General features: G+C 43.4%; 1 protein-coding gene and 1 long non-coding RNA gene across 2 annotated transcripts; one reads left to right on the plus strand and one right to left on the minus strand.

Moving 5' to 3' along the window:
• Positions 1 to 3,188: 3,188 nt before the first annotated feature.
• Positions 3,189 to 16,601, minus strand: LOC148543356 (uncharacterized). Its single transcript, XR_015877751.1, has 2 exons — positions 16,516 to 16,601; positions 3,189 to 4,682 (listed from the first exon to the last, which is right to left on the minus strand). It is a non-coding gene; the product is annotated as an uncharacterized LOC148543356 (long non-coding RNA).
• A 163-nt stretch (positions 16,602 to 16,764) lies between these two features.
• On the plus strand, positions 16,765 to 46,561 carry PDK1 (pyruvate dehydrogenase kinase 1). The gene is made up of 11 exons (XM_088471264.1): positions 16,765 to 17,080; positions 20,177 to 20,318; positions 21,096 to 21,167; positions 21,821 to 22,005; positions 25,222 to 25,317; positions 31,414 to 31,491; positions 31,890 to 31,966; positions 35,053 to 35,151; positions 38,626 to 38,736; positions 43,956 to 44,069; positions 46,299 to 46,561. Exons 1-11 carry the CDS (start codon positions 16,972 to 16,974, stop codon positions 46,437 to 46,439), a joined length of 1,224 nt encoding a protein of 407 aa, XP_088327390.1. The 5' UTR covers positions 16,765 to 16,971; the 3' UTR covers positions 46,440 to 46,561.
• Positions 46,562 to 52,966: the final 6,405 nt, after the last annotated feature.

Below are 52,966 nucleotides of genomic sequence, written 5' to 3' on the forward strand. Positions count from 1 at the left end.
CATTCGTATTCACCCAGCCACATACCCACACTTCCATTTCTTCAACAGCTCCGCATTTCCACTCCCTTCCTATCCCACAACCCCCCCCCCCTCTTTTTTTCCCACTCCCCCCCCCCCCTTTTTTCACCTTCCCTTTCTCCCACACACACACCTAGTGTTCCCGCTAGGCTGTTTTAGCAGGGCGCGCAAAAAGCACCCTGCCCTCCAGGAGGAGGGCAAAAAGCGCCCTGCCCTAACAGCCTGCGGGAGCCGTTCTCACCCGCGGGACGCAGTGTCCCGCGGGTGGACAAACATGCGGTGACCCGGTCACCGCCGGGGAATAGACGCCGGGCGCATGCGCCCGGCGTCTATTCTCCCTTTCTGCAGCGCTTGGGGGCTGCCCGGCATGTCCGTAAGCGCCAGGCACGCCCCCAAGTATGACGAAAAGGGGGACGCGTCTTATAGACACGCCCCCTTTTCGGAACCACGCCCCCTTTTCAGGCGCGTGCACAACATTGCCCTCTCTAGCTCCGGCGCCCTGCCTGTCGCCGGAGCTAGAGGGAACACTACACACCCTTAGCACGTGTACCACATATTCCTCCGTTTGGACCAACAGGCACAGGTAGTCCTGTTTTCATGCTGCTACACTACCATTTCCTCATCCCACCTCCCTCCCAGTCCCCCCACCCTAACCCCACCACACCACAATTGTGAAGCGCAGACCGCCCCCCTCATTAATTGTCAGGACGGCAGAAGACTAACACATGCAAGCCTATTTCTTGGCGATCCCTAGCACTAACTCATATTCCCCACAGAATGCTCTTAGTTACATTTGGAGAAACGTTAAAGAAAACCCTACTGCTGGCAAAAACAATGGAAAAAGGGTCTATCTCCTTTTGATATCACTACCCCGTAATTAGTCAGTTCTGCATTTCGCTCCCGTACAGCAGGGATGACCATCAACCATCATTGGTTATCAACCAAAGCTGGTTTGACACCGATGGCAAATAGTCTCTCCGTCAATGGATGAACATCAGCCTCACAGGTTCGATGGCGGCCAAGGTCTCTGCATGTGCAATCAGAGAATAATGGTTTCCTCCTGATGAGGGCAGATGCTAGGTTTCTAGGTACACTAGGCCAAAGGTTCCAAAACGCACCCTCACAGTCTGGATTTTAAGGATATCCATGCTGGACCACAGGTGACTTAATTAGTACCTCAATTTGATTTAACCACTTCTACTCAACCATAGATATCCCTAAAATCTGAACTGTTGGGATGCCTTGAGAAACGTGTTTGGGAACCTCTGCACTAGGCAAAGCTTCACTCTGCCGCCCCTGCTTGTTTCAGTGCATGTGCTGAAGTCCCGTGCCCCCTATCCCGTCTCCCCCGCCAACATAAAACAGTATGTCCCACACACTTTCTGCATGCCTATGGATAGCAGCATAACTAGCACAAAGAGACTGAGCGCCTGATGCTGAGCGCTCGCAAGCGGGTCGATGTTGGCCCAGTGTGCATGCGCACGACGGAGCCGGCTCAGTCGTGCGCATGCGCGAGACCCGGACAGCGACGAGCAAGCCGTCGCTCCGGGTCTCGTACCAAAGGGGGCGTGCTGTCGATGGGGAGTTGGTGGGCGTGGCTGCCTAGACGGAGGCGTTCCCATGGGAACGCCTACCGTCTGGGGCCAATGGGAGTGCTCTCGGCTCTGATAGAGCCGAAAGCACTCCAGGGCTTACGGCAATGAGACCCTACCACAAGGGTCTCGTCGCAAGCCCAATGGTCGTGATGGTCTTGACCATCGCGACCATCTTCCTGGCCGCTCGCTATAGCTGTGGGTGGTCACCCACAGCTATACGAGTGGCCAGGAGGCCGCTCTAAAAATTAAGGACGGCCCTGATTCAGAGCGAGCGCTCTGTCAGAGCGTCCGCTCTGAATCAGGGCCTGACTGCCAGCAGAATGACAAGCTGTAGTGCCACCCTACCATAAATGATAATCACAAAAAAAAGAATAGGAGTAGTATTGCACAGGTGCTGTCTTTATGCTGGTCTTATAATTTAACCATTTATGGTGCAATCCACCTTGGGAGTTACAGATAAGCTATTATAAAACTAGCAGTGCCTAATAAATCTGCCAGGTGGATTTAATACAATAAGCCCATCAATTGAATGGGCGTTAATGGGTGGCAAATGTGCAATGTCTATGCGTACACACTCAAGAAATTTGTCTGGCGTGTAGCGAGATTTCCGTGAGATTCTGAGACGTATGTGTGAAGAAAGAAAGCCTAAATGTGCATACACACAACGATGTTTTGAATGATTTAACTATAACGATGTTGTTATCGTTAAGTAGTTTGTCGAATCGTTCGTCTTTTTAAGCTGAACGATGAACGATAATCGTTCATGCGCGTTCACGTTTGTAGTTTATCGTCCATTCTGACTGTCCAACAAACGATCTTCGTTCAGAAAATCGTTCATGTTGTCCAGAATGAACGATAAACGATTAACGATATCCATTCTCTGTATGCATGATTAAAAAATCGTTCATCATTTTTGAAAATCGTTCATTATCTTAGTAACCAACGATTTTTAGTGAACGATTTTCGCTCACTTTTCCATGGTAAAATCTGAACGAAAATCGTTGACTAAAATCGTTGTTTACTAACATTGTTGTGTGTGTACGCACCTTGATTCTGACCTCGGATCTCTTGCATCTAGCATAAGGCTGGTGTAAGTGGTAATACTAATGATGACGGTGCAGCTGTGCATGATTGAAGCCGTCTGTAAACTCACATTTACCTGTTGAATTTGTAAATAAACCTTTTAATACATTCCTGCCTATAAACCTCTAAGATTCACCTGCCTAGATCCTCTAAGACAAAACCTGCCTATACCTTCTGAAACCACAAGATGTCGCTAATTAGCGCTATGTTTGATTATACCATTAATGAAATACTGAGACAGTTGAATAGCGGTCTAACGCGCTAAAGATTATTATTCAGGTAAAAGTACAGATGTTACAACGCTATGATCTAATAATGAGCGCAAATAAATTGTACAAACATTAGGTCATAAGGTACAGTTAAAATACATGAAACGGTTATTAAAGAGCAAAATACAATGAGCAATATGAGACAGAGAGAGAGAGAGAAAAAGAGACACATCAAAATACAATGAGAGAGATATCAATGTCTGCTGGGAGCACATGTTCAAGATGGCTGGTGATGGTGTGTGTGTGTGTGTGTGTTTGTGTGTGTGTTTGTGTGTGAGGGGGGGGCGGGTTTAGGAATGCTTCCTGCCCTATTGTCCAAACCGCATGGTCTACAAACAAACTCCATTATGAAGCTACCTCATTGAAATCTCCCATAATGCCATAGTTAATTAAATATGCAAGCTGGATATCATATGCCAACACATCAGGCAAACACTGCACCATTTAATATTCCAACATGTACAACACAAGCTGATTCCCATATACAACAATACCATCCTACAACAGACCTCATCCAGTACCCACTAGAACGTGGGGAGGGGGAAGGGCTGAAGCACATGCTCTTCCTTTGTTTGCAAGCCTCATGATCCCTAGGCAAACTCCAATTTGAAAACTCACATTAAGTTGTAACTCTGTAAATCATCCATCCATCAATGATCACAATTATAATAAGGACAATATACCTATCTGACCCATACAACACCATAACTGGGTAGAATTATAATTTCCTTTGTTCACCCCACATGGAAGTAGCCATCTCTAATAAACTGCAGACAATATACCTATCTGACCCACACGGCAATTACTTATGACCATTCAAAGCTGTTATTAATTCAACTTCCATAATATATAACTGATACCACCCTATGATTACATTCATGAGTACACAACACATACCAAGCCTATCTCTCCCAAGCAGAAATATTGTTCAAGCACATGGCAAGGCCCTAACACAGAACACATGGGAAGGCCCTAACACAGAACACATGGGATCTCAATCAACCAGCATCAATCATTTACAAATATTACAAAAACTCCATAATCAATCCCTTTCCTGCATGCTGATAACAGACTATTGTACCCTACAGTGTAGATGAAGAGTACAGATTAGATAACATATCATCCACTGTATGCTAACACAGGCTCATGAATATCCTTAGAAAACTACAAACCACACACCATGCTAAGCTAATAACAGATTAACACCAAACATAGCTACAGACACCCAAATAGGCTAAATATTGCACATTTTATACTTAGCTATAACCCAGAGGAACTGAGACCCATTTTTCCGTTGTCTTGTGAGAGAGGAAACCTCTCTCTCCTCCAAAATCTGCCAGTGTGTGTGCTAAGCTGTGTGTTCTCAGGATGTGCATGCTATGTTCCCGCCCCCTTTTACCTGTGAGGTCATCAGAAAGGGAGTATCCTTTTGGTTACCTGAACTACTATTCCCAGTTAGCTAGCTCTATTGATTAGACTGGAATAACCAGTCCTTTGGACAAAAATGTAAACAAGCCTACACCATGTTATTGTCTTTTGGTAAAGGTTAGAAATCTGTTACAGGGCATTTATTGAACAATTCCAAATGGATACAAAAGGTCTCCAACCTCCTTTTGTATCCCCCACATGCAAATCTAACATTTCAAATAGTTATTCTCTCTAAAATTCATATTTCATAGCCGCATGTTCTGATCTTCATATAGATGTCACCGGAACTCTGTGGAAACAGAGTAGATCAGTACGGCTCCACACACAGTCCAATTGTCATTTACTAAGCCATAGTTACAGAAAACATTCATTTCTTTATATACTGACATTGCGTTTAAACCAAGTAATAATTATCCTTTTTGCGTTACGGGACCATTGCTTTTAAATGTATGTATGCGGGGAAAACACCACTGCTTTGCTGTTGCTCAAATATAAGTCTGTGGTGATTTTAATGTGTTGGAAAGTTATTTTATGTATTCTGAAAAAGCTGTTCGTGTTACTTTTAGCAACTTTGCACTGTGGTTTGTGTACTATGTATTTTTGACAAAATGGCGCTTGTGTAAGCTTTCTTTTCTAAAATGGAGTCTTGCTGCCATTCACAAGATGGCGTTGTGCAGGTTTTCCTGATTGCAAACAGATTCTGTCTTACCCAATTATCCGGTTTCGACATACCACATGCAAAAGCCACAGGGGGACACAGAAGGATCCATCAGAGCCCTCTCTGTGGACTTATTGCATAAAAAGGCCTATAAGCTTCTATAGGCAATGCCATCTATACATGGCGTTGGCTATCGGGTAGAAGCTCCTGAAAGTTACATAGTTGAATTCTATGGAGACTGTTATGCCACGGGACTAAAGCAGATATCCACTGCGGACCTTAATTTAAAACATATGGGGATCATTATGTATTGCTGAAGAGCAACCCATGCTTCCTCATCTTTCATTATACTGTACATGCTTTATTACATATATATTACAGTAAAACCTCCAAAGAGCAACCCATGCTGCCTCTTCTTTCTTTATACTGTGCATGCTTTATTACAGAGATACACAAATAGTACACTCCTATACATAACCACACACAGACATATACTTATTTACACATGTATCCATATATACATACCCTCATATACATAAAAACACACACAAACTGATATACATGTATTCCCTTTTATAATGGAAAACATGCTGCTGCTCGTTTATAAATTTATTCTGTACACACTTTTTTACATAGGTACACCTATACTAATACACATAAACATGTACACCTATACTATTATACATAAACACGTACACTCATACATTGTACATAGGTACACCTATACTATTATACATAAACACGTACACTCATACATTGTACATAGGTACACCTATACTATTATACATAAACACGTACACTCATACATTGTACATAGGTACACCTATACTATTATACATAAACACACACACTCATACATTGTACATAGGTACACCTATACTATTATACATAAACACACACTCATATATTGTACATAGGTACACCTATACTATTATACATAAACACGTACACTCATACATTGTACATAGGTACACCTATACTATTATACATAAACACACACACTCATACATTGTACATAGGTACACCTATACTATTATACATAAACACACACACTCATATATTGTACATAGGTACACCTATACTATTATACATAAACACACACACTCATATATTGTACATAGGTACACCAATACTATTATACATAAACACGTACACTCATACATTGTACATAGGTACACCTATACTATTATACATAAACACACACACTCATACATTGTACATAGGTACACCTATACTAATACACATAAACACACACTCATATATTGTACATAGGTACACCTATACTAATACACATAAACACACACTCATATATTGTACATAGGTACACCTATACTATTATACATAAACACCTACACTCATACACTGTACATAGGTACACCTATACTATTATACATAAACACGTACACTCATACATTGTACATAGGTACACCTATACTATTATACATAAACACACACACTCATACATTGTACATAGGTACACCTATACTATTATACATAAACACACACTCATATATTGTACATAGGTACACCTATACTATTATACATAAACACCTACACTCATACACTGTACATAGGTACACCTATACTATTATACATAAACACGTACACTCATACATTGTACATAGGTACACCTATACTATTATACATAAACACACACACTCATATATTGTACATAGGTACACCTATACTAATACACATAAACACACACTCATATATTGTACATAGGTACACCTATACTATTATACATAAACACCTACACTCATACACTGTACATAGGTACACCTATACTATTATACATAAACACGTACACTCATACATTGTACATAGGTACACCTATACTATTATACATAAACACACACACTCATACATTGTACATAGGTACACCTATACTATTATACATAAACACACACTCATATATTGTACATAGGTACACCTATACTATTATACATAAACACCTACACTCATACACTGTACATAGGTACACCTATACTATTATACATAAACACGTACACTCATACATTGTACATAGGTACACCTATACTATTATACATAAACACACACACTCATACATTGTACATAGGTACACCTATACTAATACACATAAACACACACTCATATATTGTACATAGGTACACCTATACTATTATATATAAACACCTACACTCATACACTGCACATAGGTACACCTATACTATTATACATAAACACGTACACTCATACATTGTACATAGGTACACCTATACTATTATACATAAACACACACACTCATACATTGTACATAGGTACACCTATACTATTATACATAAACACATATACTCATATGCTGCACATAGGTACAGCTATTCTAATATACATAAACACATACACTCATATACTGTACATAGGTACAGCTATACTTACATAAAACACTCAAATACTGTACATAAGTACACAAACTAATATACATAAACACATACACTCATATACTGTACATAGGTACACCTATACTAATATACATAAACACGTACACTCATACACTGTACATAGGTACACCTATACTATTATACATAAACACGTACACTCATACATTGTACATAGGTACACCTATACTATTATACATAAACACACACACTCATATACTGTACATAGGTACACCTATACTATTATACATAAACACACACACTCATATACTGTACATAGGTACACCTATACTATTATACATAAACACACACACTCATATACTGTACAAAGGTACAGCTATACTATTATACATAAACACATACACTCATATACTGTACATAGGTACACCTATACTATTATACATAAACTCATACTGTACATAGGTACACCTATACTATTATACATAAACACATATACTGTACATAGGTACACCTATACTATTATACATAAACTCATACTGTACATAGGACCACCTATACTATTATACAAAAACACATATACTCATATACTGCACATAGGTACAGCTATTCTAATATACATAAACACATACACTCATATACTGTACATAGTTACACCTATACTATTATACATAAACACACACACTCATATACTGTACAAAAGGTACAGCTATACTATTATACATAAACACATACACTCATACTGTACATAGGTACACCTATACTATTATACATAAACTCATACTGTACATAGGTACACCTATACTATTATACATAAACACATATACTGTACATAGGTACACCTATACTATTATACATAAACTCATACTGTACATAGGACCACCTATACTATTATACAAAAACACATATACTCATATACTGCACATAGGTACAGCTATTCTAATATACATAAACACATACACTCATATACTGTACATAGGTACAGCTATACTTACATAAAACACTCATATACTGTACATAAGTACACAAACTAATATACATAAACACATACACTCATATACTGTACATAGGTACACCTATACTAATATACATAAACACATACACTCATATACTGTACATAGGTACACCTATACTATTATACATAAACACATAAACTGTACATAGGTACACCTATACAATTATACATATACACATATACTGTACATAGGTACACCTATACTATTATACATAAACTCATATACTGTACATAGGTACACCTATACTAATATAAACACATACACTCATATACTGTACATAGGTACAGCTATTCTAATATACCTAAACACATACACTCATATACTGTACTTAGGTACAGCTATAGTAATATACATAAAACATACACTCATATACTGTAAATAGGTACACCTCTACTAATATAAACACATACACTCATATACTGTGCATAGGTACACCTATTCTATTATACATAAACATATACACTCATACACTGTACATAGGTACAGCTATTCTAATATACCTAAACACATACATTCATATACTGTACTTAGGTACAGCTATAGTAATATACATAAAACATACACTCATATACTGTAAATAGGTACACCTCTACTAATATAAACACATACACTCATATAGTGTACATAGGTACACCTATACTATTATACATAAACACATATACTGTACATAGGTACACCTATACTATTATACATAAACACAAACTGTACATAGGTACACCTATACTATTATACATAAACACATATACTGTACATAGGTACACCTATACTATTATACATAAACACATAAACTGTACATAGGTACACCTATACAATTATACATATACACATATACTGTACATAGGTACACCTATACTATTATACATAAACTCATATACTGTACATAGGTACACCTATACTAATATAAACACATACACTCATATACTGTACATAGGTACAGCTATTCTAATATACCTAAACACATACACTCATATACTGTACTTAGGTACAGCTATAGTAATATACATAAAACATACACTCATATACTGTAAATAGGTACACCTCTACTAATATAAACACATACACTCATATACTGTGCATAGGTACACCTATTCTATTATACATAAACATATACACTCATACACTGTACATAGGTACAGCTATTCTAATATACCTAAACACATACACTCATATACTGTACATAGGTACACCTATACTATTATACATAAACATATACACTCATATACTGTACATAGGTACAGCTATACTAATATACATAAACACATACACTGATATACTGTACATAGATACACCTATACTGTTATACATAAACTCATACTGTACATAGGTACACCTATACTATTATACAAAAAATATGAGATATGGTAAGAACTTACCTTTGTTATCTCTATTTCTACGAAGTCCATAGGGTTCCACAGGATACCTTGGGGTATAGGTGTGACGTCAGTCATCGGGCACCATAGAGTTAAGCTTTCAGCCTCCCAGGATGCACTAGGGTCCCCCTCCTATACCCCGCCCCCGAGCCAAGGCACCTCAGTTAGTTACCAAGCCATAGGCCGGAGGAGGAGGAGAAGGAAGAGAGAGAAAGAAGATCTGGATACACACAAGAATCACACTCTCACCAGAGGGAGACGGGAAAACCGGTGACCAGACCAAAGCCCATCTGCAGCACAGGTGCGACAGGGCGGGAGTCCTGTGGAACCCTATGGACTTCGTAGAAAAAGAGATAACAAAGGTAAGTTCTTACCATATCTGATATTTTCTACTTCAGGGTCCATAGGGTATCCACAGGATACCTTGGGGATGTCCCAAAGCAGTATCCTTTAAGGGTGGGGATGCTCCAGTGCTGAAAGGAGAATCCGCCGCCCGAAGGAAGCATCCTGAGAGGCGAAGGTGTCAAACCTGTAATACCTCACGAAGGTATGGACAGAGGACCACGTAGCAGCCTTGCAGATCTGGACTGCAGAGGCACCACGTCGAGCTGCCCACAAAGGACCCACAGACCTAGTGGAATGAGCCTTCAAAGAAGGAGGAACCGGCAGACCTTCATGAAGATAAGCTTCAGAAATAGCCATACGGATCCAGGCTGCCAAAGTTTGCTTTGAAGCAGGCCAACCCTTTTTACAGAAGTCATAGAGGACAAACAAGGCGTCCGACTTCCTAAAGGAAGAAGTGCGGTCAACATAAGTCCTTAAGGCCCGCACAACATCCAAAGTGGCCTCACCCACTGAAAGACCAGGTGAGTTAAAGGCCGGAACAACTATTTCCTCGTTAACATGAAACTGGGAAACAACTTTGGGAAGAAATTCAGGCCGAGTGTGGAGCACTGCCCTGTTCCCATGAAAAATCAAGAAAGGGGGTCTACAAGAGAGAGCCCCTAAATCAGAAACACGTCTGGCCGAAGCTATGGCCAGAAGGAAAACAGTCTTAGCTGTTAGCCATTTAAGATCCACTGAGCCCAGTGGTTCAAACGGCGGTCCCTGGAGAACCCTCAGGACCACAGCCAAATCCCAAGGCGCCACAGGTGGAACAAAGGGCGGCTGAATGCGGAGAACACCTTGCATAAAGGTGCGCACATCCGGGATTGTAGCAATCCTACGGTGAAACCAGACAGGGCCGAAACCTGTACCTTCAAAGAAGCAAGGCGAAGCCCATGGTCTAGTCCCGCTTGTAGGAAGGCGAGTATCCGAGACAGACGAAACTCCCGAGGTGCATAACCTCTCGGTCGACACCACTGGAAGAACGTATGCCACACGCGATGGTATATCCTCGCGGAAGACGGTTTCCGAGCTCGTAACATGGTACGCACTACAGAGCTGGAAAACCCCCTGGACCTCAACATGGCTGTCTCAACAGCCACGCCGTCAAAGACAGCCGAGCTAGGTCCGGGTGAAGACAAGGACCCTGCGACAGAAGGTCCGGTCGTAGCGGCAACCGGAGAGGACTGTCCACGGACAGACCCTGAAGGTCTGAGAACCAGTGCCGTCTGGGCCACGCGGGAGCTATCAACAGGAGCGTCCCTCCTTCCTGTTTGAATTTCAGGATTACCCGTGGAAGAAGAGAAACCGGAGGAAACAGGTATGCGAACCGGAACGTCCACCGGACGGACAGAGCATCCACCAGAGACGCCTCTTCGTCTCTTGTGCGAGACCCGTACACCGGCAACTTGTTGTTGTTCCGGGACGCCATGAGGTCGATCTCTGGAAGACCCCACCTGTCCACCAGCAGTTGAAAAACGTCCGGGTGCAGGGACCATTCCCCCGGATGAACGTCCTGGCGACTTAGAAAGTCCGCCTCCCAATTTAGCACTCCCGGGATGAAGACCGCTGATATGGCCGGAAGATTGCGCTCCGCCCATACCAGGATCCGAGACACCTCTACGAGAGCCGCCCGACTTCGTGTTCCTCCTTGCCTGTTTATGTAGGCCACGGTGGTAGCGTTGTCCGACTGGACCTGCACCGGCGACCCTGAAGAACCCGATGTGCCTGCTGGAGAGCATTGAAAACCGCACAGAGTTCCAAGATATTTATTGGAAGCTCCGCTTCTGTTGGCGTCCACCTGCCCTGGAACAAGTGTGGACCCGAAACTGCTCCCCAGCCCCGAAGACTGGCGTCCGTTGTCAACAGGACCCAATTTGGTACCCAGAACGGACGTCCCTTACTGAGATGGGTCGTCTGGAACCACCAGGCAAGGGACAGGCGAATCTCCGGGTGAGCACTATCGTCTAATAAGTCCAATAAGGCTCTGAGATGCAGAATCCACAGAGACGGGATTAGAGTGGACTTCTGCCAGTTGATTAACCAGCCGTGCCGTTGCAGTAGTGCAATGGTCAGGTCCAAGTGGCGTAGAAGGAGCTCTGGAGATCCTGCCACTAATAACAGGTCGTCCAAGTACGGCAACATGCGGACTCCCTGCAGCCGCAGAGACGCCGCCATGACCGCCATCACCTTGGTGAACACATACGGTGCTGTTGCCAGGCCAAAAGGTAACGCCCGAAAATGAAAGTGGTCGCTGCGGATTGCAAACCTGAGGAACTGTTGATGGCGCAAAAGAATAGGGACATGCAGGTAAGCGTCCTGTATGTCCAATGGCACCATGTAGTCCCCAGGTTCCAGCGCCAGTATGATGGACCGTAGGGTCTCCATCCGAAACTTCGGCACCCACAAAGACTTGTTGAGAGCTTTGAGGTTGAGAATCGGATGATACGACCCATTGGGTTTCTGCACCCAAAAAAATTTGAATAGAAACCCTGGCCCCTCTGGGAGAATGGAACAGGCACTATAACTCCAGCCTGGAGCATAGTGTGCAAGACCTTCCGCAGCTCCGTGGCCTTGTTCCGGTCTGATGGTAGACCCGTGGTGAAGAATCGAGCCGGGGGTCTGTGCCGGAAAGAGAGGGCGTACCCGTGGGAGACCACCTCGAGAACCCAAGTGTCCGTTGTGGTGACCGACCAACACCGGGCGAACTGCAGCAGGCGGCCTCCCACTTTGGGATCCCCCAACGGGAGGCCCGGACCATCAGGCCGCAGGCTTGTCATCAGGCTTAGGGGCCGGACGTCTGGTACTCCATGCCTGCTTCCGGGGCTTGGCCGATTTCTTGGGACCAGCCTGTCGGGCAAAAGACTGTGGTTTGGGCCTGCCCTGGGCCCTATAAGACCAAAAGGACGATGGTCCTGAACCAGAAGGAACCGCGGCCGACATGCCGATTTGGCTGCCGCCAGCGTGGCCACAATCTTGTCCAGATCTGGACCGAAGAGAACTTCTCCATTAAAGGGCAACGCCTCCAAACCCTTTTTGGAGTCAGCGTCCGCCTTCCAGGATCGCAACCACAAGGTGCGACGAGCAGCCACTGCTGCTGAAGAAATTCGAGACACCAGTGTACTAATGTCTAAGGCCGCCTCGTTGATATAAGTGGCCGAATCACGGAGATTACCAATCAACTCCGTTTGTTCGGCCGGACAGTCGGAATCAAAGGACGCCTCCAATGAATCCGCCCAGCGCTCCATCGCTCTGGCAACCCAGCAAATGGCCATAGCCGGCCGCGCTGCCCCCCCCGCAAGGGAATAAGCGGACTTCAGGCAGATCTCCACCTTGCGGTCCGTAGCATCCTTAAGGGAGGACATGGATGGCATCGGTAATGTGGCACTACGGACAAGACATGTCGCATGAGAATCCACCTGTGGAGGGGATTCCCACTTAGCAAAATAATTATCCGCGAACGGATAAGCCACTGCCAGGCGCCTCTGCGGCTGGTATCGCTTGCCAGGCTGTTTCCACGCCTCCTCTAAATGGTCCATTAACTGACCCGAAAGAGGAAAGACTGTGGCGTCACCCTTCACATCTTTAAAAAAGGCATACTTGGATTTAGCAGCTGGGGGAACTTCGTCCTCAATCACCAAGGCTGTGCGGACTGCCCGAATAAGTCCAGGAATATATACCTTGGACCTAGCGTCAGCGTCCTTAGTATGGAGAGGTTCCTGATCGTAAGGATCCAGAATCTCCCCATCATCAGACGTCCCTTCGTCATCCTAAGGAGCCGACAGAGACGCCACTGGCCGTTTATGTGGCCGCATCACAGTCTCCCCCTGCAACACATCCGACAAGTGCTGTACAGAACTCGTCAGGGAGTTAACCCACGCCGGCTCCTGAGAAACCGGGAGAGGGGAAATAGGGAGACTGCGGGGTACCACCAATTGTCTTGGGAAACCCTGCATGGGTGACGACACCACTGACTGCTGGGACAAACCCATCTGTGTAAACGCGGGCTGCGGAGCTAACTGGCCCATTAAGGTTGTAAGCGCCTGAGCGAAACAAGCCAAGGGCGGCCCCTGTACCGGTGCTGTAACCGTAATAGGCCGCGCAATTGACAAACACTGCCGGCAGAGGCCCTCCGCGCTACCCTCCCCCTCCGCTAAAGGTACTTTACACGTTGTACACTGAAGCCAGAGAGGAAAACCACTTTCAGACATGATGGTACTAAGTATGTGTCCCCTCTCACCAATTGTATTTTAAAGAGGTGAGAGACCACCCTGCAGCACCGCACCGCAAGGGCTTAGCAGAAAGAACAGGGACAGTAATAAAGCTGACAGAATAGAAGATACAGGCAGCAGCGCTAGCACAGTCACATACAATGCAAAGAAAATCAATTCCTGCACTAACCAGCGCTGATCACTCAACTACGCAGACACAGGGTCTGGTAGGACACATCGCTGCATACACAGACCTGACCACAGCGGAGGAGAGGTATGCGGGGGGACCCAGACCAAGATGCTTCCTTCCAGGCTTCCAGCAGCGTTCACCATGCGTTCAGGAAGATGGCTGCCGAGGAGCAGAGAGGAGGCTGGCCTGGGGGAGGAGCGCTGCCACAGGGCCAGTCGGCAGAGTGCAGAGAGGGCTGTGTGCAGCGGGGGAGGCGCTGGCTGTGAGACAGGGAAGGCGCACTCCCCTGGCATGCATTTAACCCCCGGGACGCCGCAGCGCTACCGCTCTGCTGCGGTCCACTGTCCCTGGGGGGTAGTGGAAGTGCAGGTTCTTACCTGGCTCCACGCTGCAGCCAGTCCCCAGGGAGCCCCCTGCCTGGGGACTCTGGACCATGTAACAGCGGGGACCCACCGCGGGACCCCGCTGCTTACCTTGCTGTCCCCCTTGAATCCGGCCATGGTCCGGAACATCTGGGGTCACCGCTAGCTGTGACCCCAGATGCTCACCAGCATCCCCGGATCGGTACCGGCGTTCTGGTACCGGCGGGTGTAGGGAAGACAGCATGGACATCAGGACTGACTGTCCATGCTGTACATCCAGATGTGCAGCCACAGCTGCATGCAGGAAAGCTTCAGGGGCTCTTCTTAGCCCCCACTCCAACAGGTGCACCCGACTCCGGCAGGGCACCAAACTAAACTAAGGTGCCTTGGCACGGGGGTGGGGTATAGGAGGGGGACCCTAGTGCATCCTGGGAGGCTGAAAGCTTAACTCTATGGTGCCCGATGACTGACGTCACACCTATACCCCAAGGTATCCTGTGGATACCCTATGGACCCTGAAGTAGAAACACATATACTGTACATAGGTACACCTATACTATTATACATAAACACATATACTGTACATAGGTACACCTATACTATTATACATAAACACATACACTCATATACTGTACATAGGTACACCTATACTATTATATAAAAACACATATACTGTACATAGGTACACCTATATTATTATACATGAACACATATTCTGTACATAGGTACGCCTATACTATTATACATAAACACATACTCATATACTGTACACAGGTACACCTATACTATTATACATAAACATGTACACTCTTACACTATACATAGGTACACCTATACTATTATACATAAACACATATATACTGTACATAGGTACGCCTATACTATTATACATAAACACATACTCATATACTGTACACAGGTACACCTATACTATTATACATAAACATGTACACTCTTACACTATACATAGGTACACCTATACTATTATACATAAACACATACACTCATATACTATACATAGGTACACCTATATTATTATACATAAATAAACACATATACTTATATACTATACATAGGTACACCTATATTATTATACATAAATCATACACTCATACTATACATAGGTACACCTATACTATTATACATAAACACATACACTCATATACTGTACATAGATACACCTATACTATTATACATAAACACATATACTATACATAGGTACACCTATACTATTATACATTAACACATATACTATACATAGGCACACCTATACTATTATACATAAACACATATACTCATACTGTACATAGGTGCATACATACACTCGTATACATAGGCACACTCATATCCATATGTACACATATATTCATGTTCACATTTACATATTAGCATACGGTGGATAGATCCCCTGCACTATTTGTACGGTTGGTACCCTGACGTCATCAGTTACTGTCCAAATTCATTCCTTACGATCCACGTGGATAGAGAGCGGGGAATATAAACCTGGGGTGAGCGACTGAAGGGGATTTATGCACGACTACCGTAATGTAACTAACAATAACACCGGTGCCAACCTGCCATTCTCTACGTTACCCAACGGCTGCTGCTAGAACCAAGCACAACAACACAACACAACCACGGCGATGATTGCTGATTGGTCAGGCATAACCCAGTGTTCTCTTCTGGCTGCTGTGATTGGCCAGAAACCGCACCACGGCGCCCCCTGCTATTGGTGAGCTCCTTCCCCTCGTGCTTTTTTCTAATGGCTACGATTGGCTAGGAGGAGTAAGATGGCGCTTGTTGTTTATTCGGGTGGCCACGGTCCTGATCGTGCTGTGCTGGCTGTGATTGGCCGGGCCCGGTGATACACGTAACAGTCCTCTCTCCGCCGTGTCCTAGCTGCATCCTTGAACCAGAGAGGACATCGCCGGCAGTCGGTGTTCCTGGTTCATGGGGAGGCTCGCCTCATTGATGTGGCAGTAAGGGGGTGTGTATGTGACTGGCCCCCAGGGGCCCCCACCTGTCACAGGATGCGGCTACTTAGGGCCCTGATGAGGCATGCTACCATCCCCGGGCTGGTGGATTACTATTCCAAGTTCTCCCCGTCCCCACTCTCCATGAAACAGTTCCTGGATTTCGGTGAGTTGGGTGCAGAGTGCAGACCCCATGGGGCCCTGCTGGTGTGGCCTCCTGCCAACATTGCATTCATTGCACAGCTACTAGAGGAGCAATGCTGTCCTGGCTCCAGTGGTGTAGGTCAGTGGGGTATAAATAGCCAGCAATGCATTGCCTGGGTCTGATGTGTGAAGGGCAACGTGTTCACCTCAAGCCTGGGAGATGTTGGAGCACATCTTTATGTACATGGGGCTGTATGATCAGGAGCCGATGCAGCATGTGTGGCTGGAAGGGGGCTCACAGTAATCGCTGTTTTTTTTTTAAAATGTATAAATGTTAATACTGGTTATGGTGCTTGCACCCCTCATTAGCACAGGGGATGGGTATTTAATGCCGACAGTTGGGATCAGACCACTCCCCCGTCACAACCCCCAAATGCTGACAGCCTGTCACACACTCTGCCATGGATTCCAAATCGTACGTAATCGCAGTGCGATCACCGCAGACGCACAATAGCTAACAATTGCTCGATCTGCATACGTAGTTGCAATTGCGATCGTTGCTGAATCATGCCCATAGTACTCTGGATCTATCGTAAGTAGGCAGAGATGCATATACAGCCTGCGATACATGTGCAGTTTGCTAAAAAAAAAGAAACAAAACCATGAAATGTGGCCATGTTCGGACTTGCGTGCAACTGACAATGAGGCCATAGTCTTCCTGTGTTTCAGTTGTCAAATCTATGAGAAGGCATTACCTACTATGCTGGTGACATATTTAATTACATTTCTTTGAAACCACACTCTAAGCTATATTTGACCTTACTTAATGCTATACATTTAGTTTATGGGCAGTGGATACTTTATGCCTTGTCAGTTATTTATTTGTTATTAAATATACTTATCTGAAAAAGGATCTTTATATTAAAATGGTTCAAGTAAGAAAGTTTAGCACGCTTGTCTGGATGAATATTTACTGGTAAAGGTCTTTCCTTCCAATTAGCAAAATGTTTGGTGGGTTCTGTTGTACAGTATCCCTGTGGTGGTACAGGCATCTTCAGTGCTCTGCTGATTACAGTATTCTATCTATCTATCTCGCAAAAGGTTTTAATCCACAACATTCTTCAACTATCTGCGGTGACAGACCACTTTATTTAAACTAAAATGCAGGAGATGAAATCCTGAATGTGAAAGTGGGATGTGGTGATCGGGGAGGAGGTGAGGCAGCTATCATTAGCAGAGCAAAGAGGGCTGGAGGGGAGTATGTGAGGAAGAGGCTGGAGATGTAAGCAGGAGCAGGGAGGTTAAGAGCTTTGTCGGTGAGAGAGAGGAGTTTCACATTCATTCTGGGGATGGCCATCGGTGGTTATCATGGAAGGCACACAAACCATCTATGGTGAACCATTGATAATTTGCACCCCTTTGATGGCCACCGCTGCGGGGAAGAACAGCGGGCCAATAAATAAAAATGGGGGGCTGGGCTAACCTCCATCCCATCCAAAAAAAAAAATCTGCTCCCACATATTCATCAAGGGTTAAAATATTCAACATCGGCCATAAACCATCGATGATTTTGATTTGTAGATGGCCATCCCTAATTAATCCAGTGTAGTATGGGGATCAAGTGATGTGATTAGCGGATGTACAGCGATGAGAGAGGGAAATGAGGTGGGTAGCAGAGTTGAGTATAGACTACAGAGGAGAGAGGCAGGAGTTAGGGAGACCAGATAGGAGCAGACTACAGTAATCCAGGTGTTAAATGATGGGAGCATGAATCACAGCTTTAGTAGCCTTCAGGGTGAGGAATGACCTGAATCTGGGAATATTGCTGAGGTGGAGCGGGCAGAATTGTGAAAGGAACTGATAAGCTCGCAGATGGAAGATGTGTACAGTGAGAGGAAACGGAAGCAAGAACAGAACCTTGGAGGACCCGAAGTGGAGGTGTAGATACAGAGGAGGAGCGGTGGTTGGACAAGTAGGAGGCAAACCAGGAGAGAGCTTCTATCACAATCACTATGCAAATAGCAAGGAAATAGCATGGCATGAAAATGAACTGAAAGATATCTGCTGTTTAGGAGGCAGAAGGGAGGGGGTGGAAGTGATGTGACATGTTCCGAAGATTAAACAAATCCACTGAATCTTCCTGTGAGGGGCCTTGCACATCGGTACCCCATAAGTCTGCTGCTTCCGAGAATAATGTAGTTACAATACCATGAAATATTTATGTAAGTGGATTTCTCATTTACAGTAAAATTTTCTGATTTGTATAATTGACTTTCATGATTTTCACCAATTCACATAATTTAAACCTTTTCAGCATTCCTCTATTACATTTAAATTCATTTTATAGGGTTTATATGCCAGGATATATGAAGAATTTATTATATAGCTGAGCCAGGTGCGGTAAATGACCCATCTTTTATTCCATGAATTGAAGACAATGGTGCTATGCTGCGACCGCTTTAGCATCTGTTGCTGCAGACGCATCTGTGAGTTTATGCTCATGCTAGTGTCAGATCTTCCCCCTGGTGTACAGCCGGGAATGGGATGGAAATGCCGGCGGCTGGTTCAGATCCCGACAGCGGCTGCCCGACAGGATGAAAATCCCGACAGAGGCAGATAAGTATGCGTCCGAGTTCGGCACGCCTGCAATACTCCCATAACATGCCCATGAAATGCAAGATAAAGCCACCTAACAGTCACTGCCCAGGAAGAGCCAATACTTTCCAGGGCTGTGCGTCTCAATCCGTCCTGTGACTCTGTGTGCATACACCGTTGGGTGTATGCACCCTGTGACTTTTTAGGGGTTTAGACATACGCGCAGCTGCAAAAAAAAATCGCCAACAGAACATCACTTTGCGTCCGACTCAGAACGACCTCCAATGTGTCTAATCCCAGTACTAAGCTCTTCATTGGAACACAAATTGAGCTTGACGCATTTGCTTTAGGACCTCATGCAGTACTATTGCAGCTCCGATTCTCACAGCAGTATTCCCCAGTACTGCTGTCTTTATCACCCGAAGCAACAGTTTTATTATTGCGTATGTGTCAGTTGCATGTGTAGGAGTATGTGGTTATATCTGTAGCTCTGAAAACCTCTATATATTTTTTTGTTCCCTAGGATCTGTTAATGCTTGTGAAAAGACGTCATTTAAATTTTTGCGGCAAGAATTACCTGTGCGATTAGCGAATATAATGAAAGAAATTAATTTGCTTCCAGACAACCTCCTAAAGATGCCTTCCATAAAGCTGGTCCAGAGCTGGTAAGTGTCGCACCGTACGATGATGCCGCAAGCTGCTTGGTTTAATATGAGTGTTCTTAACGGCTAGCCCGTGACCCAAAACGCAGGTTGAAACCATATACTGTGGGTTCCTGTGATTCTCCATTTGTAAACCTTTGGTATCATTTCTTCTTCCTCCACTAGGGGGCACAGGGATGACAATGGGTATAGCCTGGAGAGGAGAGTCTGAGCACCAAATAGTTAATTCTGAATTCCCAGCAGCCTGGGCTCCCTCTCCAATACCCTGCCTCCAGCCACCGGCAGCCGGTTTTAGTTTGGCGCTGGCAGGAGCGGGCACCGTTTTGAGGGGGACTGCTTTAGGTGGTCCCCCATTGTTTTTTGTTAGCAGTTTGCAATGTAATTATGTTATAATAATTAAATGTAAACGGCATAGTGCTTACGTATATAGACTTTGTGTTCTGGATTCTCAGTATCTTTCATTCTACAATAGAACAAAAAATATCAGAAACGTCTCTTTGGTAGGAATACTTATTTTGGAAGAATATTGGGGACATTTATGACTACGGATGTTAAAAATAACAGTGGCATTATTATATGGCTCCTGTTCTGACTTGCTGGCAATTACAGCTTAAATGTTATACTCTCTGCATGTGAGCTGTTATCAATGACATCCAAGTTCCTGGCATAAGCAAAGCTGGTGAATGTGAAAAGTAGGAAAGGAGTATAATACTAGTTGGCCTGTGTTCCATGGTTTGTCCAGCCCCGTTTACAAGTTGATGTGCTTTTATTTTATTACAGGTATGTTCAGAGCTTCCAGGAGATAGTTGATTTTAGAGACATGAACGCAGAGGACCCAGGAACAGTCAGACAGTGAGTATGTCAGAGAAATTAGAGAATTGTAGATTTTGGCATTCGTTACCGTGTGTAAAAATAAATAAATAAATATGGTCACCTTGCCGTGGTAGATCTGTATCCATAATGTAATTTAAAAAAAATATAAAAATGTGGCTAATCCTTATTATTATTTATTTTTATTTGACATAAGGGCCACTAAAATAACCTGGAGCAGGAAGTCTATTAGACGTATGTAGTGCTATATAAACAATGTAAACTTTTATTTACAAAACAAACAAACAAACTTTTAAAAACTAGTCTGTGTTTTACTAACGCACTTGACGACTGAGGACTCCTAACAGTCTAGTTTACATAAGCATATCTTGTTTTCCATGCAGCAGATTTATATCCATAAACAATACATGTTCCTGCACGTTAACCATGAAAAAGCACAACCCGTAGTGTAGATCTGGTGTGTGAAATAGTATTGTAAAAGCCTAATTTGCCTCCTGCTGCAATTTATGGAAGAAGATAGCCACCTCCATAAGTTTGCCAGTATTTTACTTCGTCTTATAGTTTTGTCTGGGTTCCTTTGCTATTTCACAGCACTTCATACTGTGGCATAAAACACATCTGCACAAACACACTTACAATGGCTACTAAAGGCTGCAACATTGTTTTAACTTTAGTTTTGCAGAAACAGTGACCACCATCAGGAATCGGCACAACGATGTCATCCCAACCATGGCTCAGGGTGTGGTGGAGTACAAAGACAGCTTTGACGTTGATCCAGTGACGTCTCAGAACGTGCAGTATTTCTTGGATCGCTTCTACATGAGTCGCATATCAATTAGAATGCTACTGAATCAGCACAGTAAGTAAGGTCCGGTCACTGACTGTAGAGGGTTCCATGTGTGCAGACTGGGCTTCCGCTGGAGCATTTGCTTCAATGTAAAGAAATGAGTTTTGTTTATTGCAGACTGTTTATGTAACCCTGCCTAAGTAAACTAGAACTTGCCTTGCTCAATAATTACTGTGAGCAGTGGTTACATAATAGGCCATTGTTGTATGAGAACACATCCCTAGAATTATGTACAGTATGGCTTCACGTAATCTCAGTAGGGGTGGGGCAACTGTGCCGGGGGAGAAGATAGAAGGCCGGAGGTTATATTAAAATAGGAACTGGGGAAGGGTGAAGATTAGAAGCAGGGTGTAATACAGTGTAGACCAAGAACAAGGCTTCATCAAGGAAAATACGAGTTTAGCAGAGATGTTTAGGTACGTAGCTTTATAAATGCACTGGTATTAATAGCAAATTGCACTGTGTTTTGCTTTTATTATCTTTTATAAAATTAAGGGTCAAACCCTCTAGCCTCTGCTGATTTACACCTAGGGGGTAGATTTCCTAGAGCTCCTTAAAATGAAAGTGATGCTGGTGCCCATAGCAACCAATCAGCTTGTAGCTATCATTTATCTAGTACATTCTGTAAAATGATTGGTCGAAGCTGATTGGTGGCTACTCTTTATACATTTCCCCCCAAAGTCAAAACTGGGTAGGGAGAATACAGCCTGTGTAAGATGGGTAGGAGAACTGGAGGGGTTTGTTTATACGTCTGTCCATGTACAGACTGGGGTTGTCGTAGGCGGACTAGCTTAACTGATTGTACCAAAATGCACTTATTGCAAATTGAAAAGCTGCAAAGAACAATGTGGTCTATACCTATACAGACATAAAATGGGACAAAGAAACTAGTTAGCCCAGCAAATGAAACCCTTTTTTTTTTTTTTTTTAAATCTATTTTAAAGGATAACTAATTTTTTTTTTTTTTTTTTTTTTATACAAGTGGTAGAATTATTAACTAGGGGGGGGGGGCTCTGGCCTTTACACACTATATTATTGTTATTATTAATAACAATCTAAATATTATAATAACAATTTTATATACAAAAGCTGTACGTTTTAGAACTGCAAAGCATTAATGCCTGTATGCTGCATACTCCTAAAGAAAAGCGCTAGGACATAGGGGTCAATTCTATTAGCTGCGATGATCTCGCCTCCCTTTAACACTTTCTTCCCACTTGGATCTTCTCCCCTCCCCCTCTCCTTTTGCTCTTCTCCCCACATCTCTATTATATAGATAAATACTGTGGCTTGTACATATAACACATGTATAGCAACAAAATTCCGAGGTATGAAAGGCGGTCAATGTAGTTAAAGTGTTTAGATGTAAGGGAGTACAGAGCATTTGAAATAATAAAACTAGATAGGACAGGAAATGAATTGTAGGGTAAAACAGTGTAGCAGTATGGTTGGAAAAGACTGCAGCTGGAATGTTAGAGATGGCAGGTCTAATCCCAACATGTTTTTTTCAAGCAGTGAAGCCAATAAAATGTGGCCGCTATATGATAATTGGAACAAATAATTATTGCAGATGACAAGTGAGCGGATCTTTTAAATATGTTGTTTGCCTGGGATTCACAAAAGGAGGAAAATAACAGAATTTACTTGTCTAACAGAGGAGGAGGAGGAGGTGCACTTATGTTTAAACTGAAATTATACTTCCAAAAATCCCCATGTGTGCTATGGGAAATAAGCTCAGTAATTCATAGACCACTGTTTCTTATATTTATGGATTCCCTCATAACCGGGTCAGCACCACTAACCGGTGGAAAGCAAATGTGGCACCAAGAAACCGATCCTGACTTCTGTACTGGTGAAATTGAATTGTGAAACACTGTATAAAATCTATGGTTTACCAGCATGGGTTAATGTAGAATAGATCATGCCTAGCAAATATCAGTCTCTATGAAGCATAAGTGTCAGACCATATAATTAGTGTGGTTGACGTGATATCTTTTGGCATATGCAACATTGTTCAATACAATTTTACATTTCATTCTATGACATAGGACACAATTGACAGGGTTCAGACTGCAGGAAATAAATTCGTACATGGGTAAAGGTGAGAGGACAATTTTCAGATCGTACTCGGCTAACTTATGGCATTCCACAAGGATCATTTTGTGTTCAGCCTAGAGAAGTCACTGTGCTGTGCGCATCTCCCCTGCTTTGATACTTGGGGGTATATAATAATAATTATTAATGTATTTGGATGGACAGCATCTTTTTAATGGAAAAGCTTAGTTTATGTACTGTACTAGTTTCCACTATTTATTTCCATAGTGACTAAATCTTGGCACGTCCGTGCTGGATTACTCACTGTAATGGTCTCGCCTGCTGTTCTTTAATCTTTACAGCTTGGTCCTGAAATTCTGCATTCGCAAGGGTGCACTTTGCAGGAAAACTTCCCTACATCCGTTTTGTGAGTCATTGAGGTGTGGCAGATATTTCAAGGACGCACCTTTCTTATGAGCAATATTTCTTTTTTGTTTTTCCTTGTGGATCTTCTCCTCTTAGTTCTGCGTGTGTATGTATGTGTGTTATCCATCTACAACCAAGCCAATTTGCAAATTGTAATCTATTGCAACCTTACAAACACAGAATGCATCTTCTGCCCAAATATACTACCATAGCTTGGCGGGAGCAAGACCCCAAAGCCGCTGAGAAATCTTACGGTGCTGCTACTCCTCCTGTCCGTGAATTGGAGTGTCAGCCTTACGTCTCCAGGTCCTCCCTGGGTCATTGCAGCAAATCCCGAAAGGACCGCCAGGAGAAATACACTTTTAATACAGATTTCATTACAGTTCATCAAAAATACATTATACACATACAATATGCTCTCCTGCACATGATGGGGCTTATGTAATAGGGTGCGATCTGGTGCCGCTGAAGGAACTCCTGCCAGTCTTCCTGTATTTTTAAAGCGGCAATCATTTGAAAGGCAAAACCAGGTTGGTTTTGCCTTTAAAATGATTGCCGCTTTAAAAATAGGTAGAGGCTCGAGGGAGTTCCCGCAGCGGCTCGGGATAACACCTTATTATGTAAGCCCCCATAACTTATTAAATTTGTCCCACAAACAATAGCCTTTAATATGGACTTGCCCAAGTATACATTTGTAGCTAACAGCAAGTACAATAAGCTTTCAATGTATCTGCTACTATCAAATAAGTTAATTCTCTTTATTTGCAGCTTTGCTGTTTGGTGGAGAAGTGAAGGTGAATCCGGCTCACCCGAAGCACATCGGCAGCATAGACCCATCATGCAATGTGATTGATGTAGTAAGAGGTACTGATCATTTTTACCCCGTCAGTGAATGTAATTAGGTCAAAATAAATAGATATTTTTAAACTTCAGTCCATATGAGGAATAGTTTATGGACCTGCTGAATCATTTTATTTATTTAGTCTCACCGTATAGCTTAATTTGAAGTTACCATAGCTCCCATAAGTAATACCTATAGTCTCGCAAAGCTACAAGATATTCAATGTGCTCTAGTAATATGTGCAGCTGTCTCGGTTATATTCATAACTACTCATCTTTTGTATCTGCATTAATGTACAATATACGGGTTGGTAACTGAAAAAGGCAGATTTTTAGCCTATATTCCGTGACATTTGTCAATGTAAGAGCAGATTCAGGTATTGTGCTAAAATAAATTGGGAGGGGGAAATTGGAAATATTATTTAGCTTAAAGATGACCACCTGTAATGCCAACTCCGCAATCAACAGAGTATATTCAAGAAAAAAGGCAAAATATAAATTGGTTACAGCTTCTGTCCATTAACCCTAATGCCATGTTGAATACACAGCGCCTGTCCTGGTAGACTCTATGGCTGTTACACAGCACTACTGCACAGGGGGAGAAGGAGGATTATTTGGACTGGTGCTACAAAATGTACAAGGCCTTAGGCAAGAATTTTATCAATACACGTTCTGTTGCTGCACTATAGTAACACTTCTCAGTCTGAGAAGTTTATTTTTCTTTACCTTGTTCTGACTGTAAGCCTATTAAGACACTGAAGGTAGCCTGATGTTCTATAGTAACAAAGAACAAATACTTGCACGGCAATGTCAAACATTGCATATTCTGAGAACTATTATTACAAGTATAAATGCAATGCCATTAGATTAGACATCATGGCTGATTTTGCAAAAGTATTGAGTTTCCTGCTATTCAATAGAGCAGTGGTTCCCAAACTTTTTTGAATCACGGCGCCCTAGTGTATCAGCAATGTTTTCATGGCACCCCTAAGCCAAAAGTTTGTTATTGAGAAATTCTGAAAAAAATGTAGTGAAGTAAATTGTGCTCCGGTCATCCTTAGGTTTGGTTATATAGCGGTGGACAGGTTTGTGCTTCTGTTTGTGCACATATTTACATTACATTGACCAAAAAGAATTTGATTTGGTGCTGGACCACCAACCTGTGGCAACCCTGCAATTGTCCAGAGTCACCCCAGGGTACCACGGCGCACAGTTTGGGAACCACTGCAATATAGTGCAAATATATTTATTTTTCTCTATGATCGAAGTGCAAGTACAAGTTTCAAAATCACCAGGAAATAATTGTGCCTATGGGAATGGTTATCAAGTGCCTGGTCCTGCTTCTCCTAGATCCTTACCTACCATTGTATTGTACAATCCTGACTGAATTCTCTCCCCTGTTATCGCTGGGATATGTCATTCTCTTCAATCTGATCCTTCACGTTTTAGCTGTGACAGCTCTCCTGGATTGTAGAAAGTGCTGTTGACCAGGAGGAAGAGGAGGCGGTATACTGGTTACATACCATTTACTGACCAGAAGCCATTATAACTTTTTGCAGGACCTTCTTGAGCTGCTCCACTCCCTGTGCCCTATGTTGACAAGGCAAAATCTAGGGACAGAGCATAAGCCCCCCCCAAGGAACATCTGCTTGTCTTTTACTTATTGGTGCACTTTAAACCTATGTGCATTCAGACACTACGCTGAGTCGCAGTCTTGCCAAACCGGGGAGAGTATACAAAAACAGTCTGTGATAATGTGTATTTCACTTGGCAGTACATATGTTAGAGATGGGGAAGGGAGGCTGTTGTGTGCAATGACCACTGCATTATTGTCAGACCATTTATTTAAAGATTAAAAGGGTGAGTAAGAATTATGGATTGATGTAACTTTACTATGGGGTCTAGTATTTGCCCAAAGTCCACTCTGCTGTTTTCCCTCTTTGTAGTGGGAACTGGTCCAACCAGTTTAGCCTGGGTCTGGTCTCCACTCTTGCAGGTCATTGGCCCAGACTAGCACAGTGGCTGGTTTAAAGTGACGGAGGCTATGCTGCCCATTCTTATACACAAGGGCTGCATGAAAACCCCCAGGGGCAGATACAATATGTGTTGCCAAATAGTTTTCATTTTAAAGAAAAAAAAAAAGTTGTACAAAGGTGGCAAATAACCCCCCAGCGGAGATGGGAGGAGTGGTAAGACTTTTCTTAGCGCATGCTTCCTGTCTGGCACAAGGAGTGGACATCATTTACAAGCCAGACGCATGCAAACCTTTTTTTTTTCAGACAAGTGCGGAGGTTCTCGGGGCTTTACGTTGAGACAAAAGGACTTTTTCAATGGGTTTGACTGTGCTGTGAAATGTTACAAGAAGCAACCAAAATAATAACCCCACAATTCATGCTAAACACACATAAAATGAAAAGGAAAATGTAATGGGTATGAAGCGACAGGATAAAATGTTTTTGTTTTCTTTTGTAATTTATAATGTTAGAAGCACTAACAAGAAGCCTCATTTTAATGCTAATGATGTCTTGATGGCGTTGGGACCTTCAGACGACCTATTTCCGGGTACATGAGTAGCCCTGTATAATACCAGTGTAGTGAATCGAAAGATAAATATTGCAGTTGTAAATGCTACTATAGCCGTATATTGGCAATGGGTATTATATAACTAAGAGAGTACCTTATTACCTCTGTAGCACACAAGTATTTACAGTATTGTAGCTCTAGCATTACACTGCATCGATAACACATGATATTGTTTAAACATAACTTCAGTCATAAATAGGGGCATATCCAATACACATAAGTAACATGTATTTGGAATAATTGCAATCACACACTGATCTATGTGATTATTTGTTATACTTTAGGGATCTCAAAAATGCAGTAATGTTGTGTCATCCAGGAAGATCCTGCTGTCACAGTGTAGCAACATTTGGCCTATAAGTGTGCTCTCCTCCATAAAGGTTCAAGTACAATATCTTTGTTTATTATTTTCTATAAGTATGTCCAAATGAATAACAATTGTGTAAACAAAATGACCAAGCACACCGTACATTTTAGCAATGCTAATCGCCGATAAGGCTGAGCCGCGCAGCTGAGCAAATACAGTACAGAGGGCCGTATTCAGTTGAGACTTAAGCCTTTTTTGCGCCTGTTTTTTTGGTGAAAATATCGCCTAAAATCTTTTCGCCTAATTCAATTCCAGGACGATTTTGCCTAAGCGGCAACTGGAAGCATTGAATTAGGCAAAAAAGATTCTCCAATGAATAGCAGGTGAAAATAAGTGCAAAATCTTTTATTTTGGGGTGCAAACGTGGTGAAACGACTCAGAACCCTTAGGACAGCCCCCCACAGGACAAAGAGCACCTCAAAAAAGACATATAATTTTTACGGTGAAAATGTAAAAAGTGGGGGGACAAGCATAAAAACTAGTTAAATAGGCTTCTTGGGGGGCTGCAAGGATGGGTCAAGGGTTTTGGGATTGCAGGTGCATGCAGCAGGTGGATGTTTTACGTTTTTAAAAAGTTCACTTTAGAGACATAAAAATATGCTAGCACCCATTTTCAAGTACCCCAAATTTGATGGGACTACTTATTTTCACCAAAAAATGCCATTCTTCACCACTTTTACAAATACGCTAATAGCAAGCAATTTACAAAACTTAAGTACACAAAATAGCTTTATTAGGGCTATTGGTACACATCTACATTGATTTCCTATGTTAGTGTATCTTTTTCTAGGGTACAGACTGATTTCTCCAATTCTTTCTGTACTTTTCGCCTGTTCTGCATTCGACTATTTACGTTTTCGCCTGTTTTGCAATTGAATTAGGCAAAAAGCGGGGACACGCACGGAATGAATTCGCCTCTGAAACAGGCGAATGAGGCGGAAAGTCGGACAGGCGAAAACTTTCCGACTTTTCGCCTCTAATTGAATACGGGTCATAGAGTATATATTGCATCCATGTAGAAAAATACATGTTTTCAGGGGTATTTTTCTGTACTTATTTAAACTAATTAATTATGAAGCAGTCCTAAAATAAAAATAAAAAAATATATATATAGAGAGAGACACCCCCACCCCACCCCACAGACCACCCCCAATGCACACAAAATCATAGGCGGCACTCGGAGACTCGTAGAAAAGGTGAAATCCTCAACTGAGGGACTTTATTCAATCGACGTTTCGGGGTCTTCCGTCCCTTCCTCAGGACAACAAGCTTGTTGTCCTGAGGAAGGGGCGGAAGACCCCGAAACGTCGATTGAATAAAGTCCCTCAGTTGAGGATTTCACCTTTTCTACTAGTCTCCGAGTGCCGCCTATGATTTTGTGTGCAATAACCGTTCAAAAGTTTGGGATCACCCAGACAATTTCGTGTTTTACATAAAAACTGACTTTTATTTAGCAAATGAGTTGCAAAATGAATAGAACATATAGTCAAGACATTGGCAAGGTTAGAAATAATGATTTTTATTTGAAATAATAATTTTGTCCTTCAAACTTTGCTTACGTCAAAGAATGCTCCTTTTGCAGCAATTACAGCATTGCAGACCTTTGGCATTCTAGCTGTTAATTTGTTGAGGTAATCTGAAGAAATTTCACCCCACACTTCCTGAAGCACCTCCCACAAGTTGGATTGGCTTGATGGGCACTTCTTGCGTACCATATGGTCAAGCTGCTCCCACAACAGCTCAATGGGGTTGAGATCTGGTGACTGCGCTGGCCACTCCATTACACAGAATACCAGCTGCCTGCTGCTTCCCATAATTTGGAGGTGTGCTTTGGGTCATTGTCCTGTTGGAGGAGGAAATTGGCTCCAATCAAGCGCTGTCCACAGGGTGTTGCAAAATGGAGTGATATTCAAAGTCCATTTTACCTTGTACAAATCTCCCACTTTACCAGCACCAAAGCAGCCCAGACCATCACATTTACCTCCACCATGCTTGACAGATGGCGTCAGGCACTCTTCCAGCATCTTTTTACTTGTTCTGCGTCTCACAAATGTTCTGTGTGATTTAAACACCTCAAACTTCAATTCATCTGTCCATAACACTTTTTCCAATCTTCCTATGTCCAATGTCTGTGTTCTTTTGCCCATATTAATCTTTTTCTTTAATTGGCCAGTCTCAGATATGGCTTTTTCTTGGCCACTCTGCCTAGAAGGCCAGCACCCCAGAGTCCTCTTCACTGTAGATGTTGACACTGGCGTTTTGCGGTACCATGTAATGAAACTGCCAGTTGAGGACTTGTAAGGCACCTATTTCTCAAACTAGAGACTCTAGTGTACTTGTCTTCTTGCATAGTTGTGCATCGGGGTCTCCCACTTCTCTTTCTACGCTGGTTAGAGCCTGTTTGTGCTGTTCTCTGAAGGGTGTAGTACACACCGTTGTAGGAAATGTTCAGTTTCTTATAAATGAAAGCTATTCCATGCGAGAAATTGCCAAGAACTAGAATAGACTGTCGAGTTTCACATGAAATTTCTCTTTTTCTGGCCATTTGGAGAGTATAATCGAACCCACAAATGTGATTCTCCAGATACGCAACTAGCTCAAAGGAAGGCCAGTTTTATAGCTTCTCTAACGAGCAAACCCATTTTCAGCTGTACTAACATAATTGCATAAGAGTTTTCAGGGATTTCCTAATCATCCATTAGTCTTCTAACGCGCTTACCAAACACAATGTACTACCATTAGAACACTGGAGTGATGGTTGCTGGAAATGGGCCTCTATACACCTATGTAGATATTCCTTTAAAAACCAGACTTTTGCAGCTACTCTAGTCATTTACCACATTAACAATGTATAGAGTGTATTTCTGATTAATTTAATGTTATTTTCATTGGAAAAAACAGTGCTTTTCTTTCAAAAATAAGGGAATATCTAAGTGACCCCAAACTTTTGAACGGTAGTGTGTGTGTGTGTGTGTATGTATGTATGTATGTATGTATATATATATATATGTATGTATATGTGTATATATATATATATATATATATATATATATATATATATATATATATATATATATATATATATATATATATATATATATTATAAATCAAGATTAGGTTTCTTCTTGATCTGCAGTGTATAATATGATAACCCTGAGCTTTGCTTTTAGATGGATATGAGAATGCAAAACAGCTGTGTGACTTGTATTATATGAGCTCTCCGGAGTTGGAGCTGGTGGAGTGCAATGGTAAGTGGCCTAGTTCTGTGTATGCTGTGCAGGGTTTTGCGGGACACTGCACCAGCTATAACCATACTGATGATATATGCACATCGTATAGAAAGACCAGGACACTGCAGCCTCTCAGTCATTTATACAAAATAAGGTTTCTATTCTGTAGACTACTTTTTGGGTCAGAGCAATATCACAACTCCATGATCCATACGCTGCCTGTGTGTCTGGATACTGTATTCAATCAGTAAAGTATATCATTTCATTTAGCTTTTTATTGGCTCTAGAAATTACATTAAAATTGATTAAATATACTGGGAAATGAAAGTAAAGACTGGGCACATTAACATTGGGACAAGTTATCAGTTTTGTTTAAACCAATAATGGTATTTCTTTTTATTTTATTCTAACTTTAGCAAAGAATCCAGGGCAACAAATCCAGGTGGTGTACGTGCCTTCCCATCTCTACCATATGGTGTTTGAACTTATCAAGGTCTGTGATGTTCTCTTAGTGACTTTTATATTTGGAAATTCCATTTAGTGACTTGTACGGTTGTTTACATTTGTAAACGTATCACAATTGTTTTGATGTTTGTGGTTTGATTTGCTTTTCTCTCTGTAGCCTACTGGCTGTAGTGATGGGGGTGAGATACACACACTCCTAGACATTTATTGTGCTGTAATGCTGGGTACACACCCGAGCGACCGAAGGGCCAGCTGACCGTCACACTGGCACACTTACCAGTCAGCTGCTCCATATGTCTGGACTGACCTCACAACTGGGCAGGCATTTACATTTTCATGTACAGTTGTGATGTTCGTGTTGGCGGTTCCTGCAGCCATCTGCCATGCTGCATGGCCGGCATGATTCATCAGTAAAAGGGGATGTAGTTTAAATCCCGGCTGTCAGGATGCCGGTGCTCAGAATGCCGGCGCCGGAATAACGCCATCCAGTCAGAATCCCGGCGCCTGAATCCCGACTGTGATAGTAAAGTTAGGGAGAAGGTTAGGGTTGGACAGTAGGGGGGGAGGGTTAGGGTTGGACAGTAGGGGGGAGGGTTAGGGTTGGACAGTAGGGGGGAGGGTTAGGGTTGTACAGTAGGGGGGAGGGTTAAGGTTGTACAGTAGGGGGGAGGGTTAGGGTTGGACAGTAGGGGGGAGGGTTAGGGTTGGACAGTAGGGGGGAGGTTAGGGTTGGACAGTAGGGGGGAGGTTAGGGTTGGACAGTAGGGGGGGAGGGTTAGGGGTTGTACAGTAGGGGGGAAGGTTAGGGTTAGGCAGTAGGGGGGAGGGTTAGGGTTAGGCAGTAGGGGGGAGGGTTAGGCAGTAGGGGGGAGGGTTAGGGTTAGGCAGTAGGGGGGAGGGTTAGGCAGTAGGGGGGGGAGGGTTAGGGTTAGGCAGTAGGGGGGAGGGTTAGGCAGTAGGGGGGGAGGGTTAGGGTTAGGCAGTAGGGGGGAGGGTTAGGCAAGTAGGGGGGGGAGGGTTAGAGTTAGGCAGTAGGGGGGGGAGGGTTAGGGTTAGGCAGTAGGGGGGAGGGTTAGGCAGTAGGGGGGAGGGTTAGGCAGTAGCTGGGAGGGTTAGGCAGTAGGGGGGAGGGTTAGGCAGTAGTGGGAGGGTTAGGGTTAGGCAGTAGCTGGGAGGGTTAGGCAGTAGGGGGGGAGGGTTAGGCAGTAGGGGGGAGGGTTAGGCAGTAGGGGGGAGGGTTAGGCAGTAGGGGGGGAGGGTTAGGCAGATAGGGGGGGAGGGTTAGGCAGTAGGGGGGGAGGGTTAGGCAGTAGGGGGGAGGGTTAGGCAGTAGGGGGGGAGGGTTAGGGTTAGGCAGTAGGGGGGAGGGTTAGGCAGTAGGGGGAGGTTTAGGGTTTGGCAGTAGGGGGGAGGGTTTGGCAGTAGGGGGGAGGGTTTGGCAGTAGGGGGGAGGGTTTGGCAGTAGGGGGGAGGGTTTGGCAGTAGGGGGGAGGGTTAGGCAGTAGGGGGGAGGGTTAGGCAGTAGGGGGGGAGGGGGAGGGTTAGGCAGTAGGGGGGAGGGTTAGGCAGTAGGGGGGGAGGGTGAGGGATAGGCAGTAGGGGGGGGGGAGCGGAGGGTTAGGCAGTAGGGGGGGAGGGTTAGGGATAGGCAGTAGGGGGGAGGGTTAGGCAGTAGCTGGGAGGGTTAGGCAGTAGGGGGGAGGGTTAGGGTTAGGCAGTAGGGGGGAGGGTTAGGCAGTAGGGGGAGGTTTAGGGTTAGGCAGTAGGGGGAGGGTTAGGGTTAGGCAGTAGGGGGGAGGGTTAGGCAGTAGGGGGGGAGGGTTAGGCAGTAGGGGGGGAGGGTTAGGCAGTAGGGGGGGAGGGTTAGGGTAGGCAGTAGGGGGGAGGGTTAGGCAGTAGCTGGGAGGGTTAGGCAGTAGGGGGGGAGGGTTAGGGTTAGGCAGTAGGGGGGGAGGGTTAGGGTTAGGCAGTAGGGGGGAGGGTTAGGCAGTAGCTGGGAGGGTTAGGCAGTAGGGGGGGAGGGTTAGGGTTAGGCAGTAGGGGGGAGGGTTAGGCAGTAGGGGGGAGGGTTAGGCAGTAGCTGGGAGGGTTAGGCAGTAGGGGGGGAGGGTTAGGGTTAGGCAGTAGGGGGGAGGGTTAGGGTTAGGCAGTAGTGGGGAGGGTTAGGGTTAGGCAGTAGGGGGGAGGGTTAGGCAGTAGGGTAAGGCAGTAGGGGGAGGGTTAGGGTTAGGCAGTAGGGGGAGGGTTAGGGTTAGGCAGTAGGGGGGAGGGTTAGGCAGTAGGGGGGAGGGTTAGGCAGTAGGGAGGAGGGTTAGGCAGTAGGGGGAGGGTTAGGGTTAGGAAGTAGGGGGGAGGGTTAGGCAGTAGGGTAAGACAGTAGGGGGAGGGTTAGGGTTAGGCAGTAGGGGGAGGGTTAGGGTTAGGCAGTAGGGGGGAGGGTTAGGGTTAGGCAGTAGGGGGGGAGGGTTAGGCAGTAGGGGGGGAGGGTTAGGCAGTAGGGGGGGAGGGTTAGGGTTAGGCAGTAGGGGGGGAGGGTTAGAGTTAGGCAGTAGGGGGGAGGGTTAGGGTTAGGCAGTAGGGGGGAGGGTTAGGCAGTAGGGGGGAGGGTTAGGGTTAGGCAGTAGGGGGGAGGGTTAGGGTTAGGCAGTAGGGGGGAGGGTTAGGCAGTAAGGGGAGGGTTAGGGTTAGGAAGTAGGGGGGAGGGTTAGGGTTAAGCTGCGCCGTGGGGGGTTAGGGTTAGGCTGCGGGGAGGGAGGGTGGTTTTTGGTAGGGGCAAGATATCCTAACGTGATTAAGATATATTTTGTGTACACACGAGCTGACACACTACGGCTGTACGAGCGATATATCGCATAATGTGTATCCAGCATAACCCAAGCCTAACTCCAGTGTGGTGGGAAAGGGAGAACCACTTTTTCTTACCGTTTAAGGCACATAGCAGATTGCGGTAACTTTACCTTTTATTTGGGCACCTGTTTTCATGACTCTATTCTCTCTTTGTACTATGATGCTTAGCAGGGTTTTTTATATTAAGGAAACTTTATTATTTTCTTTACCAAAAGCCTGGAAGCATAATAGGTGCATGTACAGCATTGTGCTCTTGTTTTGCTGCAGAACTCAATGCGTGCGACCATGGAATTCCACGCCGACAAAGGTGTCTACCCTCCAGTCAAAGTGCAGGTGGCCGTGGGGAGCGAAGATTTAACCGTTAAGGTGACTGATTGCGCTTTTGAAGGGTTTATGTCTAGACAAAGCAAATTAGTCTCATAGTGTAGTTAAGTGCTCTGATTCTAGTTGTTGTTTGTGAATCTTTCCTATACCCAGAGAAAATAGATAATTATATATAAGTGCGCTTAAAAAAAATCAAACTACTATCCTAACAATAAGCTACTTTGACAGCTATGAACCCATACTCCCAGTTATGCTTCTGTAAGCCTATAGATTGAGGTTAGGACATTTGTCTTAGACAGTTTATGTGGTTAGATAGTTTTCTGTACTCTTTATTATAGAAGTACATGTAACTTGCATACAGTCCATTCCATTGACACCTAAAATAATCAGAAGTTCTATTAATTGTCCTATGTTTACACATTTAATAATATTTAAAAATGGAATCAGTATGATTTACCGCCTAACACTAACATCCCCTCTAAGTGCCTACCCCCCGTCTCAGTGCCTAAACCTAACCCCCCTTCCCCGCAGCCTAACCCTAAGTCTCCCGGGGGTGCCTATCCCTAACCCCCCCCCTTCCCCTAGCTTAACCCTAACCTCCCGCGGAGCCCCTAACCCTAAGTCCACCCGCGGCTGTTGATCGGTAAGCCGGGTGTCGGGCTCCCAGCGTAGGTCTAATGACAGGCATCGAGATTTCGAAATCCAAGTGACTGCATACAAAGACCCAGTATCGGTCTCAGAGATGGACTTCTGAGTATCCCTATGGTCTCGCATATTGGCTGTGGGGATTGAGACACAATTTTGACTGCGTTTGATCAGTTGCAGGTAGAGACGTCCCCGAAACTGGTTGTGACGGGCCCTGGGGGTGAGGTGACGGGCCCTGGGGGTGAGGTGACGGGCCCTGGGGGTGAGGCGACACGTCTGAGTTGCCACCTCTGCGAATTAATTCTCACTGCCAGCGACATCGGTAATGAAACTTGACTCGTGCACAGTGCGACTCGGACACATGTGCAGACCACCGATAAACGCTCAACTGCGGAATAACGTCCATCTCTGGATCAGGCCAAGAGTGTTCGGAATATCCATCTCCTCTCTCAAGGTGATAAATGTTGGACATGTGGGGTTACTAGCTAAGGCCTGTGAGATGCCCCATTGCGCCGGGCGGAAAACTGCTGCACCAGGCAGCTCGCAGGTCTCCAGTAAATGGGGCACTGTGTAGGGTTAATTTTTATATATCTATTCTAGTAAAAGCAAAAATGAAATGTTGTTCTGTGACGTCATACACCTACGTTTGCGCCAGTGCCCCTGCATCATCTGAGGACCCAGATGCCGATGGTAAATGTGAGGAGTTGGGTGGTTTGTGGTCTCACCTCTGTAATTGTACATTAGACACTTCAGTATATAGTGAGAGAAACAGGCAAAGCTTTGGTCTGTATCCAGCCAATGTGACCCTTGTATTATAAAGGGAATGTTTTATATGTGTTCCCGCAGAGAGTGCTTCTATCTCAGCACTGTAACATAAACGCTATGTACAACCCCACAGAGTAATAACGGCTGGACTTGCAGGTACTGTGTAACAGTGTACGTCCCCATTCACCTGCTCATTCCTTATATGAGAAGCGCATTGTTCTGTTGTGCTGAGCTGGATATATGTACAGTCAGGGCCATAAATATTGGGACATTAACAGAATTTTCAGATTTTGGCCTCTATTCACCACCACAATGGCTTTGAAATGAAACAAACAAGATGTGCTTTAACTGCAGACTTTCAGATTTAATTTGAGGGTAATTACATCCAAATCAGGTGAACGGTGTAGGAATTACAACGGTTTCTGTATGTGCCTCCCACTTTTTAAGGGGCCAAAAATAATGGGACTATCAACTCAAAAGCTATTTCATGGACAGGTGTGGGTTATTCCCTCGTTATTTCATTATCAATTAAGCAGGTAAAAGGTCTGGAGTTGATTCTAGGTGTGACATTTGCATTTGGAATCAGTTGCTGTCGACTCTCAATATGAGATCCAAAGAGCTGTCACCATCAGTGAAGCAGGCCAAAATATGAAAATTCTGTCAATGTCCCAATATTTATGGACCTGACTGTATATACATGGTAATTAGGTCACTTCCTAAGGGGTCATTTCATTCAAAAGGAAACCAGAGCAGTTAGTCTAATCTTTCTTTATAGCATAAGCCCTCCGTTCCCTACAGTTCTCCTCATCTGACCCCTCTCATGTTCTATGTTCTTGTAGATTAGGGATAAAGCTGCTGTTGTATCACCTGCATCTGTTCTCCTTTTATTCTGTTTGTTATAACAAACCAAACGATAAACAGAACACCAGCATTATTAGGTGTATTCTAGTTAAACTGGAGACTGCTTTGCACGAAGCACATATCCAGGCATCCCCAGGGCAATTGGTACAGGATTTCACTTGAAGCCATGGATGAGGCTAAACTGAGCACTGTGCTAGGAGAGTAATGGAAAGACCAGTTCCATTTATTAAAAAAGTGGTAGAAGGGTGCACATCTATACTTCTGTATAGTGCGCTTATTCCATGCCATGTAGCACATCTACATTTTTGTATAGTGCACTTATTCCATGCCATGTAGCACATCTACACTTTTGTATAGTGCACTTATTCCATGCCATGTAGCACATCTACACTTTTGTATAGTGCACTTATTCCATGCCATGTAGCACATCTACACTTTTGTATAGTGCACTTATTCCATGCCATGTAGCACATCTACACTTTTGTATAGTGCACTTATTCCATGCCATGTAGCACATCTACACTTCTGTATAGTGCACTTATTCCATGCCATGTAGCACAGCTACACTTCTGTATAGTGCACTTATTCCATGCCATGTAGCACAGCTACACTTTTGTATAGTGCCCTTATTCAATGCCATGTAGCACATCTACGCAAAGACAGATCAAGACCCCATTGGACCCTAAACAATGCCATGCCTTTCTCACTCATGACGTTCCACTATACCACTCTGTTTACCATATGTACCCTATACATGCCCAAAGCATTCTCTTTGTCCAGACATCACTGAGTATACTTATGTCCTCCCCCCACATAAGCATAGACATCAGGTTTCCATTCCGTAACACCGTCATGCAAGCCACAATCAATCCCAGGATTTGTCCCCCCCTTACCCCTTATACCAGAGTCATTCATGTTTGCTCTGTACAAGTCAGACTTGCTGAAGGTGCCTCAATGGCACAACGTTTGGGCTGGGAATATCTTCATAAAGTCTCGATCCCAAAAATGTTTTTTGATTTCATTGTACAAGAGCTGATGATCTATTCAAAGGTTTATAAACCCGTTTGGTCTATCTTCTAAGTACAACCTCCCCGGTTCTTTTTATTTAATTACTGTCTTTTGTGGGTGAGATGAATCTGGTGATTTTCTGAGTAGAATCCGATGGAAACTGCAGAAAGTTTTGGGTGAGGATGGGAGTAAAAATATAGGTTAGATATTTATTCTATCAGCCTTGTTGCATTGCAGCTCAGTGATCGCGGAGGCGGCGTACCTCTCCGGAAAATTGACAGACTATTTAACTACATGTATTCCACCGCTCCGCCGCCGAGGATGGAGACCTCTCGTGCCACGCCATTGGTAGGTACATCCCTCTCTAACCGTTTTACTAAGTCCAGCAGCCAGATCACGGTCATCAAGAATCTTCTGTTAACATTGTAATAAAAAATAATTACATGCAAGCATCTTGGAGCACAAGCAAAGTCACAGTTTCCTATTGTTATTCCAGAATTGATCTATTATCCATAATGCATGTGGTGTCTGAATAAATAGATTTATTACACTGGGGAACAGTCAATCTGTTGCCAGGTATTTAAGAGTCGATTTCGATTAATTTTGTGCTCCTGATCATGAATATGCCATGTTTATTTTTCAATTGGCTCTAGTTTTTGAGATATGCATATGTCTTTATTATTTATGAAAAATCAAATTAAACAATGTTAAAAATAGTTAAAAAGATATATTTTTTTTAATTTAGATTAAATTTGATTTGTAAAATGTTATAAGAAGACAGGATAATTACATACATAAGTGTTAGGAAGCTATGAGAACCGTTTTTTTGTAGGATTATCTTTTGTATTCTTGTTGCGGGCAGTCCCTCTGCAGACTCCAACAGTAATCGGCCATCATGTGTCAATTCCATTACCTGAATATCCTGGTGGAACCGTTCACCCTGTTCTTCGCTTAAATCTCCTAGATTGGATGGGAAGTGATCTAAATGGCTGTACAAAAAATGTACTTTAATACTCATGTTGCCACCTACTTTCTCGAAACATTTTAGCATGTTGTGGACTAAGTCATGATAGTTGTTTGCCTTGTGATTGCCTAAAATTTTTGGAATGACAGACACATAACTCAGCCATGCTTCAGATTCGGTTTTAGTCAGAGATGTGGTAAAATTTGGATCCTTCACCAGTTTCCGTATCTGTGGGCCGTCAAAAATTCCTGCATTTAATTTTTCTATACTAAGAGATGGAAATGTTCGACAAATATACGTGAAACAATCGCCTGACTTGTCCAATGCTTTTACAAATTGTTTCATTAAACCCAGTTTGATATGGAGAGGGGGCAGTATGATTTTTTTCCTGTCAAGGGCTCATGAATGATGTTGGCTTCTCCTACAGTTATAACTTCTCTTGGAGGCTATACGGTTTGCTGCCAGTGCTTTTGTTTTGCATGACTATCCCATAAGCATATGTGACAAGGATACTTAGAGCCGTATTCAATTTGAGCGGACCCGCTTACTTTTTCGCCTACTTCGCCTGTTTTGCGGAAAAGTCTTGCTCGTGCCCGCATACCGCCGTATTCAATTTGAAAGTAGGCGAAAACGGGACCCGGCAAAACTTAAACAAGAGGAAAGTACTGTCAGATTTGGGGAAATCAGCCTGACCCCCCAAAAGCTGCTCTGACATGGGGGTTCCCTATGGTACCCCCCCGATTTGGCTTGCTGAAGGTATTTGGTGTTTTTAAATGGGCTCAGTAGCTGCTAAATAGCGTTTTTGTATAAGTGGTGCAGAATAGTATTCAGGAGTATTTTTTGCAATAAATAACTTATCCCAGCAAATTTGGGGTACTTGAAAATGGGGGCCACCATATTTTAAAGTTGCTAAAGTTAAGTTTAAAAAATCTTGAAAACTCCACCTGCCGCAAGCCCCTGCAATGAAAAAAACACCTAGGGCATAGGACCCCCCCCAGAGTCAAGTTCACTAGTTTTTAAGTTTGTCCCCCAACATTTTTTTTTCGCCCCCAAATTCAAAGTGATTTGACACAGTTTACCTTTGGGAGACTATCTGAAGGCTGCACGGGGGTTCCTGCAACGTTGCACCCCAAAACCCTAATTCTGCACTTTTTTCTGCCTGCTATTCATAGGCGAAACTTTTCCGCCTATTACATTGCATTGACTTTCTGCCTAGGCAAAAAACTTTCCAAATTGAATACTGAGTAAAATCAAAACAGGTGAAAATGACGTCATCGATGAAAAAGTTTCTGGCAAAAACACGCGAAAACGGCTTTTAGCTCCAAATTGAATATGGGCCTTAGTATATCCACTTTGCTGCCCAAGAAGAAAGTTTTTACCATTTTTAAATAGACACTGACCACTGATGCTGAGAATAAGCAATTTTTTCTAAGACTAACTTGACATTTTCATACTGTTCTTTAAGTTTTGTTGAATGACCGATAGGAATCGACGCAAATTTATTCCTATTGTGCAGTAATACTAATTTTAAGCTCCATTTAGAACTAACCAAAAAGAGCAGCCAGTCTTCTGCTCGATATTCTGGTAAGCCCATCATCTGGAGAAGTTCCGGAATATTGTTGCAATACACAAGATTGTTATATTGGCTAAAGAACGGCAGTATGGCTTGTTCTCTATATCGATACGGCGTTATAGTAACATCCGGCTCAAAATAGTGCTTTTTTTGAAGTCTGGATGCTAAAAGCTCAGCTCCTTTTTCCCATAAATTCAAGTCACAAATTAAATTGTTTAGTTCCTTTTGAGAAACTTTGTTTGGAGTAGAGGAACTTTCTTCAAACTCACTTTCATCTGTGTTGTCACTTGCACTGGATGAAATAACATTTCCACATCATCACATTCAACTTCGCACAATGAACTGAATGATGATACAGGTAAATCTTCGGTATGTGGTGTCGGTTGTTTTGCAGAATTCATACTTTGGTATTTCCCATTTGCGTTTCTTAAATCGATTCATACCCTTCACATGTAGAGCACAAAAATAGTCACTCAAGTGATCTTTGGCTCACACCACATCATAGGTATGCAGAAATGAAGTCCTTTCCGATCACCATTAGTCCAATTGCAGAGTGATTCCACGCAGGTTTTACAAACTTTGTGAGGCACCCAAATCTTGTCTTGCTGGCTTATGTGACGTCCAAAATAAGCCTGATACGCTTATTTTACAAATACAGTTATATTTTTTCATACTTTTGCAACACTATATATGCCACAAATATAACAAAAAACATCAGGGTTGTTAGTACACTGTCTCCGAGAAGAACTCATTTTTACGGTGAAACGTTTTGTTTCACACATTCAGTGCTAACTCCCAACAAAAGCTGAGGAACAGGAGGTGTGCTAACTGCGTCACTCGGTCCTCTCCATTGCTCCTCTCTGTATGCTGGGAGGAGGTGTGGCTGTGGACTGAGGATGTCCCAGCAGGCTCAGCAGTGCATGGCCACGCCTCCTCCCAGCGTTAGTGAGGGGATATGAATGTGTTATGTGTTGCTCCTCTCTGTATGCTGGGAGGAGGCGTGGCTGTGGTCTGAGGATGTCCCAGCAGGCTCAGCAGTGCATGGCCACGCCTCCTCCCAGTGTTAGTGAGGAGATATGAATGTGTTATGTGTTGCTCCTCTCTGTATGCTGGGAGGAGGTGTGGCTGTGGTCTGAGGATGTCCCAGCAGTGCATGGCCACGCCTCCTCCTAGCGTTAGTGAGGGGATATGAATGTGTTATGTGTTGCTCCTCTCTGTATGCTGGGAGGAGGCGTGGCTGTGGTCTGAGGATGTCCCAGCAGTGCATGGCCACGCCTCCTCCTAGCGTTAGTGAGGGGATATGAATGTGTTATGTGTTGCTCCTCTCTGTATGCTGGGAGGAGGCGTGGCTGTGGTCTGAGGATGTCCCAGCAGTGCATGGCCACGCCTCCTCCCAGTGTTAGTGAGGAGATATGAATGTGTTATGTGTTGCTCCTCTCTGTATGCTGGGAGGAGGTGTGGCTGTGGTCTGAGGATGTCCCAGCAGTGCATGGCCACGCCTCCTCCTAGCGTTAGTGAGGGGATATGAATGTGTTATGTGTTGCTCCTCTCTGTATGCTGGGAGGAGGCGTGGCTGTGGTCTGAGGATGTCCCAGCAGGCTCAGCAGTGCATTGCCACGCCTCCTCCCAGCGTTAGTGAGGAGATATGAATGTGTTATGTGTTGCTCCTCTCTGTATGCTGGGAGGAGGCGTGGCTGTGGCCTGAGGATATCCCAGCAGGTTCAGTGGTGCATTGCCACGCCTCCTCCCAGCGTTAGTGAGAGATATGAATGTTTTATGTGTCTCAGACATGACTACCAGCTACGTTATCACAAATAAAACAAATTCTTGTTATTGTTGAAAGAGGGTAGTTGTTAGAAAAGCAAAACTAAGTCGATTCTGTTAAGTAAAGCAGCCTAGATTAGTAAGGTACCCCATATGGAGAAAATAATTGAATTTTATAATTTTTCATTAATTTGAAATCTGGAGCCAATTCAGCTATAGCGAAGATCTAATGCGAAAATAGGACCTGCAAGTACTCTCACACTGATCTTAAATCCTTGGCAAGAAAAATTACATATTTTTTGTTCCCCAGTGTTATTTTTTTTGGTATGTGTGTGTGTGTGGTAGTGCTGCTTGTACAAAATGTAGGGATAAAGTACTTGACCATGTTTGTGTGTGGGCTTTTCATTGGACAGTAAAAATGTTTTTTTTCCCCTACACCCCCTCCATTTGTGTTTTTGGAATATCGTGGATAATTTGATTCCATATAAGAGATCCCATAGCTGATTCAATTCTTTCAAAGTGATAGGATGTGTGCAACTTGCTGGGCGCTAGGTGACCCTCTAGGAATACCCAGGACAAAATCAAGGCATTTTGATGTGCGCTCCTTTGTAAAATCCACCACAGGTTGGTTGATTTAAATGTAATGGTAGGGCCGGTGATGTCACGGTAGTTTGTCATCACACTGTCGGCGTCTTGCTCTATTGGATACCATTAGGACATGTACCTAAAGAGGTGAGAGGAGCGTCTGCTGACTGTAACGGAGTAGGGAGTTACACTGACACTCCAATGTAGCGCTGTTAAACCGTTAATTAATTTTACCTTCTCGGTTCATATATGAAAGCTTCCATTTTGGTCCTGTAATTCTATATTGGCATATAAATGTCTACAGTATATTATACATTTATTAATATAAAACTTGCACAGTATTTTAGGCTGGAGATTTAGTGGCCCTTTAAAGGCCTTTTTGTCTTCCCTTCGTTCTGCCCAGATTTGCTGCATGTTAAATGTTTAACTCTGCATAGTTTGCCAATTGTACAGAACTTCTTGGTGTAATCAAACCTTGTTGTCCTATGTGATATATTTTATATCACTTCTAGATTTCTCCATAGTAGTCATAATGGACTTAGGTCCTGTATACACTGAAGACCGCCATCTTGTGGGCTCATCAGACTGCACGTTATCCGCTATGTAGCGCACGGCCACCCTTTATGTCACTCTGCACTGTAAGCAAATGTCATTAATTGTATTTGTTTCTCTGGTAAACAGGCTGGGTTTGGCTATGGCCTGCCTATATCAAGACTCTATGCCCAGTACTTTCAAGGAGATTTGAAACTATATTCTCTAGAGGGATATGGAACTGACGCAGTAATCTATATTAAGGTATGACCTATTATTTGTGTCACGTACACTTATCCATTTTCTGAATTGCATGAGAGTGGAAAACCTTAAAAACAAAATGTGTATATGTGTCTGCCCCGTTATCAAACTATCGTCCTCCGATGTTCACAAGATGCCCAGGAGACGAATCCCCACAGCATGAAGCTGCCACCCCTATACACCAGTGGCTATACATCAGTGGGATGGTGTTGCTGAGGAGTGGGCAGTGTTGGCACACAGTGGTTTGAATTTGGACCAGAAAGTTCCTTTATTTTTTTTTCCCGTCTGCCCGCAGAACCTTACCCCACGTATTAGCTGGGACACATATTTATTTGCCAATGTCCAAACACGCTTTGATGTGGTTTTTCTTCAGTGATGATTTCTTGTTGGCTACATTTACTGCCCAGTTATATGCAGAGCTCTTGGTATGGATGAGTGGTGCAGCTTCACTCCAGTCTCTGTCCCTGAACTCTGTAGCTCCTACAAAGTGATAGTCGGCCTCTCTGTGGCTTCCCTCACTAGTCTGCTTCTTCACAACTGATACAACAGTGCTCACTGGGATATCCAAGCGATTGGATATTATTTTGTCGCCTTTTCCCATTTATGTGCATGCCTGTAACTTTATTTTACATTCTATTAGCATGCTCTGTGGTCTTCCTAATTACAAAACACTATTGCAGTAAGCAAGCAGCAGCCCACCGTGCACCCCTGCCCACCCACTGCCCATCGGGCTCCAGGCAGATGGGGTAGGGGAGGCTGTGAGTCCACAAGGCCTGGGTGGGCTGGGGTGGAGGTGTAGGGGGCAGGGGCGGGATCCTAACTCCGGCGAGGGCAAACGGCTCAGTGAGTATCTCCACTGCCCGCGGCACCCTCACTGGGTGGCACCAGCGCACTCTGCAAGCCAGTTTTGACCTCAGGCACCTGGCGGTGTAAGAAATATGCTGGACAAAGCACCCATCAAAAAGGCCCTGGGGAGAACACTGGTGTCTATCATAGCGAGCAACTGTTTTGTTATCTTCGTCTACATTAATTTTAATGCAGCCTATCGATTCATTGGAGAACTTTATGATAAGTATTTAGTGTTCACTCTAGGTCTAGCGCCGGACCGTAGAAAGGGCCACAAGAAAAGGGGGGGTGTCTCTGCCCCCAAGCTTTCCCCTCTCTGTGACTAGATGCTGTGCGCATGCGTACGGCATCTATTTACCGGCGGTGATCACTGCACCGCAATTTTTCCCCACCCGAGGAACCCTGCGGGTTGGGGCAGCACCCAGCATTTTGTTTTAGCAGGGCGCACTCTGCCCTTTTGAAATCGGGCAGGGCGTGGCACCCCACTAAAACTGGGAGCGCTAAATATTAATGAGCGAAACAAATTGTTGTAGTGCGCACAATATACCCCTATGTTCTTGGTGTCCGGTATACTCTGCTTCTGGTTGGGCGTGCTTGCCTTGAAAGGCTAGGTGCAGGGAAGACCACACCCACTTGAAAAGCAGTACAATACTGTTGTTGAAATTCTGTTAGAATTCAGTCCCGATTCAGAGATGGACGGAACGGCAGAGCCGCACACAAGCCGCTTTGCGATCCCGTCCATCTTGATATAAATGCAGAAAGGTGTCAGACACCTCCTTGGTGCATTTGCAAGCACCATCGCGAATGATGGTCGTGATGGTTGTTCATTTGGTCAGCCTGACCAGGTGCTGGTCACTTCAGAGGCCAGGAATCTGCATCCACCAACGCAGACCCTGGCCTCGTCCCTCTCGGAAAACTGTGAGCGGCCTCGTCCCTCACGGGAACAGTGAGCTGCCAAGCTCCGCAGCAGGTCAATCATGCTGGTGCTTGGTGGGGTCTGCGAGCGTAATTCTGACACTTCCCGTTTTGTCGGCATTCACAATGACGACATGAGAATGTCGACGCTGATGAAATGTTGACACTATTTTATAATGTTAACAAAGCGTGGGCTAGTGGTGACTGACTGCGGGTCCGGAGATGATGTCAGGATGACTTCTGACTTTGTGTTACTTCCAGTTGTTAGTATTACTAACCTTGACTCCCTGACCAACCCCTAGTGCCTAACCCTAATCTCTCCTCCCGTAGCCTAACCCTCCCTTTAGTGCCTAAAGCAGACACGTAGCATAACCTCTGATGTCATTAAAACTTCACTATCCTGGTTTGCTTGTGTATTAATATATTATGAAAAGTACAACATACTAACATTTATTTTACTTCCTCAACTAGGCATTATCCACGGAGTCAATAGAGAGGCTCCCGGTGTATAATAAGTCAGCGTGGAAACATTACAAAACCAACCACACTGCAGATGACTGGTGTGTGCCGAGCAGTGAACCAAAAGACATGACCACGTTCCGCAGCAACTGATCTCCCCCCCCCCATTCTTGCCCCAACGCTAGCACTTGGATTGTTAGTTTGTCCTGTTCGCATCTTTTATATAACTCAGTGGTTATATATTGCGCATTCTGCAATAAAATGTATTTTTTAAATCTGTAGACTCTTGCTTGCCCCAAAGGAACATGTATATATGGCAAAGTAGCTTGTAAAACGCGTGGGGTGTTAATCTACAAACAGGTGAGAAGAAGTTTAAATTCCTAGTACTCACAATCCCGATATAGCTTAGCCTGATGTACATATACACTAGTGTGAAAAAGTTAGAAAAAACGTTTGAGCTCATTTGATGAGGGCAACTTCACATAATGGTTGACATTATTGAAAACCAATACAGTATGTTTTAAGTGAATATACGACCCCTTTACATTATTTGTTTTAACTTTGCACTGTAACAAGTTTTCTGCCGATTTCCTTTCTTTACATGCTTCCCCACCCAGCACATTTCATAGATGACATTTTTTTCTCTATTGATCTTTGTGTTTTTGTGTGCTAATTTATGTTTGTATGTGGGCCCTTTTTTTTTTTTTTTTTCTTAAATTGTTCAGTTGCTAAAAGGAAAGCTAAGACTCAACTCATTTTATTTAACTTTTGTGTGTTTTGTTTTTATTTGTTTTTTATTTTTACATTACATTCATTGCTCAGTGACTTTGCATTTAAAATATCCGTTTTGTTGTGCCTTTTTAATAATTGAAACTTAAAAGATGACTGTAATCAAATTGCTGCTGTGGTTTTTTTATTTACATATGCTTCCGAGGCCAAGGACACAGCCACTGGCCTCAGCATGCCAAGAATATGGGCCAGGCTCCCACCCCCTTTACTGTGACTCTGCCCATCACCACCCCTTCCCCGCACCTAAACGACCAAGGTATACTGCGGCTTGAGGCTCTGTGACCGCCTTCGCAGAGGCAGATTTGCACATATCAGGCCCATAGGGGGGTATTGTATTACAGGCGAATTCAGCTGCAAACGGGTTTTGCGGGCAATTTCACCAACGACTGCGAAGAACTGGAGAAAACTTTTCTACAGCCCAGGGCAGGCGAAAAAATTAGCAAAATCCCTATTTTTGGGTAAAAATGTGGGGATTTCTTACAGAACCCTTTGGACACTGAACCCCCCTCCCCCTAGTGATACTTTAGCGTGAATAAAATCGTAAGTTGCGCACTTCGGCGATAAAACGACCGCTGAAATTTCAGTAACTTTTTTTTTTGTGAAAAATGAGTTTAATGTATTGGGGCTGGTAATTTGGAGTGGCATAAGGATGCGCCAATTGTTTTAAACATCTCACGTGGCTGGCGCAGGCGGTTTTTTACAACCGTTAAAAAAACACGTTAAATGCATTTTTCAGGGGGAAAAAATAATTTTGCCCGAAATTCCAGCGGTCGTTTTTCGCCAAAGTGCGCAAGTTACGACTTTTTTGGGGGGGGGGCTAAAGTATCATTAGGGGGGTGTCCAAAGGGTTCTGCAAGAAATCCCCACATTTTTAGCCAAAAATAGGGATTTTGCATTTTTTTTCACCTGATCTGCGATTGAGAAAACTTTTCTCCATTTTTATTCGGCAATTGCGTTTTCGACAGTTTTTTTGGTGAAAAACGTCCGTTTTCCCCTATTGCAATAAATAAAATTGAATACGGCCCATAGTTTCAATTGATAACCTTCCCAGAGTCTTCTGTCATGAAAACCATCCAGCTCATGATACGGTACTTTTATTTAATTTTTTTTCAAAAACTTGTAACTAGGGAATCCCCACTAAGCTATAGATATCACTGCTGGAGAAAGGTGAGCCAGGCAAATACATTAAATAAATGCATATGAAAATCTGACCCACGCGTAGGTGTAACTAATCTATAGGATTATCTGAAATATTTAGAAATGATCTGATATGAAGAGAGATTTCCCATATTCTGTTTTTATTTTCTATAACGCTTTCGATCAGAAATGTACCATCCAAATGCCCAAGATGAATTCTCCCCAGCTCACACGAAACTTTTGCTAGTATGTAGCTATTTTTCAAGTAAAGGTGGGTATGTGTCTCGTTAATTCCTTTTAAACATTTATTTAAACCGGTAATCCAGGATCAAATGTCAGTTGTTTTGTTTGCTTTTAACTTTGTCCTAGTAAATGTATTTGATTTGACGTTGGCTATCTCTCCATGTATTGTTACTTTGCAGTTTTGTTTTTTTAACTGTTGAGATTAGATCATATATTTGTATGTCTGTATGTATAGACATGCAACATTTTATTATACATTCAATGTAAAGGTCACTTCTACTCTAGTGCAGAGGTTCACGCAATCTTCCGTAATAGTCCAGGTTTCGAGTATATTCATGCTCGAGTCCAGATGGTTAAAACAAAATGGCTGCTGTTCTAATTAAGTCACCTGTGCTCAAGCACGGGCATCCTTTATAACGTGGACTGTAATGGTAGAGTTTGGGAACGTCTACTCTAGTACAAGCTGTGTAAAATATATAGATATTGCTGACAGTGCAGATATTGGGGTAAATTTACTACGGTGAGAGTTTTTGGAAGTGGAGATGTTGCCCATAGCAACCAATCAGATTCTAGCTACTATCTTCTAGAAAGTGCTAGTTAAGTAGAATCTGATTGGTTACTATGGGCAACATCTCCACTTCTAAAACCTCTCACTTTAGTAAATTTAGCCCCATTGTCTCTGCAAAAAAAAAAAAAATCAGTACCCAATGAAAGTTGGTTTTATTAATAATATATTCTGAGCACAAATAAAAATACCGACACATCATCTTAAAACATATTAAGGCATATAAAGTGGAAGTCTTCCTTTCTTTTGACATCAACAATATTATTTGGGACAGTTTGTTCCTGAAAGAGAGGAGGATTTTGACTACAGTGACTGTTTATGTGAATGTTAATTGCATACTTGCATTACTATACCTCATATGCCTTAATATCATTTTTTAAGATGAGGTGCATTTAATATTGTTTATTTATTTATAGAATTTTGTATGAAAGTGGTGACTTCAATGACTATCAGAATTTCTAGTGTCTTCATAATTTTGAACTGAAACCGTATTTTCTTTTCAAAGTCCTGTTTAAAAGTGAAGTAGTGACACAAAGTAATTGTTTTGCTGAACTCTGTGGTGCATCGATTGTGTAAAGTGAAAAGGTGCCCACACACATACCGATGTCCTCACGATACGATTTTATGGCCAATTTCCTCATGAACTTTCACGGGAGCTCCGTTGCCGTCGTGATCACGATTTGGAGTTAAAAATGTCCCATCTAAAGATCTATCTTGCAGCCAATGCATTGTATCCCAGATTGGCTAATCTGCCCTACAGCACGGCAGATCAGAAGATGCGATGAGCGGGGACGCGCATCGGCATCGTGCTTGTCAGTATAAATTAACGATTTGTACTTTTTTTGTACCCGATTCGTCGTCACGATTCGTCGAAATCGGCCAAATCGTTTAAAATGTCGCTATGTGTGTGGGCACCTTAACATCTCATTATGGGTGAGATGCATCATTACTACAATTGCAGTCAAACCTCAGAAAACTGCCTATTCCTGAGGCTTACCGCAATACCTATGGATCCCCAAATGTATTAAGAATCTCTGCAGCAGATATCGGAACTGCTGAGCTGCGGCACCGTCGCCCACCATAGAATGATATGGGGCTGTGATGTGTCCAAATGAATCAAGCTCCAGAGCTTGAGCCCCATGGGCAACACGGCCTATAGAAGAATTTGGACATCTTTTCGTAGCAAGTTCCGGAGTGAGTTCCAAAGGATCCCTCTCCTCCCCCTCGTGGCTATTGCATGCGCTGGGCTGGGGCTGTGCAATAGGACTCGCGTGTCATAGACCCAGAAGTGAGTACATTGATGGGACAGCTCTACATCGGAAGAGCGTTGCCAGCAGGTAAGCGATCTTGCATATTGGCCTGATAAGCAGCTTGTATGCTGGTGCATGGGGGAAGGATGTAGCACAATATAATTGCAGTACATGGTACATCCCGCCCTATGTCCTGTAGCTGTAAAGAGAAAAGGCCACCCAGTGACAGCCATTGCTAAACAAGAGATTATCAGACTTTCTTGCAGCATGAATTGATACAGAAAACAATCAACGTCCTGTTCCAATGCTTTACTACAATTCTGCTTGTCCTGTTTATGTATATTGGAATGTTTGTATGACACGCACACATATATACACTACAGTGACCAAGAGCCTGATGACGCTTGTGATTTCCTAGTTCCTATATTATGGCCTATTGTAGGTTCCTGGTTTCCATAGTGACTTAATAAATATTTGTATCCTGTTTATTTCTGAAAACCTGTATGAGGAAATAATATACAGTATAAGACCTAACTGCCATTCCCTATTTAAACTCCATCTATAAACACTGTATATAAATGGGTCTGACGGCAGAAACCACCATTTCTATTTTTATGATCCGCATTGGTGTAATTACCCGTGTCCCTGTTTTTGGAATGCACCTTCTGCTTCCAATGCTTGTAATACATATTCCACTAGTGTTTTTAAATGAGTGGGGTCTGTGGCTTTACACTACTACTGTGGCAATAGAGCAAAATAATTCCCGACTTCAATATTGCTTCTTTTAATTTTAGACTGAGGCCTATGGTTTGCCAAATCTAGGCTGCTTCCCCACATTCCTGTACGTCTGCTAGTTACTACCATACCAGTACTGCACTGGGCTAGGGCAGCAAACATATCCTCTAGTTTGGCAGCATTCAATTGGACATAATCTTGTGCCACTGTGTTCCCTCCACATTGTTAACCTAATCGTATTAGCACCGATAAGTCTACTCTCCATCCGCATCTCATGTGTAGACTGTACTACCTCTGCACCAAACCTCTCCCCTCACCGCTACTGTTCTATCACCATCCGATGAGTTACCACCACACTATATCCAAGTCCTGTGCCTGTACTTTCCTTGTGTTTGCTGTCTTTCCTCCTAAGATACAGTCCCTGTGAGTGAGCAGGGTTTTCTTATTAACGGTGGGGGATATTTGACTTCCTAATCCATGTATGTAATATGTTAGCATGTATTATACAGTCTGGGCCTGATTCAGGAAAAGACCGCTATTGCGTACACGGAACGTGGCTGCGAATGTATGCTAATGCCTGCCATAGCCCATCAGTCATAGACGCCCACTGCTGCTTTCTCACATCCGTACTACCGCGTAGTCCTGCGTATACATCGGTACCATGGATGCATACCAGCCCGTCACGCAGCATTTACGGACTATTGTAGGTTCCTGGTGTAACTCTCCACCAGGTCTGACCAGCCGCAGAAACTGCAAGTCTCGTCGCACACAGTGAGTACTCCAGCTGTGCGGAAATATGAATCATCTGTCGCAGATCAGCCAATTATCAGAGTTCTGAGTAACCCGATGTTCGCACAAAATGGCTGCTGGAACTGAGGCGACGGGAGCCATATTATCTGTGTACACTGTTACAGTTTGTGACATGACCCCAAAACGGTTAGGACATGCCTGCGTATGAGCAAAAGAGTTCTGACTCACTGCGGGCAACTCCTCGCTGCAAGCGCCAGCTGTGATGGAAGGGGACTCAATCACTCAATAGCATACATATCGGCTAATTTCCATCGCTGAATCAGGCCCTGTAACATAAACCTGTATCCTATAAGTTTATAAAATTATTCCCCAAGTTTGGTCATTTACAGAGATGCATTAGTTTATAGTTTATTATTACAACCGAATGAGAAATGTATAAATAGTTTTGTGCAGTAAAGATCCTAATATGTTGTTCCAGATCAGAGCCAATTTTGTATATGAATTATGTATCAGAATTTGCAGTCTGAAGAAACTAATACAGGCAGGTAGCCCTGACGACCCTGCAGTGTTATTTTTCCTTATACTATGGAAGAATTGTACTTCTCATGCATGAAGTTGCTAACCTCTACTGAACTTCTGTGCATTATTCTCCAATTTGTTACGTGTGGTGTAATTCATAGATAGATATTTATTTTTTTCTCAAATGTAAAATTTCTGCTTGAAAATAAAATCTTTTTGTACCATTTGGAGTAGATCAGTCTAATAATTTATTCAAGTACGTTCGCTATTTTCATTTTGACACTCAGGTGGTTTTTTCACTTTTTTTAAATAAAAAAATACGGGTTATGTCACTTTTACTTATTGTTCCCTCTTCATTTTATCACGTTACATTATAGTTCCTGTATAAGGAACATAGTTAACGTTACAGATCGAATAAATACTTTTTGTTCAGTGCTCCTATTCCCACATAAGGGTCACAGTCACCCGTTACCAGACTATTCAGCGAAACACAAACAGTGACCACTCTGGATTCAAGATAAAAGTCTGAAGTATATTTAATAAAATTTAAGTGATGAGGATGCTATGGGCGGAATCAGTATGTTATGCCGCCGGATGTCAGCCCGGTGAATGAAATACAGATGCTGGAAGTCTGGCAGATGAAGATACCGACGTGAGGTGAGTAGGCTATCCCTAACCCTCTACCCTCCCTT

This window comes from Taudactylus pleione, unplaced genomic scaffold (assembly GCF_031769625.1).
Source record: "Taudactylus pleione unplaced genomic scaffold, aTauple2 ptg000004l, whole genome shotgun sequence".
NCBI lineage: Eukaryota > Metazoa > Chordata > Amphibia > Anura > Myobatrachidae > Taudactylus > Taudactylus pleione.

Excerpts from the sequence above, each read along its gene's own strand:
- PDK1 (XM_088471264.1), top strand. The coding sequence starts at position 16,972 with ATGCGGCTACTTAGGGCCCTGATGAGGCATGCTACCATCCCCGGGCTG. Across the intron at positions 21,168-21,820 it reads GACCCAGGAACAGTCAGACA|TTTTGCAGAAACAGTGACCA; the intron begins GTGAGTATGTCA and ends TTTTAACTTTAG. Across the intron at positions 31,967-35,052 it reads TGGTGTTTGAACTTATCAAG|AACTCAATGCGTGCGACCAT; the intron begins GTCTGTGATGTT and ends GTTTTGCTGCAG.